Genomic DNA, 72089 nt, shown 5'->3' with positions numbered 1-72089 from the left:
CAGCAGCGGCAGCAGTAGTATTGGTGGTTGGAGTAGTAGTAGTAGTAGTAGTAGTAGTAGTAGTAGTAGTAGTAGTAGTAGTAATAGTAGTAGTAGTAGTAGTAGTAGTAGTAGTAGTAGTAGTAGTAGTAGTAGTAGTAGTAGTAGTAGTAGTAGTAGTAGTAGTTGTAGTAGTAGTAGTAGTAGTAGTAGTAGTAGTAGTAGTAGTAGTAGTAGTAGTAGTAGTAGTAGTAGTAGTAGTAGTAGTAGTAGTAGTAGTAGTAGTAGTAGTAGTAGTAGTAGTAGTAGTAGTTTTCAAACCATCGTATATTCACCATGTACATAAAATTGCACACAGGATATATAAATAGAGAACTGATACCGATTTCAAAAAAGGCACAGGGCAAAATGCTTGATACACAACAATACATACACATACTGATTATGTACATGTGTCAAATACATTGAGTATACACGTACGTATACTAATAACATGCAAAACTACAGTCTATGTGCAAAGATCTGCATTATGTATGCTAATGATCTGCATAGATATACGCTACGCATATCAACGTAAAGGAATGTTCCATATACAAAGGTATACGTTACATATGCAATTAATATTGTGTTCCATATACGTCAATGTACGTAAATATACTAAACGTATATCAAGCATTTTGTCCAGTGAGAAGAGCAATAAAAGGCAAAACCTGCGAAATACAAAGAATTTACAAATATTTACAATATATGTACAGAAAAATTCAAAACGCCGCGAGATCAAAATGACCAAATCCCGATGACGAAAGATGCTTGAGGTACAGTTACTTGGACAAATATCGATGATAAGTGAGTGAAAAAGTCGGTATATAAGCTTAATTCGACACGACCTATAAGTAAAACAAAACGTTTGTTGTTAAGTGAATGTATGACCCTCCATCAGACTTTTAACCTATCCGAATATACCATTGGGAGTACGGTGCCCAGGCCTAGAGGGCGACAGCAACCAGGAAACAGGAAACTGTTTTGAAATAATGTGCGGAGAAGAAAGGCAGGAAACACGAAAGGAAACAAGGTTGAATTTAATCATTAACGAAAAGGACTCCTTTATATTAAACTCTACAAAGGGCGTCATTAGTCGTCTAAGTGTTCTTTTCAAGTTTGTGATGCAAAAAATTTATTTGAATCCGTGATTTTTGACGAGTTGTACAAATTTGTAGAGGGTCAGTAGGGAGATTATTCATCAGTCTTTTATCTCTACGAAAAAGAAAAATTGACATTTTCGCGAAAGCATTGACAAAGACAAAGAGACGATTTGCTTGTTTCGCGGTAAATTTTCCCTGACTTGTAAGACTGGTATAAAATTAAAAATGAATGGGAATGGAAATACTCTCATCATTCAGCAGAAGTTTCGATAATGTTTCCAAGGCAAAGATAAGGTCTTTATTATAATTTAACGTAAAAAGTATGAAGGGGATCGTCGGTTTTTCCACAAAATAAGCAATGTACTGAACCCGTTTTGAACAATCTGTCTCAGTGGAAATCGCGCTATGTATTATCCGCCAAAGGTAATCACCTTCTCTCGATGATAACGGAGGACTATAACACGGTTTAAAATTGGGAACGATTGAATCCGAAAGAATAATAATGGAGCGCCAAACAGTAACAACAGTATTTGGTAGGCGCTCTTTTTGCAGAAAACTGACCAAATATTTGTACAGCGCCACCCTTTTCGATGTTGTATAAAGGAAGCTGATGTAATTAGATTAATGCAATTCAAACGAATAGTGAAAAGCAGCAGCATCATTTGAAATTTCACCTCTAATATAGGAATTAATAGTTTCTGCCCACTTCATACGGATTGCTTTGAGAATATCACTGTGGATGACGTTTGCACATGGTGAGAATGATTACTTAATTTTGGAGAGCCTTCTAAATAAGTAAGTCATTTTTCCTTTGAAAGTCAATGAAGTCATTGATTTTGATTTGGTGAAACCTGCGTCTATAAAACAGCAGATCTTTAACCGATCTTTTTTTACTTGATGAAGAATTCCCCTGTTATAAAAAGGGTTCAGTAAGAAGTTCATGAATATTGGAACTAGTTTTTGCGAAGTTTGGAGATATATTGCCAGCATAAAGCAGATCATTATGGAATTTTGACGAACAGATACAGGAGTGTCACTTTTGACAGCGAGTAATTTATTGGATTATTAACTTGTTTAAAGTAATAATGAACACAGCTGAAAACTGGACGTTTATTGTGCAGAATAAAGATATCTCTGCATAAATCGCAGACGGAAAGATTGATACGAGAAAGTTTTTAGTGGCCAAGTCCTTGACCACCTTTATGTACTGGCAAGGATAATTTCTCTGCCGTAATGCAGCGCCTGCCTTCCCAAAGGAAATCTATGATGAGTGAATGAGCGAACATTATTTTACTAGTTGGGGGCACAAAGAAGTAAAGTGAATCAAAATTTGCTGGTACGCCGGTATGATGTATTGGGAGCATACAATTCCAAAGTTCAAGTTTGTTTGAAAGAGTATCGACCAAGTATGTCGTTTTTTAATAACAAAATTTGCCGAGATAAACGCCAAGGCTTTTTATACCGATGCTATTTAATTTTATGTTGAGTGTTTCACACCTACGACCAAGCCAGCCCAAAGACCTTTAGTGTTAGCAAAATTCGTCTTTGCATTAGACGCTGCATTGCAGATATTCAGCAAATGGGGTAATTTGTTGAAATGCTCGTCTTTTGCAATGAGAAAATCCACAAGGCTCATCAGCACAGGCGGAAAGATTACGGTGGGTTTTTATTGGTGTGTGGAATAGCTAGGGCCATGAATAACGTTTTGCGCATTATATGAAGCAAAGGCTCAATTGCAATGACGTACAGCTGAACTGATACATAACATCCTTCACTAATAACCATCCTATAGGAAACTGTCAATGGCAGTGAGAGTGCCATTTACACAAATTAAGCTTTGGACATCCGAATACAGAAAGTGATGGAATTCGTGCAACTTTGACCAAAACCAAAAGCTTGTAAAGTATTTAACAAGTAACCGAAATGAAATCTGTCGAAAGCTTTCTCTTGACCGAGAGTAACGATATCATGCGGAATGTTTTTTGAATTTGCCAAATGAAGACTGTCTCTCAGAAAACCGATATTATCATGAATCTGTCAAGCAGGAATGTTGCAGGTGAATAATAGAACTCAGAATAATCCGATGAAGATCTTTGGTGGAAATTTTATAATCACTACAAAGAAGACTTACTGTTCGCCAGTTTCTTAACTGAGAAGGGTCACCTGACTTTGATAAACGGACAACGGCAGTGCGCCATCACTGATCGGTTTGAGAAGCACTTCATACAGATAATTGCCAATGATCGACCACAAAGTAGTGTAATTTTTAACGGTGAAAGAAATTTCTTCAAAAGAAAGAACGCTTTCTATAAATTCTTTGTCAGTGTCTTTAAATTACGGTAAATTTTCATGAAGACCTATTTCAGCATTGCTGTCAATAGGGTCAGGAGAAAAGAGATTTTGATAGAACGAATGAGCCAGATTACGAATTTCTTTTTAGCTTCCGTGAGGGAGCCGTCCATTTTTTCAAGATGGATGATAGGCTTTCTTTTTTCATTTTGAGATTCAATATTTTTAAAGATATTATTCGGCGCATCGTCTGTGTTGAAAATTTTGTGTTTTGCACAAATGACAGCTCCTTTCGATTCATGATCGATTATTTCTTTTAGAAGGAGGTTTTTAGTGTTATAACTCTCAATGAGAGACTGATTTTTATGAAGAGAATTTCCAAGCTAAGGAAGGTGAAGGAAGGGTTAGTAAACTCTCTTTTTGAGACTTTTTGAGACAGCTAATTTCCATTTTTTAAATGTTGTCGCTATTTCAAGGCTCTATGTATGTGTCTACGTGGTGTGAGTGAACATTGTCATTATAATCAGTTGAAATCGATACATTGACATCTTGACTATTCTTTCAGACTTGCGTGACATTGATTTCCTCTTCTGGAATGTTGCTGGCATTTTTGTCGGTTGTCGACGTTGCATTAGATTCTGGACTCGTTTATCACATCGTGATCGTTTTGTTTGATCATCGACATTATTGGGCAAGGCCAGGTTATCAACAGGTGTTGTCTGGTTATCGGCCTTGGTCTGAATTCCTTCCCCTTCCGCATCAATATTTTCAATAACCTCGTCGCCATTTCAAACGTTTTCGTTTATATCAGTTGTGTCCATTTCATTATCGTTAGTATTTTCATTTTGAAAATCTTGCATTATATCAGGCTAACTTCATCAAAAGACAAATAAATGCGATGTTTTGTTTTCAAAGACAACGTGAAAACAACCGAGTAATTCGGCATCAGTAACCGTTGGTAAGATATACATTTGTCGCCCGAAAGTTTTGACGTGTTTCAGGTCTTCTGGTTTACAACCAAAAGGAATATTTCTCACGCCACCAACAACCTTGCCACATTTCCTCAATTCACCAATTAAAACTTCGTTAGGAATGAAAGGAGGAAATCCAGATAAAATTACCTTCGTAGCTCGTTTGAAATTTTTTGACCAAATGTCATGTGACCTCGATGACCTTTTACCCAAAATGTACGTTTATGTCAATAAATAATTAACCACAAGTACTATGTCCTTTATATTTAGTAGGATCGGACACCTTATAGCAACACACGCTTTACCTCATTAATTATGCAGATATCTAATCCTGGGCAAGCAAAAGAGCTAGAGGTCTGATTTTTGACATATAGGGATTAATTAGGAATACAATTTGTTTTTCAAAATGTCACGTGGCCTCGATGACCTTTGACCTTGATTATTCATATATATGCATAACTCAGTAACCACAAGTTCTATACCCTCCATTTTTGATAGGATATTAGACCTGCCAAGCAGCTAGAGATCTCATCTTTATTCCCGATTTAGAACCATAACTTAGACATGCCTCATGTGTTTCAAATTGGGAACAACGACATAGACCTATGTGCCCATAGATCTCAACATATACACTCCAGTGATACTTCTTAATGACCACATTTCCCTGCCCCATCAAGACTAATACTCCTATTACAAGTGGGGACTATGTCATTGTCAATGACTTGTTCTTAAAACTTTACTACTACAGCTACGATGAACTACTGCTACAATAACATATGTATCAGTGGTTGGATAAATTACGACCATCTCCAATGGTGAGCGATGTGCTCCGAGTGTACGCATAAACATACACTATACTGTACATAAACACATACTAAAGTAAAGAGGCTAATTCAGGCTGTGATATAGCCGGTTTTGGCGGGAAAGCAAGAAGTGTCTTTCACTTTGATTGATCAGAGATGAGCCACACGTCAGAAAATATTAAAAGTATTGTGTAAACACAGGATATTGTAAGGAACTGAAAAGATGACAATCTGTCTTCATTGTCAAGGAATTAAGAAGTAGCTATCTTTGTATAACTATTCTCAACATTCTGCAACTTTTACAACAGAATTTATTTATTGACTTACTGATTTATTCATGTATTTATGTATCTATTAATTTATTCCCTGAGATATTTTCCGTTGTTTTTATTTTTGTGAGTTAATACACTGTGAGAGTTTATAACGTGAGGTTTTTTACCTCACGAGAATAGCAGCCTTTGTAACTTGCAATCATAGATTGTGCTGCAATTACAGTTCTTGTAATTGTCGAAATTAAATGAATTAATTAATGAATATATTATACAAAAAATTGTGAGTTAGTGTTTCATGACAAATGCATTGCTATTAATCATTTTCTGCTTGAGCATTCTTCTGCCTGAGGGTCAAAGCTGCAGCATATAACTTGTTTGTATTTTCGGACCGAAGACCCTGTTTTGTGTGGTAAAGGCGACTTTAAGTGTAGTGATGGAGTGTGCATTCATAAAACATATTTTTGTGATGGAAACAGTGACTGTTCCGATAACTCAGACGAGAGTGACTGCCGTAAGTACATTAAAACTCATAATAAAACATTGTCAAGGCATCAAATTTAACAAATCACTGAATGCTACATATTGAACGCAATGTATCAATATTACTTTTCAGTTGACACAATAAAGCACTTTTCCGTGATTTAAATAATTGCGTTACCTTTAAGAAAGCATCACAAGATATCCAACTGGTCATGTGGCAAAACATTTTGCTAATGGAAAATAATCCATCTAGACAATCATTACATAAAAATGCATAATTTGAAATCTTTCTAACCAAACAGAATGAATAACATTGAGCCATATTTTCCTTTCAGTCATGCATGATCATTGTCCAATTAATTCTTTTCACTGCAAGAATGGCAAATGCATATCGGTTACATTTTACTGCGATTTTGTCGACCACTGCGGGGATAATAGTGATGAAGAGAGGTGTGGTGAGTTGTTAACTATGGTAATGATTTTTTAGTTTCATCTATTTGAATAAAATGCTCAATTAACGAAGAGTTACCATAGGAATGTAGTCATATTTCTTTGCCCTTTTGATTGTGACAGTTGTAAATAGGTCCTTCGACCAACAAAGAGAGTTTTTAGCAAGGCAAATAGTATCATATTAGAGACAATTTGCCTCAAAATATCCACATTATCAACAACATAACAATACCAACGACTATTGTAAACCTTAACGATCTCAATTTTAAAACTGTCTATACCGATTTCAATCCTGACAAATTCAAGAAAATAAGTTCAAATATCATGAACATAAATGATGATAATATACTTCATGGTAGCATCATAGTACTGAAACTGTATAACACTACATACGGGAGCCAGATACTCAACAAAGACAATGCATAATCATGCGTCACGGACGATAAGTCAGCGGATGTCATTGCTTTAACTGGTTCAACATTTTTATGCTTTATTGCGATCAAGTTCACCAAGACTGCACAACAAGTCAATTTGAATGTGGTAACTACCAGTGCATAGACATATCAAAGCGATGCGATCTTATTCCGGACTGTTGGAACGGACATGATGAAATATGTGGTAAATAGTTCCTTAGCAAAATCCAAATTGTTTTATTGAAGTCTTTCTAGCTCTTTGATAACTCACTAAAAACGCAAGATATATTTCTTCTTCACCTGTTTTCAGGTTGAAACATTTCATGAAAACTTATTTTGTACTTTCTTGATCTATTCTGAGGCACTTAATGACTATTTTTCGTCTTTTTACAACCGTTTGTACAATGTCCAGATCAAAAACGTTAAACCTTTTCGACACCATGTCAAATGAAGCTAAAATTCTAGTTCGTTCGAAGATGAGTATTGATTACTCTAAATCTATAATTATGTTTCCCAATCGAATGTTTAGACGTGTGTGGTGAATTTGAATGCAAATTCGGCCATTGTATCCCATCGAGTGCAAGGTTTGATGGAGAGGTTGACTGTGGCGGAGGAGACGAAGAAGATGAGAAAACCAATGCCAAATTCAACAGTATCAACACACAAACGTGTCCATTGGAGAAAATTAAATGCAACAATGGCCATTGCACTGATCGAAAGTGGGAGTGTGTCTATGATATTGATGAGTATGGCTATCCACAAGGATGTCGAGATGTTACCCATCTCAGGAATTGCTGTAAGGTGTATTTTTATTGTTGAAAACATGTAGTATGTTGGCTCCTATTTTGACTAACATTATTGTGATACTTTGAATTATTTACATTTTATCCCTGCAATAATTTAAAGTATCTAATAGTTTGCTATATTTAACAACTAATACGTTTGAAAAACAAAAGTAGGTGGATGGCTGATCATAAATATAACAATCTCTTTTCACCAGCGATCTATCACTACAGGCAATAATTGATGAATCTTAACTTTTTACCGTAAATAACATAATGTTTTATTTCTCTTTCTTTGCCAGCGGTTTTTGATTGTCCAGAAAACAAGTACAAATGCAGTGAGGCTTACTGCATACCACTGCATCGTCGATGCGATGGGATTTTTGATTGCCCATATGGAGCAGATGAAAAAGAATGCGGTAAGCATTTTGAACAGACATTCCACATATCCGAAACTGCAGTGTAATAGACATGAAGATATCGTATACACAGAATAATGTGGAGCATTTACCCTAAAAGAAACAAACAACACCAATTCAATCGCTGGTAGCTATCAACATAGATGGCAAATGTTTTATGTATTGAGGCTCCATACATAAATACTGTAAAATTATGGCTTCAATTGTACGAGCAAGCAATGAATTAAGTGTCAAACAAAGCCAGTAACCACTATGGTCCCTGAATCAATGATTCTGTGCTGGCATGAACATATTTCTCCAAATACGACCTTTTCCATTCTAGAAATCTACAGTTGCCCAGGAAGCTACCGATGCCATGGGGTGAAAAACTGCATAACATTGTCACAGCGCTGTGATAACATTAAGCATTGCCCCTTAGGGGATGATGAACTCTTGTGCTGTAAGTTAATTAATTTCGTGCAATAAAAATTCAGTTACAATTGAAAAATCAACATAGAAAACAATGGGTTTTTCATGGAGTTCGTACAGATATAGTGATTTCCTAAATCGTTTTGAATGCCTTTGTTTAATTAAGATGAACTAAGTCACAAATCGATTGCTAAGTGCAAGAGTGACGTAACTCTTGTTGCGGTCACAAGTGAGTTTTTGATGAATTTTTTAATTATTACAATTTGTATACCTATTGTATAACCCTTTTATTAGAGTCTGCGGCTTATTAACCTTCATTCCCCTCTAAATCGGTTTGTTGAAAAACTGAGTTACAGCCATCAAAATTTAATTACCTTAACTTCATTTTATTTAAGATATTCAGTGTCCATCTACCTGTAAGTGTTTTGGAGCCATCGTTGACTGTTCGCATCGAGATATGAAGGGTTTGCCTGGAAATGGTACCGAAACAGAAATAAGAAAATTGTTAGTATGGAATAACAGCCCCCTTTTTAGAAAATTTTACGATTTGACAGAAAGAAAGAGTTCATTCTTGTGTCAAGACTCATGTTATTATTTACAAATTAACATAAAGTAACTTAAGAGGTGTAATGCAATTTTTGGAGTAGTAAGTGTATAAATTTAAAACATTCAAAATATCAAGGAATAGACACGGCTAAATGTTGAAATATCAATCTAAAAGTACGGCTTGAAAGAGATATTATAACCGTCGAATTTTCACAGATTTTGCTTATTAACTGCTTGTGTTGGTCGATTTTGTAACTTTGAAGATAATGGAAGTTACATAGTTTTATTTGAATTTGATAATTTTAGCTATTACCATAGAGTTGTATGACATTGCCATTTGTCTATTTCAGGTATCTGATACTTTTTATCTGGTACCAAAACGTACACGACAAAATAAATGGAAAGTGTTTGAATTTTTATGAAGAAATGTTTAACAATATCAGCTAGGTCACCTCCCTATCTGTCTATTTCAGGAACATGACTGGAAATGATATCACACTCCTTGGCGACCTGTTGCAATATTATCCATTTCTTGGAGAACTGTAAGTAAACTAGGAAGAATAATACCTAATTTTCTAAAAGTCCTTGCGGCGTTCCTGAAAATTGAACGGTCTTTGCAGTACAGACGCACATTTTTCCTGACCTCGTGCGTACGTGATGTAACATCGTCATTCTTGTTCGTTATATTATGATTAACAAACAATTGATCTTGCTTAGGAAAGTCAAAATTAGATAATATCACTAGCATCGATATCGTGTGATAACACAACCAGTATGGTTCACATGTGAATTATAGCTTTATTGATAGACGTAAAACTTTATTTTTATGTAAATACGTAAAGAAATTTAAGTAACTTTACAAAAAGTATATTGAACAGACTTAATTGATTATCTTATTAGGTAAGAATAAGAGGCTCTTATCTTCACAAAATAAACCTCAAAAGTTGATTTCTTTTAGATATTGATATTTTAAGTTCGAATTATAAGGAAACTAAAGGTAAGCACAAAAGCATACGTTGCGTTGTTCGACGCTTAGAATAACTAATTACCTTGCCAATATAGTCATGATTTTTACGTGCTAGGTAACTCTGTTTTTCTTAGGGACTTGATGAATAACTCGATTTCAGAAATACGCCCTCGGAAATTCTACTCTCTAGTGAATCTGTACTTCTTGTAAGTATAAAATATCACTTTGCGGTATTCATCTTACCATTTCAAAAGTGACTTGTCAAAGAAAGCAGAATTTTGACCCTTCTTGTAGTAAGTTGAATGATACCCCAACCTACAGATGGCACAACAAGGAGCGCATCAATACTAACGGTAATATATGATTGACGCCATATGACCTTAGAAAGGGCTGGCGGCGACAGATCAAAGTGCCAGATAGTAAAACATCTAAGCAGGCAACCTAATGTTGATATTCGTTACTTATTTGAAGTAAACTTTAAAAGTGAGGTCAAAATTCCGCTTTGATAAGTCACTTTTCAAACATTTCATTAGTCAATACGATGATTGTTTCAAGATGTGGAGTGTAAACGGGCTAAGTGAATGACTGGAAATCGCACATGTTGTCAATCATTACTAACATTTGATGATAAGCTGATTACTCTAGGCCTGGCAGGTAATTTTTGCAATAAGAAAATCAAAAATGTGAAACATGTAACAATGTTTTTGTACTCCCCGACTATTGAGATTTTCAACGTTTTTGATGATATTTAATAAAAAACTAAGTCTTGTTAAAATATGTAACAAGGGAATGTTCTTCACTGTCAAATTAAGATACCAACTTCACATATACGCGACATTGTGCAATAATGGAATTCAACGTTGCTCAAAAGGGTAGACTCCCAAGCATGATTACAGACTGAATATTTATACCAAAATACAATAACCTAATATATATGTCTTACAGAATTTAGGACTTTCATGCCGATGAAAAGTATATAGGAAAGGACAACATATTGATAACGTGTACGCGCATGCACGAGAATTCTTAATTTCATGAAATAAGCTTTTTAAACTTCGATAGCCAGCGTGCCAATTATAAAAAAACATAAAAGGAAGAATTTGGTTTTTATGTTTAAATCATCTGAACGTACGTGTGATGTCACCAACTCTGAAGACTGTTTGCCTATATAGCGATTGCAACAGTGAAAATCGCGTTATGCTTCGGGCGATATATTTGATATTTCTGTGCAACACTGTCTGTTAGTCTACTTGTATCTTCCTCTTTGTACAACTTGTTGGTGAAGCATAACACTGTTATTTTTTTTTCCCTTGCAGGCGCCTCAGCTTCAATAAAATTTTTAAATTATTAAACCACACGTTTTACGGAATGAGAAACTTGGAAACGCTGTGAGTAAATAATGTAAAAATAATAGCAATTCTCGGTCGGAGTTTCTAGTAAGATGTTGCACTTTTACAAGTTAGATTACAGCTTTTTTCTGTTTGCTTTTTAGTATAATATAATACTCAGTTAAGCATGATATTAAAATACAAGGACTTCAAACATATTGACAGTGAAAATTAAAGAGGCCACCTTATTCCTTTAATTTAATGAACAAACGTTATACACTTTTACAGAATCCATTCTTCTTGGCTTACTCGGGGAATGTCCTATACAAACCGTGCGTCTTTTGCATTGTCACTTTCACTCTTTGGAATCCTACATCAACTGGAACATATACGAATATTCTTTTGCTTTAGGGCTGCATCGAACCAATTTAGCGATCACTTTACACATTGCGTATTTATGTTAGCGCCTTGCTGATGGCAATATACATATCTGATAGCCCAGTAGAGTTGAAAATTTGCCGTACATGTTTAGCAAGCGAGGTTTTCCTTCATCTATGTAAAGTTTTCTTGACCAACTTGAAGTTTTAGCACAAAGTAAATGGTGAGTATGAGCAGTAACATTAAATATGCTTGAATGAAGCTGTCTCACAAAGTTATATTTGTTCAAGGTTAGAAATGTACATCATTAAGCATCTCAGAAAGACACACATTTTCTCATTTTGTCAATCATCGTGTGTTATGAAAAGTGAATGCCCAACGCCTTCGCATTTCAGTGATCTTGCGGATAACATGATAAGTCTGATAATGGATGGGGCATTCGAAGGCCTTGATCATCTTCGATTTTTGTGAGTATAGAACAGTCCTTTATTTTTTCCCAATTCTCTGAATACAAGGATTATACAGAGAGTTGCTGAGAATAAAAGTTAGTACTTGTGTCACAGCAATGTTCTATTAGAATATATTAAAGTATATCGCCAATTAGGGTATGAATAGTTCAGTCGGGGTTCCTTATTTACTTTACATTCTTATTCCCAAATATCCGTCACGTTTCCACCAACAACGTAAATTAAAAACAACGGTAGTATAAAACTACAGGTTCTATATCATTTACTTCAGAAAACGCCCCGCCACTGGTTTCAAGGAGCCCAGCCTTGACATCCAGGTTTTTCTACGGCATAAGAAATAATATCTTGTCAGTTTGAAGTCGTAAACTTGGCACATTAAATACCCATTCTTGAAAAGATTGCAAGTGTCATCATTGCTACACTTTTGATCGCAATCTAAAAAATCCAAGGTTTTTCCTCAAACAATAACTTTTTATTTCCGTTTTCAAAAGTGGCAAGATTAAATTGGTAAAAATATTTCAAGTAAATTTAGACAATGTAAAAACAGTCCAGATTCCAGAGAAGGCATCTTGATGGAAAACTTTGACTGCTATTGCTGTAGTGAGAGCCATGGTGCCAGTAAATATTCTCTTTAATATTATAAATGATTATTTTGGCTGACTTTTTAGTGCTGCCTCACAAATTGTTGAAACTGTACAGATAAAAGCGGCCTTAAAAATAATAAATGATGACGAAAAATTTAGCCATTCTGCTGGTTATAAGGAACAAATGTCCCTCAAAAACAAGTGATGTGGATCTTTGATGACTGTGTACCCGAGAAAATTGAAAATTGTCTGTGAACTATTTGAAAATCGTTTGTTTTTTCTGGTCAGTTTGGACCGCAGGATTTTTTTGATTAACTTGTATCTGTGTTCGGACTGGATAGATAAAGTGGCCACAAAAACTAATCTCTTTCCAGACATCTACTTTACGTCTTTGGATTTGAGTGAGTGGCGCAGTTTAGGGCTGTTGTGAAGACCCATGGAGAACTCTCGGAAAAAAAAAAAACATTTGCCAACTTTTTAGGAATGGGACATTTGTTTTCCCAGTCACCTTCCTGTGAAGCTACACTCTCTGGAAACGCCACCAACTCTTTATGTGCAGTCTGGAAAGGACGATCGTTTTAATAATTATTTGCAGGAATGCCTCGGGGTAACGTGTACATTCACCCCACTTGGTGTGCAAAGATCTGCATTCCGTATACTTTTGATCTGCATAGATATACGCTAGGTTTATCAATGTATTGGAATGTTTCATATACAAAGATATGCGTTACGTATACAATTAATATTGTGTTCCATACAACATTATATACATATACTAAACGTATATCATACATTTTGTCCTTGTGTTTGAACCTCAAATATCGGACAATTTTGAGTTGTTTGTTTCTCTAGTTCAACACTTTGCACAGTAAATTCCGATTTTTATCGTTGATTTGATAAGAGAATGATAAAAAATTTCATACAGGAAAGTTTTAGCAAAAGCTTAAATCGTTCACTTTCGAGGCGCATAGGTTTTTAAACGTTCCTTAATTTAACGTCGTCTAACCAGTCTCTTATCAACTCTAAAGTAAGGGGTCACCGTACAAACATTTGTTCTACACAAACAATTAACGTGAAAGTTCCTGATGTTCGAAATTCAGAATGGCTGCATTCCTAGGAAAAATTAAGACAACGGATTTTTTAAAATCCGAGTGATTTATAGTGAGCCAAAAGGGGTAGATAAGAAACTTGACGATAACTTTAAAAGCTTAAATGTGTTTCTACCTCTTACCCAAGACAAAAGGAACACATTTCTATACGTACATTTGGTGACAGTGGGACATCTTCTCATAACAGTCACAAAGTCATTGACGTCGCGATAACATGATGATAGGAACTGCATTTTACTATAAAAACATGCTGAAAAACAGTTTGTCCTGAACACGGCTGCAGTACAGCAGCATTAGCATCCGCTGGATGATTTGAAAGATCTTGCAGATGACCTGTAGTTAATTAACTATAGGACATCGCACATTAGGGAAAGACTGCATTAACTTGCATGGTACCTGAAACCCGGGTCCTCGCTCTGACCGACTCGGGTGACAAACAGAAGACTTATAATCCCCAAGGTGTTAAAGTGACACTCCCACTTCGTAACATTTTAAAACGCAATTTTTTAATGCCAACGATCGATATTTGACATGGCGACTGCGCGCGGATCGCGAGATATCGATAAAAACATGTCCTCAAAAAAGTAAAAGTTTGAATTCCGGTGGCCCGCCTAAATTCAGCTTCCAAACATCGAATGTTCGGCACTTGGGCCATTGTCAACTAAGCTATGGAGTACCTGTCTACGCTGACGCTGCTGTACGCCACAGTACCACTCGTGTCGGTGATCGGTCATGCCCCGTGGGAGAAAGCCGAGTCATACTGACTCGGCAAAAAAAACGAACAGTTTTCTGATTCCACCGAATTCGCATAGGTGACTGGCACAGTTACATTTGGTTTATACATAGCGGCCGCCGCGTGGTATGAATAGACGCATACCACGTGGCGGTAGCTATGTATCGAACCATGCGTAACTTCGTGGCAGACGACAAAATGTAGTCATCAGAGGTGGCTCATATTTTACATATAAAAAACTGACACATATGTGATATTGGTTTAAAATATAATACACAACTGATTGAGAATAATGATAGCGACAAAAGCTAAGGAGAAGTTTTAAAAATAAACTTACCTGAGGGAAAGGCATAATGCTGTATATAAAGTATTCGCATTCGAGGTAAATTAATAACATCATGACACTTATTTTTTGTAGGTATCTAACTGGCAATAAATTTGATGTTGATAGTCTGCAGGTGTTCTCTCCTCTGTCAAGTCTGGAAGAAATGTAAGTTAACTTGTTATTCTTGTAAAAAATACTACAGTGTAAAGACTATTTACAAAATGATGTGATGTAAGTACGATTTGTTAAATTTTCTAACTTAAAATCACACAATTTAAAGAACACTTGACATTAGTGGAATGAAATGGTTGGCGTTGCAATGGTTTCGATAATTATATATTTGCACCAACGAAAGTCCAGTCGGAAAAATACTACATATTCACTGGTTTAAACAAGTTAATGGAACGATGATAGCAATTAAAGATCACCGCTGTTAAACAAAAAGGCGTATGAAATGGCAATGCAATACAGCTTCAGATTCTTGTTGAAGCCTTTTGAGCAAACTTCATTTGTTGTCGTTGTTGTTGCTGTTGTTGTTGTTGTTGTTGTTTTTGTTGTTGTTTATTTCCCCATGTACTGAAACTGATGTATCTACGTACATAATCCTTGAAAATCGTCTTTTTCATAATTAATGAATCATTTTTTGTTTCTGTCATCTCATTCTGGATATCGGGTAATATTTTGTCTTTCGCGTGTATTCTAGCGGAGTAACAGGTAACGAAGCATTGGCCTTCTGCCCTATTAATCAAGTCAATTGTTAACAGACTGTTATACAACGTGATCTTCTCTCCTGCAATTTCAGATTTACCGATGCTTATAGGTATTGTTGTATGGTCCGACAGCTTGACAAAGTCCAAAAATGTACGCCCGAGGCAGACGCCTTTTCATCTTGCGAAGATCTTATGGCAAATCAAGTTTTGAGGTTTTTCGTTTGGATCATAGGCTTGTCAGCATTGATCGGCAACTTAATTGTAATCATCAGGCGTATATGGAACAGGGAACTAGTAAAAGTTGACCCTTTCTTCATTTGGAATTTGGCAGTTGCAGATTTCACCATGGGTATATACATGTTGATTATTGCATCAGCTGATGTTTATTATCGTGGGGAGTATGTCCAGCATGACGAATTTTGGAGGAAAAGTCATTTGTGCGCATTTGCTGGATTTCTGGCAGCACTATCAAGTGAAATGTCTGTCTTCATGTTGACTATTATCACACTGGATCGTTTCCTGGTCATTGCATTTCCTTATAAATTTCTCAACTTAAACTTGAAATCAGCGGTTTTGGCAACGACTGCAGCCTGGGTTGTTGTCACTTTCATCAGCTTGCTGCCTCTTAGTGGAATATCTTATTTTGGTGATAATTATTATGGTCGTTCCCCGGTCTGTCTGTCTCTGCATCTGACAAATGAAACCTCTCCCGGATGGGAATACTCTGTCACGATCTTCCTCTTCCTGAATCTCCTGTCTTTTACCGTGATCTTTGCTTGTTATGCGGTCATGTATGTGCGTATACGTATGATAGCGAAAGAATCGTCAATCAAACCAAGGGGGAGAGAGAAAGAATCAGCCAGAATTGCAAGGAATATGGCTCTCATCGTACTGACTGATTTCTGTTGCTGGGTTCCAATCTCTGTGATGGGCATTCTTGCATTGACTGACACAGTCACAATACCAAATTCCGTTTATGCTTGGAGTGCTGTCTTTATTTTACCTGTCAACTCTGCTGTGAACCCTTACCTGTACACAATATCGCATATCAAAAGGAGTACATCGTCTGGACGTCCAGTGCCACCTGAACCTGGACCCGAAGCAAAGTCACCTCAAGGCAGGTCATACATTTTATCGAACATTTCGCATTGTAGGGCAATAATGCAGGAGTTTTATTGTATAGTTCGGTATATTTTCCCAAACATAAATGTATTATTATTCATTTTACGTCGCCTCTCATAATGGCAATGTTTAAATTTGAAAAGTATTGTATTTATAACGTCCAGAAACAACGGTTATCAAGAGTTTGGATTTCTCGTCGCAGGAAACCGGATAGAGAATATAATTATGTTTCATTTCATTGTAGATGCTGTGCAGAGAAAGAAATTTCGAAAGAACCCGTGCAAATCAGATGCACTGAAGGGGACTGAAGAAGCTGATAGTATGCAAAGTACAGCTATAACTATGGAGACCGAATTTTAAGCCTCCGTAAGTAAGCAAAATCTTTATTTTTAATTTACAATGTGACATTCCAGTATGCAATGCCAGTCAATCAACATACGTCACCAGAATTAAAGTAAACTTTCTTCGGAAGGCCAACGGAATTCAAATAATATTGAGGATAAAGGTGACAGAAAACATAAAAATCAAGTGTTTACAAAACAATCCTCATGAAAGGTACTCAAGAACGCTCTGAAAAGGTACTTTTGATCTTCAAATACATATTTTTTAGTGAATTCATTGAAACGTATGAGATCGTAGCATCAACACCACAGTGCTTCGCAGAATAGCGAGGCGTGCATATACCTTTCAGATGCAGCAGAGATGACACAGTTTACGCATGATATAAGACATTTTCGCACGATAAGCAATCAACAACCTTTCAATACATGTTATTGGGTCTAATATCATACAATTGTTGGAAAAGCCATAGTTATAATTACGCAATTCTGATGATCGCCCCATTGAATCACTGTAATGTGATGTGAGTACCAAACAAAGCGATTGCGATGGGTAAGGATTGAACTGACGGTCAGAAATGTAGTCAAGGGTGAAGGTTTTGTATAGTAAAAATGGACGAATTAATTCAAGATAGATCAACCAGTAGTGATGCTTGACAAAACATACCACATGTGTGGCCTTTCCACTGACCATGTCAATACGACAGACGATAGAAAGTTTGGAGTCAATAATAACACATTAATCGTTTGTGTGAGAAACGTATCTAGAACAAAATTATCAACATTATTATTTACTTTACCAATTACACTTAGAGTAATTAGAGTAAGTAACTTGCATTTGTTTGGATTTACGTACAAGTTTCTTTTACCACTTTATAAGTGTATCAATCAAAATTTGCTCAGAAAACAAACAAGAAAGATTGATAAGGGGCATTTAGAGGCATATCGTCAATGTTGAGTATGAACAGGAGTGGTGCAACATTAGTCTCTATGGTAGATCTTAGTCCATAAATTATCTAACGTCAAAATTAAGTTATGTGACATAAAGATTTCCTAAAATGTTGATGTCTAGAGTGTATAATATGTTTCTGATATGTTTAAACGATTTATTGCATTTTAAACATTCAATATACTGCGTTCATTCATTAATAACCTGTACTGCAGTTTCTCGTTTGTTCTTGATATTTCTAAGTTGGTTTTGGAAACCTAAAGGCGTTGTTTAAGGAACCAGTCAGTTGGGACTAACATTTTTACTGATCTGTTTAGGTTTATTCAAAATTCTTCGCTTGTCTTGTAAAGTAAATCCTTTCGGCAGAGCAAAAACTTGCAACGTTTTCGGGTTCTCGCCGTACCATCTACGTAACAAATTTAAAATAGCCAAGATTGTTCTTTCAACCATTCCATTCCATAATTAATTATGTAGAGCAAAACGGCAAGAAATGCTAAAATTGTGCAAAATATCCTAATCAGATTTAATGAAGATAGTGATCCGTACAGTTTAGCTTTAGATGATGTACATCTTTTATATTATATCATTTTTACTGAATAGAAATCGTTTTCTGTTTTTGTATTGTATTTATCAGTTTCAGTCGATGATGATGATGATGATGATGATGATGAAGATGATGATGATGTTAATGATGATGACTATGATGAGTTGAAGATTATGATGTTGACGATGATCTTAAAGATGACACGGATGAAGGTGATCATAATGATATGACGATATAATTTAGTAGAAGTAGTAGTAGGTTATGTAAAGCTCTTACAATCACTATTTAAGTGTTTTAGCGGTTGAAAGTTAGATTATGCTATTTCTGAATAAACTGAAGTAAGTTCATGCATTGGTCGGTATTTCAATCGACATTGTTACGTGCAGAGAAAACGAACAAAAGGGTGAACTCAGCAGTTTCCGTTTAAACAAAATTTATTACGAAAACAAAACTAATTGCTAAGTTAGGGACAGAGTACAAGCTTTAAAAGTGTACAGACTACTTATCTCAGCTGGGACGGCAAAGCTCCAGTCTCAGAGTTGTAACAGTCAGTCGGATGAATGAACAGTCCTTTGGCTTGCAGGCTTGAAGCTGCACAAAGACCACAGTAATAAATCCAGCGTTGACAGTGAAGGTCTTGAAAAGTCTTGAGAATGACTACTGCTGGAGTTTAGTAACACACAAGAGACACGATCCAAAAGTCTGACTGGAAGCTGTGCACGTCCCTTTTATAAAGGCATATAAGAACAATCTAGAACTTTTATTGACATGCTAATTACTGTTCTAAAATTATCTCCCTTACACAACTAATCAACTTTCCAGAACATTCCAAACATGACTAATTGAATTCAAGGTTGTGAGGTCATTAAGGGCAGTGACCTTGGGAATGTTCTAGACTAATTGAACTCAGGTCATGATGAGTGTGGGGGGAATGACCTACATAACACACCCCCTCTTCAAAAAAAGAAAATTTTTCAAAGAAAAATCTTTCTTTTACAAATGTAATCTTGAAAAGGATTTAAGTACTCAAATTTTGTTTTACTCTAAAGTAAAGTTTCTTGAAAGTGAACAACAATAAAATTTCTTGAAAGTGAACAACAATAAACTCTAAATACGAGAGAGACAGTCTGCAATTAAATTGTCTCTGCCTTTGATATGTCTAATGTCAAGATTAAACTCCTGTAACATTAAACTCCATCTTAGCAATCTCTGATTTTTGCCTTTGAATTTCTGCAGAAAAACAAGAGGGTTGTGATCAATATAAACCACTATTGGCTGATTTGAAGAAGTAACATAAACTTCAAAATGCTGTAAAGCTAATATCAAAGATAAACACTCTTTTCAATTGTAGAGTAGTTTCTCTGGGATTTGTTAAATTTGTGTGAAAAGTAGCAAACAGGATGTCCCATGACTATCTTCTTGCAATTTGTTGTTGGAAAACTTGAAATGGCACTGAATTTGGCATAAAGTATGCACGGCAAAGTCCGGTTATTTTTACTGAGTTCGATAAAGTCATTGTTCGGCAAATACTTGGCTTCCTCCTGGAGATATTCCGCTTTCGCAGGATTCAGTCCGTCTGGATGTTGTTCCACTGGATTACTGTCGCAGACATCTTCGTTGTGGTAGATGATGTTTGTCCTCGTTGGAACATCTTGGAACAAATGTTCATGGATTGGTTCTTTCAGCTGTTGTTGTTGTTCTGGCTGGAGGTGTGCCAACTTTGTAGACTCCAGCTTCTCCAGGATTTCTGAGTTCTGAAGCTTGACCGAGCCCAGCTTTGAGTTTAGAGTATTTTCACTCAAGTCAGTTTCAGTATCACTCTATCTTCATAATGGCCAGAACTGACTGTACTGACAGGCTTTGTTTTAGTAGGATTATCCCTATCCAAATATGGCTTAAGCATATTTATGTGACATAGCTGTTTTTGTTTTCGCCTGTCAGGTGTTATTATGATGTAATTTAAATCACTCAATTTCTTATCAATTAGATATGGCCCAAAGTAACGAGCATGGAGTGGTTTGCCAGGAATCGGAAGTAGAACAAGAACTTTTTGACCTGGTTCAAACTTCCGTTTTGAGGTGCTTTTATCATATTTGGTTTTCATTGACTGCTGAGATGACTCAAGATTTTCTCTGGCTAATTCACATGCTTTAGAGAGTTTTGTACGAAAATCTGACACATATTGCAAAATATTCAGACAATCATCATCGTCTGATAGGAATTTCTCTTTAACGAGCTTAAGTGGGCCACGGACTGTATGTCCAAATACAAGCTCAAATGGGCTAAAACCAAGAGACTCCTGAATTGACTCTCTAACAGCAAAGAGCAAAAAATGAATTCCTTCATCCCACTGCTTCTCTGTGTCAAAACAGTAGGTCCTAATCATGTTATTCAAAGTTTGATGAAATCGCTCAAGGGCACCCTGACTTTCTGGATGATAGGCGGATGACCTATACTGTTTAATGCCTAGCTGATCCATTACTTGTTGAAAAATTCCAGACATAAAGTTGGAGCCTTGATCGGACTGGACACATTTAGGGAGGCCAAATAAAGTGAAAAATTTGACTAAAGCTTTCACTATAGTCTTTGTCTTTATATTTCTCAGTGGTATGGCTTCTGGGAACCGAGTTGATGTACACATTATTGTCAGCATGTACTCATTTCCTGATCTTGTTTTGGTAGGGGCCCAACACAGTCTATTAGTATCCTACTAAATGGTTCTTGAAATGCAGGAATTGGCTGTAAAGGGGCCTTTGGAATGGTCTGATTTGGCTTTCCTACCATTTGACATGTGTGACAAGTTTTACAGAAATGTGCTACATCCTGCCTGAGATTAGGCCAATAAAAGTGACTGAGAATTTTGTGATAAGTTTTCCTTACTCCCAAATGACCAGCCCAGGGCGTTTCATGGGCCAGGCGCAATATTTCAGCACGATAGGGCTTTGGAACCACAATTTGATGTTTTATAGCCCAATCGTCATCAACCAAAACATCTGGAGGTCTCCATTTACGCATGAGAATACCAGATTTTGTATAATAGGAAACAGAGCTATCTGAAGTTTTATCTTCATCATCTACCCTGTCAAACAAACACAAATATCTGGGTCTTTGTGTTGTTCTGCAATGAGATTTGATCTAGAAAATGTCTGACTTTGGTCAGCAGAAGTTTTACTGGAAGTTTCAAATCCACGAGGGATAACGGAATGCTCCGTGTCAAACACCTGACTGAGAAAGTGTCATTTAAGTCAACATCTGTGACATTATTTTTGAGAGTATTTTGATTCTCAGAAGTTTTCTTTGACATGGCTCGAGTAATGGCACATGATGGGAAAGGCCGGGAATGTCTTCCTCTATTGGCTCTGGATTTTGATCTAAACTAGGATTATCAGTCACAAGTGGATTAGTAATGACCTTGTCCCCGGCAAGGTCGTTTCCAAGAAGAAGGTGAATCCCTTCAAAAGGCAAAAAAGGCCTAATACCTAAAGTCACAGGTCCAGAAACAAAGTCCGAAGACAAGTAACATTATGGAGAGGAACAGGAATGTAGTCATTACAATCTACCCCCTTAATAAGAACTTTAGAACCTGAAAATGACTTTTCAGAAAACGGCAGGGTATCTGCCAACAAAAGAGACTGGGAAGCCCCCCGTATCTCTTAAAATTTTGACAGGGGTAGCAGAAGAAAAATCACTAGAAAGTGATATAAAACCATCATGAATAAATGGTTCGAAAATACCCATAATGCTATCTTGAGAAGAATTGACCTTGACCTCATTAATTGGGGATAAGAGGGGTTTAACCTCAGAAAATGTGTTGCACACATTATTAGACTCTAATTGAGTTGATGAAGAAATAAAGCCGGTGGGCTTAGATCCACTTTGACCACTTTGACCTTCACGTTTTCTTTTCAATTTGAAACACTCTGACATTAAATGGCCGTCTTTCTTACAATAATTACAAGAAAGTGTACCGAACTGTTTGTCAGAAGGAGATTGAGACTTGGGATCTGATGATGTGGGAGTGTTACTTGAACTCTGTGAACTGTTGTCATTTGATTTCCTACTCTCCTTTGAAAAATTCTTGGATGAAAAGGAGGAGTTAATTTACCTGCATTGTTTCTGTATGAAAAGGACTGGGATGGTTTGCTGAGAAATGAAGATTTGTGGGTCAATGAATAATCATCGGCCAAACGTGCAGCAACCTCTAATGTATCTGCCTTTTGTTCATTGATAAACGTCTTGATGTCACTCCGGATGCACCTTTTAAATTCCTCAATCAAAACGAGCTGTCGTAATTTGTCATAATTCTGACTGACCTTTTCCGAAGACACCAACGATCAAACAGTTGTTCTTTTGTTCGAGCAAATTCAACATAAGTTTGATCCTTCACCTTCTCACAATCCCTAAATTTCTGACGGTAAGCTTCAGGCACCAACTCATAGCCCTTGAGAATTAATTCCTTCACAGAATCATAATTTGAAGCCTGCTCTACTGACAACTGAATATAAATTTCTCTGGCTTTACCCACCAAAGCACTCTGCAAAAGCATAGACCAGGACTCCTTAGGCCAATTCAGACTCTGAGCAATTTTCTCAAAATGAAGGAAATATTTATCAACATCCTTTTCTTGGAAAGGGGGAACTAGCCTGAAATGCTTAGTGATGTCAAACTTGTCTGAAGGGAAGAATTTTCCTGACTGTCCAAGCTCTAAACGTTTTATTTCTACCTGTAATCGCTGTTCTTCTAATCGCAATTCTTTTTCTCTCTGTCTTTCTTCCATTTGTAATTTTTCCTGCCTTTCCCTTTCTTCCATTTGTAATTTTTCCTTTTCTAATTCCAATTTCTTAAGCTCCAAATCTGCCTGTCTCTCTTTTTCCATTTGTAATTCTTTCTCTCTCATTTGTAATTCTAGTTTCTTGATCTCCAAATTTGTCTGCATTTCTAATTCTAATTTTCTGAGTTCAGAGGTAGACTCGGGCTCATAATCTTTCAGGGTGGATTCCTCAAATTGGCCTAAATCAACTAGATGTTTGGCAATACGGTACTGTATTTCCCTCTTGCGCATAGATCTTTTGACTTCTACTTTAAGGAAATTGGCCAGTGTTATGAGGTTGTCTTTTCTGAGGGAATTAAATGTGTCCTGATCAAGGTCATCCATAAATTCGTCTGGTTTAAATTCCGCCATGATTAAATTTCGCTGAGTTCACAGTATACAGTAGTTTTGAAAAGGCTGTCAAAATGTTGTCAAACGGCTCAAAATATTCGTATCCCGGACAAGCCCCCAATTTGTTACGTGCAGAGAAAACGAACAAAAGGGTGAACTCAGCAGTTTCCGTTTAAACAAAATTTATTACGAAAACAAAACTAATTGCTAAGTTAGGGACAGAGTACAAGCTTTAAAAGTGTACAGACTACTTATCTCAGCTGGGACGGCAAAGCTCCAGTCTCAGAGTTGTAACAGTCAGTCGGATGAATGAACAGTCCTTTGGCTTGCAGGCTTGAAGCTGCACAAAGACCACAGTATAAATCCAGCGTTGACAGTGAAGGTCTTGAAAAGTCTTGAGAATGACTACTGCTGGAGTTTAGTAACACACAAGAGACACGATCCCAAAAGTCTGACTGGAAGCTGTGCACGTCCCTTTTATAAAGGCATATAAGAACAATCTAGAACTTTTATTGACATGCTAATTACTGTTCTAAAATTATCTCCCTTACACAACTAATCAACTTTCCAGAACATTCCAAACATGACTAATTGAATTCAAGGTTGTGAGGTCATTAAGGGCAGTGACCTTGGGAATGTTCTAGACTAATTGAACTCAGGTCATGATGAGTGTGGGGGGAATGACCTACATAACAACATTTACAATGTGCGTTTGATCAAGTGTTTCATTGGAAACGTAAACTTTCAAACTAAATCTGTTTTACACCACCGATAAATTCACGAGAGAGAGAGAGAGAGAGAGAGAGAGAGAGAGAGAGAGAGAGAGAGACAGATGTATACATTTATTTCAAGTTCTCCATAGTCTAAAGAGTTCAAAGTTATTTCAATCTTGACCGTTCAAATCGTGTTATTCTTTTGGCTAGTTCAGAGTCGGTGTTTTCATACATTCGAATGTCTCCGCATCGGCTCTAAAGGTGCAACAAAATTATTGTTTTCTTTAACTCACTTTATTATGAAAAAATATAGAAGGCTTTGCTTTGAGTTTGAATCAAATTAAAAGTAATATCATAGGCGTACACAATAAAAAACGATGTACAGCCTGCCGCTTAGAATGATCAATGTTTACTGAAATAAGTCTCTGTCGTTTCATATCTAGCAATTATTTATGAGTGCGCTGTTACAAAAAGGGTAGGACAGTGGAAACTTACAATGCATGGAACGTTCTAACACTTTACCTGCTTACGGCTGTACTTTGCTCAAAGAGTTTAAAAAGCAACAACGATGTCTTGATGCGTTAAATTGAGTAAAGTATCACTACGAATTTAAAAATAACGAACTTATTTTTCTATAGAGGAGATGTACTCTTCTTTTGTGTCAGCATAGCAGAAATAGAGCAGCCTTATTAATACGTATGAAATTTCAAAAGGTGCAGGAAAAGGATAACAAGCCAGAAAGAGATCAGAACACTACAATTGCTTAGGATTATTTAAGTAAATTTCATGTTTTAATATATCTATACTATTTAAAGAAGTATATGTTGTATGTATATATTGTACGTATTGTGTGTATTCATAAGAAACGTATACAATTTAGTTTTACAGTTTTGAAGAAAGTAAGACAATCAATTAACTTTGTTGCAGAGGAGTGTACATTCTGTAATGGTGTAAGTTTTGTAGAAAGTTCAGACTCGATGCACAGTGTTCATTTGTCATTGAGGATTGAATGAATTACAAAAGAGGGCTTTTGTCGAGATGATGATTGTTAAATTCGTGTTAATAGGATAATTGATACCACAATTAATTAAGATAAGATATTTTCTTAATCTGTAGTGTTGGATTATTAATTGTGTGATGATGATGATGATGATGACGATGATGATGATGATGATGATGATGATGAATAATTTATTTATTTATTAGCTATTTATTACTCTCGGTAACTCCATAACTTCTTTTCATGGAGGTCGAGGATTTCTTACATTGCTGAAATGATAGTGATAACTAACGGATACGGTATTGTTCAGATGATTTCCATTAAGTATAAAATAACTATTCAATTGTGCATAAAAAATTCCATTCAATTTAATCAAGTTTGTTATTCCTTTGGATTATTGACCATGAAAACGTGTTCATATTGAGTCATACATGTTACACATTTGTTGTTTTACTTCTCAATTACATTTGTCTTTCTCGCGTTATCTGTAACAGTTGGGATATTTTGAACTTTAATTATTGATAAGCCTTTTCAATTAAGATATATCCGGTGACATTTTAAACGTACGCATTATCGAGCGTTTGATATTTTGACGACGTGTAGCTTAACTTTTCACAAACTAATAATACATATTTAAAGATGTATGCTATTACATACAAATGTTCGAAGAAGACGTAAGGCTAGGAAGAAACATTGCCATGGGTGACGGAATAGATAACATAAGAGAATTGTTCAGAGATGATAATTCTTAAATTCTACTTGTGGAATAATTGATAACACAATTACAATGACCGCTTTTATTCAGTGTAAACTATTTAGGAAAGTAATATTGAAATTTCTCTCAATGCTCTAAATAATAATAGATAAGAATTGTATAAGAGACGTTGAGCAAAGAAGTACAGAAACCTTGCTGTAGAACTCTGCATTGGCCTCAGCACTGCATTGCAGAAGTAGGGCAGAATCAGAAAACGAATGCAAAAGTAAAAGGAATAGATAAACACAAGAGTGTTTCTCGAGATGATCAATCTTAAAATCGAATTTTACCATATTTTTATCACAATTACGATTTAAAATCAAGATATTTCATCACCAATTATTTACTAATAATATGTGCTTGTACTTTTAAGTGTATTTATTGAATATACTCCTATCCATATTGAATTTGTTTTCAAGTTAACCAGCTGAAACTACTATATGTCTTTTAATACACTAATAACAATATGGTGCCTATGCAAAACCCCTGTTGCTGAACTGTGCATTTAATGTTGACCTGTTTGTCAGTCATAGTCGTTACGATTTAAAGAGCATTGTGTGAAAGATGCATTACCGGTGCTGAATCGCAATTATTTGTGTACACTGCCTACACCAACATGTATGAAGCGGTTATACATACCATGATATGAAGCTATGACAATAGTTTCACTGCGTTATTCCATAATTAATCAGGACGATCAATCACTGGAAGGTCTCGTGTCCATGCTTTCTTCATGTGTCTGGACGAGCTATGCCATATCACACAGAGAGGTCAAATAAGAGAATAGATGAAGCCCAAAGCAAATCAGCAAGTTTATTGTACATGCCAATATTGTTAACCTTCTCAACAATAAGTACAATATTTAAGATCTACTCCTGTAAGGTATGATCATTAACTTTGTTCTGGCCGAGGGTTGTTCTCTGAATTAAAAAGCAGTAAAAAATCTGTATTTACAAACAGTTGTGACTCTTGACTTTCAGATTCATAGCAGCCCACGTCTAGATCTAGGTTGGGGAAAGCTTGCATGACGCAAAGACTTCCATTGACAACTTGGCTTATAATGTTTTTGTGTTCTATTATCCTGACCGGCATTATAATTCAGAAAATGGATGCATTTGTTGTTCTATTTAATTTGCATGTAATTGCACAGAACGTTAGTGTAAAGTCACAATATAATGAACTGTATCCATTTTCGATGACTAGTAGTGTTTATTTCATAGAGAAAAACACGCATGATGAAGGATAGATTTTTTGCGGAGTTGTATGTCTATTTCAGTGAATGCCTTTTTTGAGAACTCTGAACTTGTAATTAGCGAGCACAAAATGCCAAAATTGATTCATTGAACAACACCTAAGTTTTGTTGTTGAATATAATTCAGTCAGAGAACATCCAGTCATTCGATAAGGCAAGGAAAAGCGTGCCTTTAAGTAAAACACCTTACAGGCTTGCTTCAAACAAGCATATATATAATATAACCGCATTAGATATTGTTGTAACCGGCTTGGGATTTGCATTTCCACTACAAATAACTTTTAAAATGAATTGTAAAATTTCATATATACAGTGTCATTCTTCCGTTCACCAAAGGAAAATACAAGTGACGTTATGTCTTGGTGATCACGAGTTGGAGACTATAAACGGACGTAACTTCTTTGGTGGGAGAAAATCAGCCATCAAGTTATCTGTTTATATTAAGAAGAACATCAAAAGGGGACGCACAAACAGTTTGGCCGCACCAAAATTGAAGAAATAGACGTGAAAAGAGTATAAATTCCCTATTATTGTCGACCAAGACAAACTTTACTAGAGCATGTTATAACCTATTTTAATCAAGGTGATATAAGTCTAAGACTACATTGAATTGTACAATTCATTTTATCAGATTGAATAAAAGTGTAATAGTTTAAAATCTGTATTTATCGTTTGCAATTTCATTGATATATAAATTTCCAATCAATCAATCTGTCTCTACATCTGCCTAAAATACACCCTCACACACATGTCAGTTTTTTACCGCATGGCAATTCGACATCATTACATTGGTAAAATGAAATGTGTATTACATCGAATGAAATAAAAGAGTCATTGAACCACTTTTCTTGTTTAGAAGAGTTGAAGGTGGAATACTAGTCTTGGAATGAAAATTTATAACATATCTATGTTTACGATTATGTATCGACTTATAATAAAACGACATGCAAGACTTCTAATAAGGTATTAACGTTCAATCCAGATTTTTAAAGCCGTTGTTGTGTATCTAATTTAAATCAATCGCAGACATCCCAGTTCAGCATCAATTTATTGTGACTCTTAATTCCGTTCTTCTATTTTCCATAATTTGTCACGAAGTATATTTTACATTGTGCTTGTGTTGGTGCCTGGCTGAATCCTTTATTTCGATATCACGCCAACTTTACTTGGCAATTTTAGTGTGATTGTCTCCAGACTTTGTGGGCCTAGCCAGATCAAAGCACTGAATTGTAGTCTGGTTAACCTAGGCAGTTCTGCACTAAATTTCAAGCTTTTTGTGCGCAGCCTTAGTTTGGATGAACCGTTCAACTTTGACGATGTGCGTAAATTTCTACTAGATTTCTTTTTAGCAGACGAGGTCAAGTGGGTAGCAAGATCGATTTAAATAAAGAGCACAGGGCTTCATGCACGCCAAAAGACATTCAATCTTGTTTTTGCCAACTAAAAAATTCTATGTTGATTCAAATTTTCTGGGAAGAAATCAGACGTGATGTATACTGCCTGGGCACTCACTTCTGCCATGAGGCCTGTGTCTATATTGTTGTTCATTTTACTCGCAAGCCGGTCGTAAACCAAGGTCAGTTGTCACAGGGCAAAGAAGGGTACAGTTGTTGGGTGTTTCTGGGGCCATTTGATCGAAAGAATATCGTATTGCATTTTTTAAATCAAAAACTTTATTTTTGAATGCATAGTGATCAAACAACATGAGGACACGTTGGAATTTCTACACAGCCTGTCTTCGTGCAATAATGGTGTGCACCCAGGTCTTCACACTTACCATCGCGATCACTATGAATGAAGAGATAGTGTATGGCAGTGAATGATATCTAGCGGGCTATAAAATCGCCATTCAGGAACGATTGCTGGATCACTACAGTCAATAAGGAGGTACATATTGTGGCAATGGTGTAAACTTTAAGACATGCAGAACTATTTCAAATTTGTACCTGTGAAACAAGCATTCAAAGTTGAAATGTTTCATATCCGATTCAAGTTAATACCGGGCGCAGCTGTTTTCTATTCTTTATACTGTCTGATTAGAAAATAATTTCTTGTAATGAGAACCGGTGAATCTCATCAATTCTCTATTATTCTGGTAGAATGGGAAACTTAATTTAAAAAAAATTCATATAATAGCGTTTTAGATATAGACAGACAGAGATAATTTGTACGATTTTTGAGGTACAGAAAAGAAACTCTCACAGAGGCGGATAACATAAATACACAAAATACGTATTCGGGAATTTTTATTACTATCGACGTCAAACGCATTATATTGAAAACAGTATAGTTTCTCGAACAATTATTAAAAAAAATTGGTGATGATAGGCAGCTGATCACGGGAGGGCTTTTCCCTGTCAAATGATGATGTTCTTCACTTTTATCCCTTGGAGTACCAAGATACATGGTAGTAGAAAGTAAACAAATTCAAAACTCAAAACTAAACATAAACAACATTAAATAACTTTTGCATTCTTCAGGGTCCCTGGAAAGCATAATATGAGAGAGCGACATTTAACACTGATTCCGTTCAATCGCGTGATATCTGCAGTGAAGCTCTTGCTTTGCCCTATGTCGCTAGAGGTTATATATACAGTGAAGACCTACGTTACCTTTAGGGTGGCTACCTGAGGTCTTCGATGTATAGCTCACCATAAGCGACTGCTGCGGTATCTCCCAAACAATACACTTGAAAATGGAAGTAAAGTGGGGACGATCGTTTTAGTAGTGTCCTCATTTTCCCCGTCATTTTAGGGCATTGCAGTGGAGAGCACACTTTCGGGCCGTGTGGTACTATGAAGGAGGTAATCATAAATATTGATATTGCCAAATTAGATATTAGCTGATTCAAGTGAATCCATGAGGTTGGTAGATGACTCAAGCAGTTGATCATTCCTAAAATTTCCTACAGATCATTCCTCAAAGCTAACAACAAAAGCTGAATTTGGCCGATGAGTGCAGAGTGAAAAAACACGCTTCTGCTCTTTCAACACAAACTGCAAATAAGGGAGTGATCGTGCTCAGTACTGAGCTTAGCGAACCTCCAGATTGTAAGGCAAAATATAACGTATTGAAACCTGCAACGCTATCGCATTGCTGTCCATCAAGACTGATGTAACGTCTCACCTACGAGATGCAAACTTTCAAACTTCAGGTTGTCATCTTTTTTTTTTATAATTGAATGTCCCGCAACACAGGGGAAGATGCGCTAAATGTTACGACACCATGGCGCGAAATTCAGTATTCGAGCGAAATGCTTACTGCAAATCCGACTGTAGTTCCTCCCGTCGAACTCTGATAAAATATATAACATTCGTTTAAAGAAAGTACAGGATGAAGAGAGAACTTTGATGTAAAAAGACTTTCTCCATTAAATGTTCTGTTGGGGTTAGCCAATTGTTTTCATATAACTTTTATTGACCTGAGAACGACACTTTCCCCGTAAGCAGAATTCAGAAGACATACGCAAATCGAATTTTTTGCCCTTAACATAGATGAACTGAGTGGGCACATTTTATGTAGTACACATCTACTAATTCATTGGCATGAGCAGAACAAAATTAATCGATATCTGCCGTCTGTTACTAGAATGGTAACGTTAAAGCGTATGTTTGACGGGCAAATAAGGCAGTTGAGACGATTTTGATAAAAAATTACACGCTTAGAATAAGAATCTCTGAATAGGGCCGTTCACAGTTTACGTCACTGTTCTCTCATTAATATGCAAAAATAAATATTTGTCCGCATTTTTAGATTACGCTTTTGAAAATTACGCATGCAAGAACGACGAAAATACATCTCAGTGGGCGACTGCTAGTGTAACAGTGAATACTAAAAAACATATTCACGACTCAGAGTACAAGCTGCAAAAACAGCCACGCATGCAACATTGATAAAATTTGTCCGCATTTCAAGCTGCGTGTCCGATGTCGCACGCGTACAGCTATATTTAGTAACAAACCTATAACCGTGAACAAGGCTATTAGAGAATAAGGAAGTTGACAATTTTTTTCAGTTTTCAAAATAATACACTTTTATTTCACCCAGCAGAATCTAGTGACAAAATTAGCAGCAAACATTACTGAAAAGAATTTCAAATACAATAATTACTATTACATCATACCAGTTCATACCGGTATCAGTTCATACCGTTCATTGTGCTCATACCATTAGTTAGTGGAAGAAATTGCATCAAGCCCCAATTTGGTACAGGTGTAGGCCTACCCTTGACAGACAAACTACAAAGCACAAACTCTTAAGTTTTTGTGAAAACGGGCTACAAATGTAAATAGTTTTCCCAGGTCGTCAATACAGCACTGACTTTCTAGGGCAACTTTATATTACTATTACGAGCGCCGACAGAAAAGGTGATGTTGGGATTTGTGTCCACAGATAACGATAAAGAACACATTCTACAGGGTTTATCTAATAGAATACAGACATTACGAAAGCCATGCTGCCACTGTTTATGTACCGTTTATCAATCCGACGACAAAGAAAGGGGTCCTAAACCCTGCAAATTTAAATAAAATAATTTGTTTTGGCTGTTGTCGACTGATTCCGTGGTAATTTTGAAAATAACCCTAATTTGTTTTGGAAAATTTCTGCAGCACATGCCTTAATTTTTTTTTGAAAACCCACACAACTTCAGGCCACATGAATTATTCAGCGCTAACAGTACCGACTACCATTACTCGCATTATAACCCTGTTTTGGAAGATTTTCTTAATACAGCCCTGAATAGTCACTGTGACTTAAAACATGCTAATTTTCGTCTCTGACTCTTTTGCGAAAAAAGAACAAAGTCGTTCGGTGGCATTCGTAAACAAGTGATAGTACTTTCCTCTCTAGAGGGCGCCGTCAATGATCTTCGGCTTATTAATCAGAGACGCGATCGAGCAATCTCCATGCAGAGAATATAGCAGGTTAGGCTGGTCCCCAGCCCTATTTCTACCGCTGGCTGCGCTGCTAACTAAAACAGGGTCAGGTATAGGCTAACGTTTCAGTCGGCATTTTGACAGCATATTAATGAGCACAGTAACATGGCAAGATCATGTGATCAGCACATCTTTACAGTGGCAATCTCAGAAACATCGAACGTTAAAATTGTTTGCACGGCTTCACTTTTAAGTCTCCAACTATGTTATTCCATGATGGAATGGTGGAATGACGATTATCGTCCATGATTTTTAGTCTCAGATATGACCTGGTAACAATGATGACCTTTGGCATGTCCGGCAATGACACATAAATTTAAAAAAATTATCATTTTTCATTTAATGTCAACATAGGGTGCTTGGTTTGGAAAACTATGGAGGTAAAATTACTCTATGGGCATACGAAATCGAAACTCATTGGTAGCTGATGACAATTGGAAATAAGTTCAACGCAATGACTGCACTTGTATTATTGACCAATGGTAGCCATATTTACGATAGCCTATACCTTACTCTATTTTCGTTAGCAGCGCAGCCAGCGGTAGAAATAGGCAGGGGACCAGACTAGTAGCGTGGCGGCAGCAGCGCGGCGTGAATAATTCTAACCTATCCAGAGAATCTCTGAGTCGTTGACAGCGCGTCCAACCAACGTTAAATTTGCTGCAGGCAATATATTCCGGACCTTGACTGGATCTTCTTTTAGTCTAGCGCATGCCCTGTTGGCTCAATAAACTTGGTGGTCATCTCAGATTTTGAAAGTACTTGTCCAGCTAGAGGAAGCACTTTCAGTACACCAGTACTAATAATTAATAATCTGCCCCCAAAAAATTGACAATCGCGTTTGCAATGCTCACAGCCGTACGGGCAGCCATGTTGAATCGTCGATTAACATCTTGTATGTAACCTCGAGCAAGTTCTATGGTTTGCAAGCGTTCATGGATTCGAGGATCGATATTGAAACTCATGCAGTTTTTATTTATTCAAAATATTTGTTTTGAAGTATTAAATACTAAAAACAGAAAATATATATTTTGAAAGCGCAACATCCAAAATGGGTGTGAAGTGTCGACTGTAGCAGAGATTTGTGTGGCTATTAGTCAGACTCCCTAGCTAGGTTATAATTGTCTATGCTGTGCTCCAATGTCAGTGCGGAAATTTGCGATCGAGGTCCCGACATTTCTCAAACTCACTTCAACTCACGACTTCAGTGGCCATCACCACGGAGGCATCGACATTCGTGATCGGCTAATACGACAAGCGAAATTGAAGCAAGTTCGATAAAACCTGGCGCGGGTTCTCATGACTATATAGATGGGACGTGATTGATGACAATTTTTTCCTGCCTCCCATTTGGAAAACCTTCGCTGTATACTGTATGTTCGATGAAAAACGTCACACACTTGTATCGAGAAGAAAATAATTTTGTGATTTTGTTAATAATTACTGTCGCCCTTCGACTGCAAAAATGAAGATGTATCAAAGACTTTCGTCTGTTTTGGACGATCCATATAGCGATATCTAAGATGTTAAAGAACGCATGGAAAGTGAAAAAACAATACTAATACTCAAGTTCAGGAAGAATTTTCCTAAAACTCGAGTATTATATATACATATAATATATATATTAATATATATATATATATATATATATATATATATATATATATATATATATATATATATATATATATATATATATATATATATATTCATACCAAGACTTGTTTGTATCTTCTCAGAGGGGTAAAGTGCTCGATGCAGGGATCCAGAGCAATATTACAATAAATATGAAAACACATCAAGTATGTTTTGTTCCTATTACTTGAGTTTAACGCATTCACGCGATCGTCAGGCAGGTAGATTTTATTGTATGAAATTTGCTTCAGGTGCTTATATATGAGTATCAGGCTGGGTCAAACCATTTGTTGTGGTGGGATAGATTAAAATTTGACAAGTAAAATTTGTTTTCGTGTCGGCACTTGGAGACCAACTCAGAACACGGGTATTCTGTTGTTCTTAAATGATGGTGTATAACCGTGTAGCCTAAACATGATTTCGTATTTTAGTTTCCGTTTGCCGCTGGAGAACTTCCATCGTGATTAAAAAAAATAAAAGCCTCAACAAAAATGAGGTATTATTAATACAAAAGAAACAGTCGCATTCTGCTGGTTCACCCAACTGATTATTCTTTCTCTCACACCCGGTCACTCTGCACCGCGGCATGCACGGCAGAGTTCTTACCAGCGCGTATTTACCGCAATCATCAAGCGCGTAGAATGACGATGGTACGTTGCTATGACTGCCGTGTACATGAGCGCGGTGGCTGGAATAGCGATCTTTCACTAAACGAACGTGAAAATGGACGAGAACGCCGTGTTTCCAAGCATGCCATCGCAGCTTTCGTCACATTTGCATGTCTCGTCGCAAATTCTGCAACCCGGTTGGACAGTAGCCTAATTAATTAGTAGCCGACGAGGACTCGTCCGTTCCTTTCGTCGTCTCTCGTCTCATTATAATATACTGTGTTGCCGCCACGGTATAGCGCTTGATTCATGCCTTCCAATCAGAGAATAGCTTAGCGTATGACAGGTGGATGGCAGGACCGTGAGTGAGTGTCGATATAAATGCACACCTGTGCATCGTGTTCCTGTAATTCTAGGGATTTGTCATTATGAAAGCATGTGGTTGTTACAAAGATTGTAGGCTGCGCAAACTGTTTAACTCGAGTCGTCCCTTGATACATTCACGACACCTTTAGTCTCGGAAAATTACGTTGCATATCTATCACTTGTTTTAAATGAAATTTTAAAAAAATAAGATTTTTTTCCCTCATTGCTATAATGGAGAGTTTTTAAAATCTATTTGGTGTTCAATGGTCAATCGGTCGGACTAAATAGAAAAAGAAATCCATTGAATAGCCCAATTTTGTAATCAAATGATTTTACATTATGGAAACGTTACAGTCGCGTTGCTTAGCCGTTCAGAATCGCATGACGCTGTGAATATTCAGTCTCTGGGACAAGTTTCGGCGATTGTGTATCCAACTGCCACAAGCAGTATGTCACCGCTTTCTCTTTTGCGGCCAAATTCCACTTATATTTTTCTTATCTAGTTTTGTTTTTGCCATATAAAAGAAGAAAACTACATACAATTGTTGAATTGTTCGACTAAGTGAATATTTATTTAAACAAAGTTAGTATGTATTATCCTTCTTACAGTAACTGTTGGTTTGAAATCGCTTCTTGTGATTTCTTTAAAACTTAAATAAAAAACAAAAACTAACTTACAACCCATAATTTTAGTCCGAAAAGCCATTGTTTCCATGACTTCCATAAAAAATTCGCAAACATAATTATCATATAAATATATTCAGTTGATAAAACATTGACTTTCCTAAATTATTCAAATATTAAAATCAAATGTGATTTAAACGTTCGTCTAAGTGTTGCAGCATCTGGTCAACCAAATCCAGGGTATGTGGCAATCTGTCCATGATGTTCAAATATCGTTCGTAACACTCCCTGATTAGAGTGTGGAGAGGACGACGATTCCCCTCATAATAAATAATAAAGACCAGGCTATAGGTGTTTTATAACTCACCACATGTTCATGTTGTACTGTTATATAGTTTTTAATGTGTTTTGATATTTTGCACCGCAACAATCCATTATGACAAGTTTACTGGGCGATGTTTCCACAGCGGTTTCAGTTGTTCATGGTACCACTTTCTTTCGAAAAATATTCTAAACATACCTAGCGACATCCTTAGTTGCACTTTAATCTTTTCCGTCGATGAGCTGTTCAAGTTCCTACGCTGTTGGAATGTTGGAAAATGTTGGAAAATCTGTTTTAGAGAATGTGTCGTCACCTATCCCGGACGTATATCACGTTCTAGTCACCCGCCATTGTTGCAAAGATGCAGACGACACTACGGTCACGTGACCAAACACTTTTCCAAATTTGGTCAGGACTATTTCCCTAGGGAAATAGCTTTTCAAAAAATGCCCTCTGACGTCACTTTTATCGATGCGGTGGGGACTAGACGTATCTATTTTCTCGTCACGTGACGTATTCTGGCGAATCGCGACAGGGAATGAGCATGTGGCGTGTTATAAATATCATTATGTGAAACGACACGTACACAGCGCAGGAGCGTGAGCGTACGTATAGTACGCGTATTTAAATGCGTGCGTCGTTCCGCCGCGGCGTTTAGCATCGAAAGAATGCGGTCGATGTGGTCGCTTGTGACGTTCACGTAGACACGTCCGACCTTGATCTGGTTTTGTAGCTAAGTCGGCATTTCAATCTGAACGGCATTCTGTTATATATTTCTTACACAGTTATCATCAAAGTTCGTATTTACATATGAGCCGCTTAGTTTATTCAGACTATCAACTCAGAACAACAGAGTGCCCGTGCTCAGAACGCTTGTTTAAAAGGATGGACTTATCTGCATTAATTATGAATAGCTTCTCTGTAAGACAAATGTTGCATTTCTTAGATACATTTGAGTAACTACTTGCTTTCGATAGGATTGACCATGATATATTGAATGGTTTGTCCTTAGATTTCAAGTGGCCGACATACTTTGATAGCTCTATGCTGTTGGCGTATGCCTTGCTTCCGAAAGATAAGACATGATTTGCATAGCGTGTTTTAAATGTGTTGTCAGTTAGACCGATGTAATGTTTCACCTCATTGGTATCGCTTGTAACAGTAGCTTTATAGATTATAGATTTAGACTGGCAAGCCCCCCTGGGGTGGGCAATTGGTCTTGATACGGCATTTACATTCGTCAGTGAGTTTTTTATAATTGCGCTGGGTAACCGCTTTGTTGTGTGATATTATGATACTGTCCATGTTCTGCATGCAGCTGTAGTTTAATTTAGCTGTATTTCTGTTATTGTAAAACTTAGTATAATTTACAATCGTTGGGAAAATGTTTCTCAAGGAGACGAAATAATTCCTTTCCGACGTTGGTTTTCACATTCTTACTGTAGGATGGGTTGAACCATGTAATTCTATGCTGTCTGTTTCTTTTTTTCCCTCCGGCTTGTCAACACGTGTGTATTTTAACTGGTCATTGTATCCACTGGCCTTAAGTGCCTCACTGTAAATATCACTTCACTGTATCGGGGATGTGTTTGATTATGGAGGGAGGGTGGTCGGATTTCTTATTGACATATATCGTGTTGTCGTTAGGTTTTCTGTATGGGTAGTATTGGCCGTTCGTCAAGTTTAGAGTTATGTCAAGGAAGTTCACGATACTTCCGTTTACATCCATGGTTACTTTTAGGCCGAGATCATTGAACGTCTTTGATAAGTCTTTTTTTCATTCATTCTGCTTTCCTGCCGGTGGCGTTCTTTATTACACCAAAGCCGTCATCTCTATATAGACCAGTATTGTTTTAATCGAAGAATGAAGCAAGTATGTTGAGAATATAAAGACCCAGTAGTTCACATACCTCAGCTCCGTCGTAACTTCCCATTGTGACGTCAAACAAATTGGTGCAATCACGCTTCATCAATGGTACAGAGTCATCAAATAGGAGTGATTTCCTTGAATGCATAATGATATCGACATCCCTATCTGAAATGGTGGTGTGTTGTGCAAATTCAAGCGATTTTTATTGCAAGGATTCTGAGATAGATGGGTAGAAATTCACAGTGTCCAATGTCACGATTTTGAATTGCATCTTGTCTTCTATGTTTTCAAACCAGCGGATGACCGATGATGACATTGGATTACAGCTGTGATTGATCTGATGGTAAGATAAATAAATATATATATATAGGTGTTGAAGTTCTAAATTGATTTTAGAAGTGACGAAATATTAATGATTATAGTAATGAAGTGAACTCGGATGGCATGAATATTTCTCTCAGGCAAATTGCTTGGTTGAAGCTAGAGTGAAGGCTAATGTTCACAGACAAGAAATCCGAAGTCTACTCTCCGTAATACTAGCCTAACGAATTAACCAGTACTGGTCCTAATTTACACAGTCGTCACTGTGCAGAAGAACTGAATCCATCCATAAAGGATTTTGCTGGATTCTAAATTGGATTATATCAAAATACTTTGGAATCCAGAGGGAATCCACTGGTTATTTTTGTGCTGGATTCCCATGGCTTGATATTGATGGATGCCTCATGGATTCTACTATATATCGTAAGGATCGATCAAAATGAATTCTGCAATTGCTCTCTGGATACGGAACATTTCACATGGTGCGTTTAAGAATATCGTAACGGATTATCTGAAATTAGGCCTAAAACTCCAATCTTTAAAGGACTACAGGTTTCCTCTTGTTAATGGTAGCGTTATCGTGGCAAGCCTAGATGGCGATGACCCGGACCGTCACAAACCGTGGTCAAATACAAGGAATGTGTGAACGACGGAACGCGCACTGAGATTTGACTGGTGAGAGCAAATCACAAGCCCTGTCTGCTCGAGTAACCTGTACACTGAAAAACCATGAAAACCAGAAATAGCACCAGGTTTACGAAATAAAAGAGAAACAACGGTTAGACAAAACTTCAGCTTAGCACAGCTTTGTACACGCTGTCCACTGCTCAACGATTGATTTAGAAGTCTAGAAGTCTAAAAGTCAGGGGGTGTAGGCGTATTAAAATTTTTCCCACGTGATCCAAGTCCCGCTCTGATGTAAAGCCGACAGGTCTTATTGTGCTCCCAACCTGAGATACAGGAAAAAGTTACATTTTCTGAGCCAACGGAGCAAAAGCGACGTAACAGGGCACTGACCCGAAATTCCACAACAATATTCTTTCATTAACATATCGGGTTTTTCATAAAATATGTTACTTGCAATGGGAAAATCAAATATAGTAAAAATTGCGACTTTCCGGATCATTCAACGCTTTTGAAAATGAACTCGTCATTGAAGAACAATGACCTTGTCATCAAATAATAGAACCAATAGAACTTGGCCACTGATGTATAAAAAAATAAAATACAGTTGGTACGATTCTGAACAGTATGACCTTTATCGGAAAAGTTCATTGCAACTGAAAACACACAAATCTATGTTAGCCTTCGAATTTGAGGGAAAAATACACATCATTGAAATCACTGAAAGACTCACCTTCAATTTTTTATTTAAGCAATGGGACAATATAAAGAACAACATATCAGTTAACTTATTAAAAAATGATCAGAGAACAATGCTGGTGAATCTACTGATTTCATACTACATGATCTGTATGATCATCAGAGACACATATATTATGGGAGACATTGGACAAAAAGACCAGTGTTGTTGCCAACCGACTTGTATATTATAGAACTGAACTAGTCAAGTCGCCATTTACACTACTAAATTGCATCGGCGGGCTTCATGTTAGAAAGCACAGCAGTTACGCAGATTATCTGTAGATAGGATTAGTCAAAACTACGAAGTCTGAGATTTCAGTAAGCAGGTCGTCCGATTTGAATCGGTCTTTTGAAAAGGTGAGCTGCATCAAAATGAATAATAATACAGATAAAGTCACACTACTAGTGCCTTTATTATAGAATAATACACGTTGATTCACATCAGTCCACATGAATACAGGCCTGCTGAATACAAGCAATGGATTCTTAACTTTATTCATCTGCGTATGCAATATTCAGCTTAAATACAGACGATAATCCATGCAAATACAAAACACACTCAATGTGTCCTACATGGAACTATTACTCTGCATGTCCATCAAATGTGATTGCAAAACAAATAGATGAGGGTTTTGTGTTTTCTCCATCGCTCTCGATCAGCACGTCGGACGTTACCTGGATACGCCGAGTACACCTTACAGAGCATATTGTCAAATGTTTTACTATCAAACATATTTAATTTTAATTACTGGCATTATGATTAAAATTTTGTATGGTTTGAAACAAATGCTAACATTCTGTTCATCGCTTGTCAGCAGTACAAAATGCATTGACCCTACAGTCTGTTACTTGCAACAGGACAATAGTTAAGCGAGACAAACAATACAACTTATATTTTAGAAAAAAAATATACCTTGCGCACATGTGATATTTGGCTTCCTGCTTTCCCCGGTCCAGTTGAAAAGAGACGCCCCGGTGAATCACAATCTGACGATGCAGCTTCTCAGAAATTTTGTCATCTTAACTTTGTTTACTTTTGGGTGTTTCCTGTGGTACGTTAACGTTTCTCTGAAGAAAAGGGTGAACCAAATGAAAAAGCCCAACATCGTATTCATCCTCGCTGATGACCTGGGTAAGTTCGTATCTTCTGTGCAACATTTCATATTCAAACTGTAACATTATTAGCTGTTTCATTTCTTGGTTTTTTGACTTCATGCACTCAGCATCGTCAAGTACATAAACCGAGTGGCGAATTACAATTGTTGTTCTGCGTCAAAAACCCAATTATCTAGCTCAGAGGCTGTGTATAAATTTGACTACCAATCTTCATATACATTGTTAGAGACATATATTTCACAAAATATCAGTTTGCTATAGTAATTTCTTATCCAATGTTGTTGTGGAGTAATCCACTGGATCAAGTATAGGTTTCTGTGAATGCAAAATGATGTAGTTTCAAGTGAAATTACCGCTAATTCTTTCCGCGTACATTCGTACCGCCGGTGATGAAGTTGACACCAGTTGCCTGTTTTGAAATTGGCACGGGGCAGCTTATAGCCATACAATTGATTTGTTCTGGAGATAACTCTATTTTACGTCAGTTTCATAGCGAACGGTCACAAGATTTGCCGCTTTGTTTCAGATTCCCTGTGCAGGTGAGCGCTTAGTTAGATGAGAACACATTTGTCATGATGCACTCTAAAGCCAGCCTGTTTAACGATGAACAATTTAAACTAGCTCTTGCTCCGCACACGGCACGCATATGGGGCATCGCGTGCTTATAATGAGACCGTACTGGAAATGATTTCTCCTACATTCATGCAAGTTGAGACAGAGTTGTGCAGCGGATCATCTCAACTTCACAAAAGTTGGTTTCTGTCAGAATTTCTATGCAGTACTTGCAGTCTATGAATTGAGCGACTTTATAAATGTCACGCCGTTCAGAACAGGTCGGTTATGATCTCGTTATTCTTAATCAAGTGCAACCCGGAATGCTTCAAACCTGGTCGCTTCAATGCTTTATGATACCGGTCAAAAATAGAGAAAAATTGAAATTTCAAAGTCAATGTGGGTTAACTGACTATCAACGTCAAAAGTATTTTACTACTCTGCATGCGGCAATTTTCTCAAAATTTTCTAAAATCACTAATTTGAGCTTAGAGATTCTATCCTACAATTTTACTAGTAAAAGGCGTAATTTATGTTTCAAAAAGAAATCAATTTTTATTTTAAAACGTGAAAATGAAATGCAAATAACTTAAAATAGTTACACATGTTTTGTTAATTTCTTCCTTAAACAGCAAGTTACAGGACGGTTGGCGCACAATAAGAGGATTACTGCTGACGCGCCATTTGCATACACTGGGCCGGAGTTTTTGACTTCTCATGGCATTGCTTTGACTGTATTACAATTAAATCATGATGGGCACTTTCGTGACATATGCAAAGAGGGGTCAAATGGTCGTACCGGGGACACATTTTGAAACACATGCGTTCTCCGACAAAAAAAAAAAAACGGAACATTTTTTCATTTTAAATTCGACTCAGGTTTAGTTGCTATATATTCACAGCCATCATATGAAAGATTCACGACAAAATGGGCTCCGGAAACATGGCAAGATTTTGGGATTCTGAGACCAAACACGACACGTTCGATCAGTAGCGTGGCTTCCTTACATTTGCATAAATTTACATTAATCCTGCTTTTATAGAATAAGTTCCTGTTTTAATTTATTATGAACCTTTATTCAGTGCTATAATTTTTGCTTATAGACGACATTTCTTGCGTGGCTTCTCGTGTTCATTCCTCTTTAGGATGGGCTGACATTGGTTACAACAATCCCAACATCATAACTCCTACAATCGATGAACTTGCCAGAGGTGGTATCATCCTGAACCAATCATATGTGACTCAATCTTGCAGTCCGTAAGTAATCCTGCCTCGAAAAAAAGGAGCGTTTATTGAGTAGAGTTAGTCAATATCATTAGAAAAGCCATACTTATGTTGTTTGCGGTAATTTATGTCAATGTAGCTCATCGTAAAAAGTGAACAAGGAGAGAGACTGTTTTTGCGTCGGTAAACTAGTTATTTGTCTGTGAAAGCGTTATTCGTTTCAAGGAAAGCAACATTTTATTTTTTCTCATCGTTGTTAACACAGAGTCTGTAACGCGATCTCTTGGTTAAAACTCTTGCTTAGCCTGTGGGCAATTATTCTTTTATTTGTACTACTGGTCGAACTTAAGCTTAATTGCGATTTGTGAGTTCATAACGTTTCTGTTTGCCATCAATTCATTGCTAAAGGGACGGATTTTGTATGTCTACCTAATCGGACGCCCTCTTCCTCTTTGCAAGGAGGGAGATGATTTGTATTGATTAAAATTACAGCCTAATGTGGTAATTACAGATTTATATAAGACATCAGTGATCGATTATCTCCCTAACATACGTCTTTTGACAAATTTCTATGGTCAAATGATATACCTTGTACAATGTTGGATGCAATTTCAGGAGTAGGGCGGCGCTAATGAGTGGATATTACCCGTATCGACTTGGTTTCCAGGTGAGATCATTATTGCACATTACATACTTAAACTTAATTGGATTTTGTGAGTTGTTTATGTTTAAAGTCTACAAATACGTCTGATCTTTAGGTGGTTAAAACTAGTTAATACGATTGGAATTAATTGGGGATAATTGGATGGTGAAGTAATTTATGTTCAATCTGCAAAGGTAAGCTCATCTGCTTTTCTTTTTAAGTTATACGCTTCTTTGTACGGGTAATTTGTAATATTGCGACATTCAGCTCTATGGCACCTAACACTTTTGAGATATTTGACAAATATAAAGATCAAATTATTTAAATTTAGTTCCAATCTTATTAGTTGTATTTTTCAAGATGTGCTTCCATAAAACAATAAGATAGAATCATTGTAAACTGTTTTGTTCGGGTATGAAAAGACTTATTACTAAGTAAAATATATTGTGTGACGTGTCATATATTTACGATGAAATACGAGATAACCATACCTTAAAAGTGCCCAGTGACTCATGCACATAAACGTTTTATCATTCGGGAACTAAACAAATATATTTAATATTTTAACTTGCTGAATATTTATGAGATATAGTATTGTGTTTACGAAAACGAGACTAAACAGCGAATTTTAGTCTTTCTTTATTTTAAATGACTTGATACGTTAACATCACTAAACATGCATACAACATCAGCTTCTGTAAAGTTCGGAGCATGAATAATCCGTGTTGTGTGTGGTCATTCCAACTTTTTCCCACACAGAAACTGGTCTGCTTTGGATTATAACACATGCACTTATACTACTTCTCTCGATGTTTATCTACAAATGTCAAATCAGCCAAATGTTTTGACACCTTTCACGAAGCGCGTATGTGATTGGATAAAATTGCTGTTCTGAGCATTTGTAATTACCCCTAGGCATATGTACTGGTCAGACATCCTGTTGCCTTTATTGGTTCTAAACTACAAAAAGCTGTTACACTACTACAAAGTTTCGTTTGAGACGCCATGCCGAGTTCCTTCTCAGTGGGTTCTAACATAGGGATGGATTTAGATCAGACGCTACAAGACAGCAAACGATACAGAAATTGTGTCACATACATTAGAACTGAACATTCATCTACATTGAAACGTTGAATATATTGCAAAGTATTGTAGTCGAAAAAATCCGAACTTCAGTCATATGTTTTCAACGTGATGTTCAACACACGTGGTTGGGGCGAAAAACAGAAAAGTAAATTCCATGGTGTCCCACCAATCCACATACATGCAATGGATCCATAGAGTAAAACTGTGGTGTCCCCTACATCACGGACAAGGTCTGTTCCTTCATGGATTGTTAATACTAGAGGAAATGCTTCAGGGTCCGTTTGTGTTCTCTAAAAAGTTGCCACAAGCTTTAACTAATTGTATGCATTTAATCCCTCTCTATAGCAAAATAAACAAAACATTCTCATGTTTTCTGATGCACCATAGGTACGATGCTGTGTGGACCTTTGTGTACATGTTCCGTTCACTATGTTACCCTGCACCACAATAGAGGGAAACACTGTGGACGAACACAAATCACCATACACAGACTTAGGTGGCTGCAAATTTTGAGGACTAAAGATCACAGTACAATAAAAGAAGGGCCTAAGCTACTTCTTTGGCGTCTACACACGCAAAACTCCGCTCTGCGTGGCGGGGCTTAGCCCTGCGTACTGTGCACTGTTCCCCGGCGTACGAAGTATGGTCACAGCACGGTACGCAGGGCTAGGCAGGACTATGATACGGCTACGACGTAGTCATAACCGAGCATTCTTGACTCATACCTGCCGCAGGGCTAATATCTGACCATAGTGCACCGATTGATACCGTGACAGGAAATTACCTTAATAGTAACCTATAGATACAAGTACAGTTTTACCGAAGCAACAAAAGAACGCTTTACAAATGTTTACGTATTACGACATACACCTTTCATCGTTCAAGACCGGTTCAATACGGTGTTTGCATATCGTCTACGCTGTTCATATGAAGAGTATGGTCCTGAACGACAGTGCATTATAATAGAACCGCGATACAACAAGTTTCCTGTAGACGAGTTTAAATATCTAGGTAGTGAAGTATTTCGCGTAGAGCCATTAATGAGCCACAAAAATCAGACAAAACTGAAAATAATCGTGACAAAGAAGGTGCACATATTATGTTTCCGGTTTGTAGAGTGAGATTCACAGGTCATGATCGTATTCAGTTGGGGTTTAGGATACAAAATGTTACAATAAAGATAATCCGAAGAAAGCTAAACTTTCGTTTATATGTAGTAGTTAAAACAAGTTTGATGTTTTTGTAGGCAAATCAGTGACGAAAATATACCACGATGTTAATAACTTCGAGATGTTTTATACGCACTGCAACAAAATGTACATGAACGAGTTACGACGCTATACAGTGTACTCACTTCAACTTTTCCATAATTCACTCACAAATTCCTTTCTAGATTGGTAAACTTAGCATATCTCACATCTGCAAAATCCACTTTCCATTCATAGATGTTGTAAAGCTGCTTATTTTGCGCTCTAAGCGGTTTCCATCTAGCTTAAAGGTATACAGTCACCTGTAATGTAAATATGCCAATATATGGTAAAAGGGGCGTTCCTTTGTATTCAAAATACCCATGTGAGGGCGCTGTTTCTAAAAAGTGGCCACCCGCTGAAAATCTGTGATTGGTTAGATTTTCTCTTTCTATGGTAACTTTGGCAAAATTGGAACAGGTGACAGTATACCTTTAATGTCAAACGCTGGTGCGTGCGTGCGATTACTTAGACCCGATTTTAGACTGGCCTCTTAACTTCCGCGAAGGGATGAAGTTATGTTTGTTAGAAAATAGCTTTCTGTGAGTAAAGTGATGAGTAAGCAAGGTTGATTTCAGTTTATATCGATGTTAATTTCGGAAAATCCGTAGGAAAATAGTCACAACCATTATGCACGCAGGTTGAAGGGGTCATTACACGTGGCAGTCGAAACCACATCGAATTCTTGCCGTAACTCGTCAAAGTACGGACACATCCCTCGGAGACGAGGCAACATTGACCATACTTCGTATAATAACTCCAAAGCAATTTGTTTCAGACTGGAGGAGTAAGAAGACAAATGCCGACAGGACTTCCATTGGACATTCCAATTCTACCGAGAAAATTTAGAAACCACGGCTATTCAACTTACATGGTGGGAAAGTAAGTATATGTATGCATGCATGTATACGACGGGCAAAATGTAAAATTATCCACATAAATGTTTGTGTACATACATACATGTACATACACGCACAAAGTTTATTCATGCATACATACATACATACATGCATGCTTGCATGCATGCATGCATGCATGCATGCATGCATGCATGCATGCATGCATCCATCAATCCATCCATCCATCCATCCATCCATCCATCCATACATACATACATACATACATACATACATATATACATACATACATACATACATACATACATACATACATACATACATACATACATACATACATACATACATACATATGTATACATACATAATACATGCAGGCAGGCAGGCAGGCAGGCAGGCAGGCAGGCAGGCAGGCAGGCATACATACATACATACATACATACATACATACATACATACATACATACATACATACATACATACATACATACATACATACATACATACATACATACATACAACATACATACATACATACATAATTTGTCTGGCTTGAATTCCGCCAATTCAGACTCTGAGCAATTTTCTCAAAATGAAGGAAATATTTATCAACATCCTTTTCTTGGAAAGGGGGAACTAACCTGAAATGCTTAGTGATGTCAAACTTGTCTGAAGGGAAGAATTTTCCTGACTGTCCAAGCTCTAAACGTTTTATTTCTACCTGCAATCGCTGTTCTTCTAATCGCAATTCTTTTTCTCTCTGTCTTTCTTCCATTTCTAATCTTTCCTGCCTTTCTTTTTCTTTCTGTCTTTCTTCCATTTGCAATTCTTTTTCTTTCATTTGTAATTCTTTTTCTTTCATTTGTAATTCTTTTTCTTTCTGTCTTTCTTCCATTGCTAACTTTTCACGTGCCAAATCTGCCTGTATTTCTAACTCTAATTTTCTGAGTTCAAAGGAAGACTCAGGTTCATAATCTTTTAGGGCAGACTCCTCAAAATGGCCTGAATTAACTAAATGTTTTGCAATCTTGAACTGTATCTCTCGCTTGCGCATAGATCTTTTAACTTATACTTTAAGGAAATCGGCCAGTGCGATGAGGTTGTCTTTTTTGAGGGAATCAAATGCGTCCTGATCAAGGTCATCCATAAATTCGTCTGGCTTGAATTCCGCCATGATTGAATTTCGCTGAGTTCACAGTGTACAGCAGTTTTGAAAAGGCTGACAAAATGTTGTCAAACTGCGCAAAATATTCGTCTCCCAGAAGAGCCCCAATTTGTTACGTGCAAAGAAAACGAACAAAAGGGTGAACTCAGCAGTTAACGTTTAAACAGAATTTATTACGAAAATAAAACTAATTGCTAAGTCAGGGATAGAGTACATGCTTTAAAAGTGTACAGACTACTTATCTCAGCTGGGACGGCAAAGCTCAAGTCTCAGAGTTGTAACAGTCAGTCGGATGAATGAACAGTCCTTTGGCTTGCAGGCTTGAAACTGCACAAAGTCCACAGTATAAATATAGCGTTGGCAGTGAAGGTCTTGAAAAGTCTTGAGAATGACTACTACTGGAGTTTAGGGACGATTCAGAATTTACTTCCAGGGGAGGGTGGAGGATTTTCTATTTTCTGGGTGATTTTTTTCCACGGCCCCCCCCCCTAGTAAATTATAGAAAAAATCTATGGCCCCCCCTCATCTTTCGTGTTTTTTTCCATGCCCCCCCCCCCCTAATATATACATGCATGCTTATACACTATAATCACTATAGACATATCCAGTCTAACAAGTTGCAGGAACTGTAGCGGACATTTAATCGATGATATAACAAATCATTTCAGGGTTATGTGACTATAAAAAGAATGATTTGCAGGGACTGCAAGTGGCACACTTTTGGAAAGGGTAGCAATAAACATATCTGGTTGTAAATTTCTGAAGAAAAGTTAATTACTAAATATGAATACGTTTTTCGTTATGTCTCACTGATACATATGATGCACACAAAGACAAGCAAAGATGTCAGTTAGAAATGGTGAACAGGAAATCAGAGGAGCAGATAATTGGCAAAGTGATATATATCTAGAAGTTTAATTGTACATCATTTGTAGATATCCAGATATTTCTGGAAAGTAAGATGTACATGTACATGCACAAGTTCAGCATACATCTTCATTTGATGATGCTGAATGCAGACTCACGGTGAAAGTTTAAACATTAGGAATTAAAATTGGTGAAAGCCAACTTGTTTTTAATTTTCTCTTTTTTTTCTAATTTGGTTGTCATAAAACCAAGTAGCTGCCACGGAAAGCAACAATGCTGAGGAATATTTTAGATCATTTCTTGAACAAAACACCTTATCAAAAACATGAATTCACATGTTATTCTGCTCATTCCATTAACAATCCAATGTTCATATTAAAATGCAGATAACCCTGTGTAAGTCAAAGTTCACATTTTGTCAGCAGAATTTTTCAAAATTGACAGAGCATTCATATTTCAAATTTTTTTTAACAAACTTTAATCTTAAAATAGTCATGATGCGCATTTTTTCAGATGACATGAAACAATACATGTTAATTTGTTTTTTTGCCTTTTCTGCCAGCCGCCACTGAGAAATCTTTGATTATACATATCAGAATGAATGGGACACAAAAGTATTAGCATCAATACACAATGTGTAAGCCTATCCATATTTCTCCTAGCCTCATACACACTGAGATCACTTCTTGGACTACAGCAAATTTCTTGTGTACACAATATTTCAACAATCCGACACATAGCATTGATGCAGAGCCACATGATCTTCTGGATGCACATACAGGATTATTGGAAAATCAACCCTTTTGTAAATTTTTCACCATATATTTTTTGACAGTAATACATAATATTTTTATTTTCAACATTAAAAAACTATTCGCTGAAAAGCAACTTGAAGATGAGACGGCCATAAATTTATTTTCAAAAAAGTTTATAGTACATGTAAGCACTGTAAAAAGTTATGTAGAACATTTAAAAAATTTACAATGGGTAAAATTGATGAGAATGAAACATAGAAAAAGGAGCAGAAAAGAAGAGAGGATAAAAAATACGAGGACTGTGACTGGTTAAAGTTGCTCTTGAGTGGGAACCTTCAAAATTTAAACGTAAAAGAATTAGATAAATACCTTGATAAACATAAATTACCAAAACAAAAAAAATTGAAAGCTGAAAAAGTTCAAATTATAACCGCACATATACATGCACAACCTTCATTCAATTTAAGAAAACTGTCAGGGAAAGATGTAACAACTTATGTCACAGATGAGTCAGAGTCAGATAGCAGTGACTCTGAATTGGAAATCTCTGTCAATGGAGTCATTGAGAGTGATGATGATGGTGTTGGTTCTGAATATAATAGTGACACAGACACTGAACTGACGAAATCCCAGAGAACCAACGTGACCATGTTACTTTAAGAAATGGCAGAGTAGCAAGTCGTTTTGTTTTGAATTAAGGTGGAGCTGCATGTTGCCAACACAGTTTTTTTCAAAGCAATATTTCTCATCAAAGATGACAAGGAAACCCCCTCATACCATATATTTTCAAAAAGCAGAGACTCTAAAGTTTAGTATGGTAGCAGTAGTTACTCAAAGGATGAAGTGGGTGTATATTTGGGTAAAAAACCTCAATTTTGGTATTAATGATAAAAATTAATTTAAGTCAAAAACTTGACACTATTTTCTGAAATGCAATATTTCACTTGAAAGGAGAGTATATGTAGAATAAAACGACTATTTTATTGGCATTATCCATCCTCATTTTAAAATTGTAGGGGTTTAAAGACTGACACTCTAATAATTGATTAAAATCATGATCAGCAAAATTAAAATGCCTCTTATTCAAATGCCTCTTTTTAAAAATGTAAGAGCTTTATTGCCAAACAAAACCAATTGATAGTTGTTTTGTTATATAGCATTTAAAAAACATAATGTGAAATTTCAGAAAATTTGACCCAGTCGGAGTGGAGTTATATTCTTCGGAAATTTTGAAATTGGGAGGCATAAGAAGCCAAGAAATCGGGTGATTTGCATACATTTGCACAAATTAACACTTCTTTATCATGCAACTTTACACTGCTTTACAAGCTACAAGGTAAACCCAACCTGATGATGCTGAATATTTGCTGTAATTTTTAGCATTTGTTCAATGTTCATCTCTGTGTATCAGCATTTGTTTGTTATTCTATCACTACATAGAACACCCAATGCTGTATTTAGCAACATACCAGTGTGAACATAAATGACCATTGTTATTGTTGATAAATGAATTCTAGCCTGGACTTGATTCGAGATCTCTTTTCAACAAAAACAACCCTGACTGTTTACTGTATGGTTTGTGTTGACATGCTAAATACTGGACATTTCATGACGCTTCAGGGAGAGAAAAGATACTGCAGTAGATGCATAAAACAAACCACTGTGAATATTACCGAATTTGGCAGCTAAAGGAGTTTAACTAAACACGTTGAGTTTATCTGTCACACAGGTAGCATCTATGGTTCTCTTTTGTAGAGATCAGAAATTCTGGGCAAATATTGAATTGATGATTTTTTTCCTTGGCCCCCCCTAAAAGATTGTGGTATTTTTGTCTGGCCCCCCCTAAATTTTCTTGGGAAAAATGGGTGGCCCCCCCTGAAAATCCTCCACCCCCCCTGGAAGTAAATTCTGAATCGTCCCTTAGTAACACACAAGAGACACGATCCCAAAAGTCTGACAGGAAGCTGTGCACGTCCCTTTTATACCCATGTGCTTACATAAGGGCATATAAGAACAATCTAGAACTTTTATTGACATGCTAATTACTGTTCTAAAATTATCTCTCTTACACAACTAATTAAATTTCCAGAACATTCTGAACATGACTAATTAAATTCAAGGTTGTGAGGTCATTAAGGGCAGTGACCTTGAGAATGTTCTAGACTAATTGAACTCAGGTCATGATGAGTGTGGGGAAATGACCTACATAACAATACCTACCTACCTACCTACCTACCTACCTACCTACCTACCTACCTACCTACCTACCTACATACATACATACATACATACATACATACATACATACATACATACATACATACATACATACATACATATGTGTACGTATGTAGTAACCAGAATGAAAGTTGTGAAAGTTGTCGTAAAATTTATTCGCTGGCCCATATTTGGGCAAAGTGTGCCTAGGCGCCATGATACGGTTAATTATTACACAAATGTGAGGGAGTCTTTTACCCTTAGCATTAGGCAGGAATCTGACTCGAGGTATATGATAATTTGTAATATTTTCACTGTCTTTCCTATATTTATATCATGCAAAGGTGGCATTTGGGATATTGCAAAAGTGCATACACACCCAACGAAAGAGGATTTGATAAATTTTACGGATACTATTTAGCTTCAGAAGATTATTACACGCATATGGCAGGTGAGTTATCGCATTTTCTTGCTGTGTATTTTCCAACACAAGAAGACGTACTTTTGAAGATAATAGATTTTTATACGCCCTCATGCATGTTTACAAACGTATCAATAGGAGAAAAGTGCAAGAGGTACCGTTGTTCACTAATACCGTACATTTGAGTTCGAACCCAATCGAAAACACCATATTACATATGATAACCAATCACTACATGCTCTTCTAGCTATTCCCAGGATATCAAAGTTCATAATGGCGTTGATAAAAAAAAAATTTTCATGTAGCATCGCATATATTTTGACCTTTAGGCAATTGGCTCGACCTTCACGACAATTTTGATCCAGTATGGGGTGAAAACGGGACGTATTCAACAGTGAGTATTCAAAATGGCATCATATGAGTCCGTCACGTACGGTAAGACGAGAGCTCTTGCTTCATAAATTCAACCGCTAAAACCGATCCCTCAACCAGCATAGAAACATTATTGTTAAATCAAAGAGTGTTAAGATAATAGAAAAAATGGCATCAGAACAAATTAAATAGATTAAGACCATGGTAATAATGAACGAGCAACGTAAATGTTTTCGAATTTTGCCTTTAAACTGCATTTGTTTTGAAGATCGGCGACCATGCTTTGTCATGGTGTTGAAATTCACTTGGAGGACGGTAGCTAAATTTTAAAATATGCTTTCTGCTGTTACGAGGCTGAATGATAATGTTAAATAACCATCATTTTAATTGCTGGAATTAGTGAGAACCTCCATGCCTTGCAACTTATGGAATTCATTAATAAATCTAGACCATGTTTAACCGACATCTTGACCCTTATTATCCCGAGAAAAACAAAACTCATACCTCTTTTACAGTACCTGTTCAGTAATAAGGCTGTAGAATTCATTGACCATCACGACAAGTCCAAGCCATTTTTCATGTACCTTGCCTATCAAAGTATCCATGAACCATTCCAGGTAGGTGACTAAAATAGCTACGTTAGTTCACCTTTTAGTTTTCGTTGTTTGTTTGTTTGTTTGTGTATGTGAAAGTGTGTTTGGTATCTGCTCTTTTTAATGTCCAAAAATGATCGAGAAATTCATGAGGATTATAAAGAAATTCATATTGGGCTACTGGAGGGGCTGTTATTTAAAGAACGGATTTATTTGTCGAATCATCTAAGTAAGATAATGCTTATGCCTAACCTTTTGCAGTTTACTTTGCCAACTCTTCAAATAGTAAAATGGACAAAGAGACACTTACAGACAGAATACATACATACATACATACATACATACATACATACATACATACATACATACATACATACATACATACATACATACATTACATAAAGATAGATAGATAGATAGATAGATAGATAGATAGATAGATAGATAGATAGATAGATAGATAGATAGATAGATAGATAGATAGATAGATAGATAGATAGATAGATAGATAGATAGATAGATAGATAGATAGATAGATAGATAGATAGATAGATAGATAGATAGATCGATCACAACACTGATTGCATTTAACATAATCTAATGTTTTGCTAATCGTCCTGACAGGTTCCTGAAAAGTATTTTGATATGTATCCATCCGTTAAGAATGAAATGCGGAGAAGGTTAATGGGTAAGCCAAAGCTACACGTTTTCTGCAAATCGCTGAGCTTTCTTTCCCTCAAACTAAACCTTGTAAACAATAGCATATTTTACTCTTTAGCTTTAACGCACCCTGAAGACAAAGATCCGGTCTTTCAAATTTTTAAATTATTTTCTGGTCTTACACTTGGCAGGGCTCATTTCTAAGAACTTACTGACTTAAGTTTTCGAAAATCGAGAATTATTTTTACAATAGAGTTAAAACTAGGATGGCGGCCATTTTTACTTTCACATATCTGTAAATATCAAGCTATATGTTACTCCAGTGGCAAAATTTGCATGGTTGCTCCTTATTTTTATACTTTTTTGGTAAGACTATGGTTGAAAGTTCAATGAAGGGAAGTTTGAGTAAAAGTTTATCTCGTACACTTTCGAGGCGCTTAATGCCTCAAAGACTGACTACGTAAATGTAAAATCAGCTAGAATGACCAGTGCAATCGGAGCAAAGTTTTTAAAATACTATGAGATATTTTTTTGTTTTCAGCCTCATATATCAACCTTTTGGCCGAAAAAAATAGACAGTTATTTAAATTATTAAGCAATAATGTACAGAAATATTTTGATACTGAAATATTAAAAAAATCACTTAAAGACATCTTTGGTGTATAACATATTGAGGAAAACGGCAATATTCTTGTTGAATATTCAATGCACAGTTCCTGAGTATGTTTCAAGTAATCAATAGCATACTTGATGTCAATAGATATCCGTAAGGTTTATTTGTAATATTTAGATTTTTTGGTGAAACGTTCAAATTATCACGGTTATCATTGCATAGTCTTAGAAAGAAAGCTATATCTGCGCATTATAAAAGAATATATATGTATATAGAAAGCCGTTTGTCACAGGTAGATAATATAATATTTTCTGTTTATTTATCACATAAAGTAAGCAAATTGGCCTACCCAGTGAGCGACAGGTTTTCCACTGATAAATTACATTTGTTGAAGAATAGTTGGATCGTACGTTTTTGAAGGCTCCAACTGTGTTTTTTACATTTCATGAAAGTCGACACATGTTAGAATGTGATGGGCAATGAGGTTGATGAAAATTCGTACCCTATGCATTTGTTCTATGCCAACAAGCTCGGTTATTGAACAACTCAAGGGTGGAGATTCGGCAGAGCGGTTTTGACTGTGATGTCTTGGCTTGGTGACTGGATACTGTACGATGTGTTCGAATCCGATCTAAATATACTAAATTTTGAAAGTTATAACCATAGAGATTAAAAAACACAGCACAAGATTTCTGACAAGCGCCATTGGCTAATGAAACTTGACGCTGGTGTGGTTGAAGTTGGGTATTCTGAGCTTATGCCAGAACTCACGATTGTGATAACTGAAATATTGAAAAAGAATTATAATTCTTTTTTCCTATACAAAGCATAGCAACTTAGCTTTATTTATTATGTAGGCGGACTTAAGCATGATAATATTTTAGAAATATTAAATGTGTTCGTTGAATGTCATGTTCATTTTCTTCCTCTTGTTCGTTGAAAGGCATGGCAACGGCTCTGGACGATGGTATTAAACAAGTTGTCAGCGCATTGAAAAGAAATGGTTTATGGGAAAACACTTTACTTGTTTTTTCATCAGATGTGAGTATAACCTTAATAATATTTGTTTTCTGGAGAATCGACAGTGTTTACATGTGTATCAGCTACGTCATTAGTCTCTTTTAAGACAGTCTTAAGACAGTGTCCAGTGCGTACCCCTGTTGGGCTTTTGAGAGAGAATGGCTACAGGGCAGCATTTTCGAACGCAAAACTGAACGAGATGAGATACCTTTTGCAACTGAGACGTTTGAGATACCAGCAAGTCAAAACAATATAAATATTCTTCAAATGCTGGTATTTTTTGTCGGTTCCACTTGTAACGCGATTGGAACTAAGTTTGGATAATTGGATGGTGAAGTAATGTCGATTTAATCTACAATTGTTACCTCATCTACTTTTCTTTTATATTACACACTTGTTTTATATAAGTAATTTGCAATATTGCAACATTTAGCTATAGGGCACCTAACGCTTTTGAGAAATTTGCAAAATATGAAAATGCAATCATCAAGAATTAGTTCCAATCGTGTTTAGTGGTGTTGACGTCGACGTCGGCATCAATACCTAAGTGTTGTCATAGCTTTCGTAAAGTGTAACTTTTTGTCCTTGTGGTATTTAGAATGGGGCACCAACCCTTCCTCCGCACCAGGGTAGCAACTGGCCACTTCTGGGCCAGAAACATCAATTATTTGAAGGTGGCACTCGAGCTGTTGGCTTCATTCACGGTAACATGCTTCAGAAAACAGGTTATACTTACAACGGGTATGTACGTGTCGTGAATAACAATCTCGTCTTCTCTCTTCGGCTGAAAGAGGCGTGAATTAGGCAGTGTGCTCTGTACTGCTGCTACTGCTGTTGTTGTTTTTGTGGTTGTTGTTGTTGTTGGTGTTGTTGTTGTTCGTTTAAACGAAATAATGCCAAGTGATCATATATCCTTTTCAATAAATGATTTGTCTAAAGATGATATTAAGTCAACATTTTGTCTTGGGTCAAGAAAAAAGAGTTTATAATACATACAGATTAGTGTTCGATGATTCTGCATTTAGATGTGTGCAAAATAATGCTTTACCTCTACCAGTCAAATGAATGTACAGTTACCGGGGGCTTATGTCACCAATTAATATATTCAATAATTGACAAAGATAGGCCAAAGCGTAGTCAGGTTTATCAATCCTGTATTACCGTGTCAGCGATTAATCCTCTTTCATCCTGGTTTGTTTTTAAATGTGTTCGTTGAATGTCATGTGCATTTTCTTCCTCTTGTTCGTTGAAAGGCATGGCAACGGCTCTGGACGATGGTATTAAACAAGTTGTCAGCGCATTGAAAAGAAATGGTTTATGGGAAAACACTTTACTTGTTTTTTCATCAGATGTGAGTATAACCTTAAATAATATTTGTTTTCTGGAGAATCGACAGTGTTTACATGTGTATCAGCTACGTCATTAGTCTCTTTTAAGACAGTCTTAAGACAGTGTCCAGTGCGTACCCCTGTTGGGCTTTTGAGAGAGAATGGCTACAGGGCAGCATTTTCGAACGCAAAACTGAACGAGATGAGATACCTTTTGCAACTGAGACGTTTGAGATACCAGCAAGTCAAAACACTATAAATATTCTTCAAATGCTGGTATTTTTTGTCGGTTCCACTTGTAACGCGATTGGAACTAAGTTTGGATAATTGGATGGTGAAGTAATGTCGATTTAATCTACAATTGTTACCTCATCTACTTTTCTTTTTATATTACACACTTGTTTTATATAAGTAATTTGCAATATTGCAACATTTAGCTATAGGGCACCTAACGCTTTTGAGAAATTTGCAAAATATGAAAATGCAATCATCAAGAATTAGTTCCAATCGTGTTTAGTGGTGTTGACGTCGACGTCGGCATCAATAGCCTAAGTGTTGTCATAGCTTTCGTAAAGTGTAACCTTTTGTCCTTGTGGTATTTAGAATGGGGCACCAACCCTTCCTCCGCACCAGGGCAGCAACTGGCCACTTCTGGGCCAGAAACATCAATTATTTGAAGGTGGCACTCGAGCTGTTGGCTTCATTCACGGCAACATGCTTCAGAAAACAGGTTATACTTACAACGGGTATGTACGTGTCGTGAATACAAATCTCGTCTTCTCTCTTCGGCTGAAAGAGGCGTAAATTAGGCAGTGTGCTCTGTACTGCTGCTGTTGTTGTTGTTGTTGTTGTTGTTGTCGTCGTCGTTGTTGTTGTTCGTTTAAACAAAATAATGCCCAGAGATCTTATACCACTTTCAATAAATGTTTTGTCTAGAGATGCGATTAAGTCATCATTTTGTCTGGGGTCAAGTGAATAGAGTTTATAATACATACAGATTAGTGTTCGATGAATTCTGCATTTAGATTTGTGCAAAAATAATGCTTTACCTCTACCAGTCAAATGAATGTACAGTTACCGGGGGCTTATGTCACCAATTAATATATTCAATAATTGACAAAGATAGGCCAAAGCGTAGTCAGGTTTATCAATCCTGTATTACCGTGTCAGCGATTAATGCTCTTTCATCCTGGTTTGTTTTTTACTGAAGGATGATTCACATTGTTGACTGGTATCCAACTCTTCTCAGCGTCGCAGGCGGGAAAATACGAGGTGCAGTATATCATTTTTGCAGCATTTGTTAACTTTTTAATAATTGCTTGTATTCGTAGAAAACAACAATTGTCACGGCCAAGATGCGGACCGAGGTCGTAAAGCGGAAGGGCCAGAGCGTGCGAGGGCCTGTACGACCGAAGTTCGCAAAACCCGCATCCGGGCCGTAAACGTTTTATCATATACCTCATGGAATAACAATTGTATTGTTAAATATATTGTCCGAAAATTTGAATATAGAGAACGTGCGATATCAAACATGCATCCTGAATTTTGTTAATTTTTTTGAAAGGCGATGGTCGCATCCAATCGCGTAGTGATGTACATAATGACGTCATCTGTTTACCGGTAGAACTTGTAGAGCAACGTACGTATACCAACAAAGAATGAAGGGTAATAACCATGCCAAATCTCGATTTTCATCGAAAATGGTTGCCGCAACATAATGAGTTATCGAGATTTAAAAATAAAAACCATCAAAAACAACCGGTGACGTCCACAGTTCCTTAATGTCACACATTGCACCCGAATATAATAGGAGGTTTTCTGCCTGTCAATTTTGTTAGACAATGGTGAACGTCCTAATAATTTTTTTTTCAAGCATAAGTACAATCCATTTCAGTATTATAACATGCATTATAAACACAGCAGGGTAGATACGATACGATATGGTACGGTGTGTTCCGATAGGATGCATTTTAACACCAAAGCATACATATCGCACAATACACTACCGAACAATGAAATAAAATGTACTACACTACATTACACTACACTACACTACACTACACTACTAAACTGCATTGCACTACACTACACTACGCTACTCTACAAAACGCTACACACGTCATCACTAATCTGCACTACGCCATACCAAAACCACATTCAGTTAAGTAACATCTAGAAAAATTTGTGTATCTGATGATAAACGCTTTCGAATCTCAGCGAAATGAGATATGGCCATCGTTCTTGCATTCAAAGACCAGAAATTATTGTATACATACATGCCTGATGAATTGACAATAAAGGAAAATATCAGCCATATCTTTTGCTTCTTCCTCAGATCAAGAAATTGATGGTGTGAATGTATGGAAAGCCTTGTCGACGAATTCTTCATCACCGAGGAATGAAATAGTATATAACATCGTATTGGAAAGGAGAGAGGCAGCGATTAGGTAAATAGCTTCAAATGGCTTTGATCGACTTAACCTTTGAAAAATGAAGGTATCTGTTCAGTTCGCTATCGATTCAATTTTCTGGACATCAATAATAATGGATCAGACAACTATAAGCACGTTCATTATACATTGGATTTTTGAGAATTAAAGAAATGTTCAGTGCTTCTTGAGTGATCGTTTAACGGATTCTCATCTTACGAATCTTCATTTGTACTTTCTTTCCTTCATCTTTCTTCCCGGCGCTCGAATTCCCGACAGGATTGGGAATTTCAAATTTCTGAATATCTTGCCCTATAGGGAAGGTAAGTTGGAAGAGACTACTTGAACTAAATAGAAAAAGAGCATTCATAGGTGTTACTTTGAATAAAGGGATGGCCTTCCAAGTAAATTGGTTCTCATGATTTTCTTTCTCACACATGAAACTTTCATCAAAAATTATCTCAACAATGTTAAATTTCTGTCAGATATAAAAAAGTATTCTAGCCATGTCTTAGACATCCCTCATTAGAAGTTAGACAAAAGAAGTATAGAATACAAGATTTGGTCTCATAATGAACTTAGAAAACGGATTGTTGGCCACCTTTGACTGCATATGTACGTCATGTTGTTTAATGTGGTATGGTAAAAGTTTTAAACCCTTTTTGGATGTCAAATGAGAAAGTGATTGCGCGGTCTCTCTCTCTCTCTCTCTCTCTCTCTCTCTCTCTCTCTCTCTCTCTCTCTCTCTCTCTCTCTCTCTCTCTCTCTCTCTCTCTCAGCATGTTGGATTCCACCACCCGAGGCCGAAGGGCAATGGGGTAACAAGACGTGCTTGAAGCAAAATGAGAATGGTGTGTATTTGTTCAACTTAAAAGGTAATGTACTTCCTTGTGCAGGACATATGATACTCGATAGATTATCTCAAACAATTCAATAAACTGACATTTGCTAAAATACCGTCCAGTTCTTAATAAAGTAATTACAGAAAACTTGCTTAAATCAAGCAAGAGTCAAGAGACGACAAACAAGAGGGGTGATTGAAAGCGATAGCGAGGTTCGAAATGTTCAGTAAATCTGTCCGTGTACATGACTCCAAGTCAAAATTTTATGAAATGTGATTTTGTTTTGTACTGAATCAGATCACAACAAGCTAACATGCGCCGATTTGAATGGATCGTTTACATCTTCAAGGCAGTGTACTACAAAAGCATATAATTTATGTATCAATACTGCAAACATCGAACTTTAGCTCTACTTTGTATTTCTGGCATAACCTAATGTGATCAGTTCTGTTAATCCATAGTTATTCTGACAAGAAATCAGTGTAGAGAGAAATAAGACTGAATTCATTCGGAGACATTTCACTTTGAAGTGATTTCATTCCTTTCACAGATGATCCACTTGAACACAAAAATTTGGCTGACATAATGCCTAACAAAGTTAAAGAGTTGACAAGACGACTGGAAGAAAAATATGAGAAAGTCGTCCCAGCATTTGACAGATCATACCATGATCCTCAGGCAAGTCCAAAGAATTTTGGAGGAGTTTGGTCCACCGGATGGTGTTAACGACATATATTCTACTCCATAGCGATGTCATTCATGTAAGTGTCTTTCTTGATGGCTTTGTACAAGTTGTTTACGAGCACAACGATGTATTTAATTTGGTTAAAAGATACGGAACCTTAGGCAATAAAATGTGTATTAAGGAAACGCGAAAAAGTATGTATGTATGTATGTATGTATGTATGTATGTATGTATGTATGTATGTATGTATGTATGTATGTATGTATGTATGTATGTATGTATGTATGTATGTTTCTTTTCTGTGTGTCAGCCGGTAAGCCTGTCTTTCTGCCTGTCTGTGTATGTATCCTTGCAACTGTCAGCACATTAGAAATGGTGTACAACAAAGGTTTTGGCATTACCAATACTTTGCTGGGATGGTTATGCAATAAGACCAGTTCTTAAAATCATAAAAGCAAAATCACAAAACTTACACACTGCTCTTTCATTATTTCCATTAACTCAAGTATTTTAATTTTTTGGCGTTAAGCTTCTATGATTGTTGCGGGATCAGTTTTAGCACTGGAATTTTACCATTTTACTGCAGCTAGGCGAGTCCTCGTCTTACCATACTTGACACACTCATACTCTGACATTTTGAATATTCACTGTTGAATACGAATCGTTTCCATTCGAAACTGCATCAAATTGCCGTGAAGGGTAAGCCGATAGTCTAAATGTCAAGATTATGCGATGTACCCAGGAAACATTTTTATTAACGCCATCTTAAGACATCTTAGGGACCGCCTAGATTGTCGCAAAAGTTCAAAAAGCGAAAGTCATTCACTTATGGGGGTAGGAGTTTTGACCTTCTTTCGATTAGTGAGCTTCACTTTCGCACTTTGATTTTGTGATTACAAGTTCCCTTTACATTGTGTATGTAAAAATAAACAAACACTGCACACTCTTACCAACAAATTTTGCTGTATCTGTTTCCAACTCGTAAGTGTCATGCTATGGTCAGTAGTCAAATTTGATCAATTACTTGACCGAGTAATGTGGTCAGGGGACATATATTCTTCAGAAGTGATATCAAATTGCTACATTACACTCTCCGGCAGACATCAATACTTCGCACTTTTGAACTTTCGTTCAGGAATAAGTGTGTTTTGATGTAAACGAAGGAATTTCGTTTCTTGAACTTATGCGACAAATTGAGACGTTCGCATGTTTAGAGTAGACCATAGAGTATTATATACAAACGCTAGAGACAAATCGTCGACGGAGATCGATCGTCGCAACCGTTGTTGCATTTATGTCCATGCCTAGACATCATTTATGTATACCGACAACAAATTTATGGTTGTGTAAGAAACAACATTATAAGATCGAAGATGGAGGATCGAGGTTGAAAGATGTTTTCCTACATGTAATAACAAACAAAGATAAATACTCACCCTTTCTCTCCAGTTTTACGACAGACAATAAACAAACCAAACACAACACGGATTTTTCATGCTCCAAACTTTACAGAAGCGGGTGTTATATGAATGCTTAACGCTATCAACGAGTCATTCAAACTAAACCAGGATTAAAGTACGCTTTTTAGTCTCGTTTTCGTAAACACAATACTATATCTATTGAATATTCTGCAAGCGAATATATTGAGTATATTTTTAGTTCCCGAATGATAATACGTCTCTGTGCGTGAGTCAATGCACACTTTAAGGTACCGTCATCTTGTATTTCATCGTAACCATGTGACATGTCACACAATAATTTTTACTTCTTAATTAGTGCTTTTAACCTGAACCAAATTTTTTACCATGATTCTATCTTTATTGTTTTATTTAAATACATTGTAAAAAATGTCATTCGTCTTAACAACCTAAAGAAAAGATGTAGTTTGTAGATTTCAAACATAATGCCAGACAAATAGGTTGCCCCCATAGATGGCTATATAGTGTCCAAACATCAATAGTGGTAGGCCTTTATCGTTCACATCACATGTCATATCCGAAGGCACTGTAAAAACGCACTGAAAACCCTACGCAATAGAATATAGTGGACAGAATTTGTGACGCGTTCTTAAATGCGCATTATAATAGTCCAATATTGCTCACATTTATTTAAAATACAAATGATACATACCATGAGGCAATAAATTAAAACATTCTGATGTTATTGTTAGTCTTAGGGAGAAAGAAACCTCCTTTCCACTTAATAAGTACACGAGAAAACTACGCCCGTGTTTTATGTAATATGAGAATGATATATTCAGATGTGCTTTTTACTTTCATTTTTTTATCTTTTTTATCAAATCACTGTTTAGCAATTTTAAATTTGTTTATTTTACTCAAGCTATATTCTAGAGAGGGAGATGAACGAGTGGTACCAATTGTTAATAATACGAAAACTTCAAATATACATGTACCAAGGTATTCTTGATTCGCTTTTAAAACATTAATACTATATTCAGGACAGATATCAATTAGACCCGTCCTAGCCAAAAACGTTATGCAGAACTTACTCCCGAGAAATAACTTATGTCGATGGCTTGGCGGGCTTTTTAGCATGATGTTAATGTCATTTCGTCCAAAATAATGACTTGTTTAAAGACTCATGCAAGCATAATCTACACACAGACATCTGAACGTGCACACTATTAGACGGTAAAGTATTCATGCATTTGGAAATTGATTGATTGACAAACCTAGGAGTGGAGCTAACAGTTTGTTACTGTAGCGCCCTCTCTTGTAAACGTTTTATCTCGAAGCATCCCTCACGTGGATAAAGCGTGTGAAGGTCGGTTAAAGATCGTGAGAGGAGGAGAAAGGAGATAGCGTCATTCGTTTGATTAATATTTTGTGAAAATACTTGGATGAGATAATCGAGAACGGGACATTCCATGGTGTGATCTGATTTAATCCCGAATAACAATCAAAGACTAGCACAAACTTTCATTCAAGACCATTGTATAAAGGTGATAATTTGTGTATAACTTTTTAGACAGATAATTCGAGCCCAAGAACATCATGTTTGCCATAGTGGAATAAAAATCTAAAGTGGTGCTTACAATGAACATCTTGGCTTGTCAGCTTCAGTTACTGAAAGCATAACGATCCAGACTGCTACATAAATTTATACTCCTCAAATTACCAGCGCAACACTCACCCTAGAGATAACATGAAAATAAAGGCAAATGTGCTATTATACAAATGTACTCTATATGAAATTATATTTCAAGGGGTGAAAGGACAGAAGATAGGGGAATATGGTATGTGGAAAGCTCAAGTCAGTAACATTAGTTTGCTACATGCCTGACGTTCAAATGTATTGCATGAGGCAGTAATAACCACAGCGGTCTGCAGAAAAAGTTTTAAAAAAGAACGAAATACTAATCGCATGTGTCATTACACGTTGCTTAACTGCGACGAGTCGCTATTGGTAATACCGAAACCATTGAGAAACTTTAGACAAAAATTGAGAAATGTAATGTTCAATCAAGAGCGCAGAGACCTCATGTATGAAACAACAGCGGCAATATAAGAGGGATAATCGCCCAAGTCTGGTGCGAGATAAAACGGCTGCGAAGAATAACCAAATCCTAAAAAGGTCAGCAAAATTTAAGTATTAATGTGAGCATTATATAAAGACAGAATGGTTTATAACATGCTTAAGTAGATTACACAAGTTATGTCATTCAGGGTGTCATCACTAATAGACAGCAGACACTAAAAGGGGACAATTTTTGCATTGTTCCATAAGATGGGGTCTTATGATAAGTGCACTTTTAACAGCTGCCGAAATGAAAATGTAATTGAAGTAATAGTGCTCTCGCTTAGGGGTAGTGACCTAGCTTGTGTCAGCAGAGGAGCCCTAGTCCGTGCGCTACCAGTGTAATAAATTTCATAATTAATACAGTGCAGGCCAGATGGCCTTATTCTAACAATATCCCTCGAATGACTTATCTTCTCTATTATAATTATTTTGCACACTCGTATATAAAATGACAAATTTAATGAAGCTCTAAGACGACTGCATCGACTCTACAGGTAAGTCAAACAAAGCAAAATGCACTTCTAAAATAGACTTGCTAGCATGGGCACGGCGTAAGAAGCAGAGGGAAAATTACCGTACCAAAGAAGCTAACAAGCGAACCAGGTAGCTGGTGGAAAGAAAGGGAGTAATTGTACGTCAAACGAAATAACGGAAGCTAGCGAAGACGAACAGGCGCCAAAAGCAAAAGCTCTGAATGATGATTTTTGACAAACCGCTATCTGCTATCTCACTTTTGGTGTTATAGGTGTAAGTCAGACAGCATTTGCCCATATCATTCCGTGTTAATGTTCACCCAAGCACTCTGCAAGTAAAGCTACTGTGAGCGACAGTACAAGCTGCAAGCCCTTCTGCACCTATTGCTGGTAGAGCCCCATGACAACCTTAAGTGCGATCTCAACAGGTCTGGATATATGACAACAATAGACACAACTGTAATTTATTGTAAACCTCATTGTGTAATGAAGCGGTCTTATCAGTTTGATTTTTTTTCTATTCTATAGCATCTTATAGATACTCAAGACAGAAGGATGGAAGCCTAGGGAAGCACCTTTTAAGCTGGCAACGGCAGTGATCAGAGCCGGCACTGTTAACAAAAGTTTCTCGATATAAACATCTTATTCTAAGTCACATGTTTAGGCGCAGTGCATAATGCGGCAGCTTTTGTAGGAGCCCAAAAAATAAGTTCAAAGAGAGGAACTGGAACAGCAAGAGAAAGGCCTGTCTGAGCCTGAAAAAATAGCAAAAGTATAGTGATATATTTTAACAACAGCAAAGAATTTATGATTGAAATTGAAGTGTGTTATGTCAGTCACTTAGAGGATATTATTTATTGTGAAAGATGATAACTCAAAGATGGTATCAAAAAACAGACATAACCCTGCAAGAAATGTTACAGGATCCATCGCAGCGACATTGTATCTATTCCAGTAGTTGTAACGTTTCTCTCACAATGTGCCATTCAGATTTGATTTGATACATTCAGTGAGTCGAATCAGATAGTGATAGTAGAATATCTACATCGGGATAGACTGGAATGAAATGGAATGGAATTCAATATATACAGAGGGCCGTTCTTTGTAAAGATATAGTTCCAATCTGTTGCAGATTACTCTTCCGCATACTTCGTATACAATACTTAAATGATACAGGGTACAAGATAGTTGCCACTTTCTATTAATAGCAGAAATAATTAACAGTAAGGATTTTAATTGCAATGAACGGACTAATCTTCTAGTAAGTAAAATGGAATGTCATTGTAAACTGTCGTGCGATTATCAAAAAATGTCAAATGGTTTCTTTTGCTATTTAGTTCTACAATCACGTTTATTTGTACAACTTAAATGTTAAAATAAACAAAATAATACAAATACCTTTAGAGTTCTCAAACTGAATGTCTACGTGCACTACGTGCATACTTTGAATGGCGAAAAAAAAAGAAAGAACGAAAAACAGCAGAGCACTCTGCGTAAGCTTTTTGGGTAAATCTAAACTGATTACTTTTTTGACGTGGCTGGTTTAGATGTAGTTTATGACTGTGTTCACATTGCGAAAGCTCGTTTGTGACCTACCTACAAAAGGATGCGACGGTATCTACTCATTTATATGCATAAATTTCCATGCTGCATCTTACAGTTTTCTTCTGATATACCGCCTTCTCGTACATCAAATGATAGCACCATTAATAACAATAATAATAATAATAATAATAATATTGGGTTCTTATACAGCGCACATATCCACAAGTACATGTGATCAAGGCGCTTTTACAATTATTATTACCCCTGGTCACTGGACCTAATATGATACCACTCTACACCTGGGCAGCAAACAACAGCTCACATGTGCAGCCAATAAGCGCAGCAGAGCTAAACGCACACATAACAACCTCTGTCCTACCAGGTACCCATCACTCCTGGGTGGGGAGAAGCAATGAGGAATAAAGTGCCTTGCTCAAGGACACAACACCATAGCCATGCCGGGCTCGAACTCACCATCCTTTGATCGTGAGTTCACTGCTCTAGCGACTGGCCCATGATGCCTCCACCCGAGCCTCCACATCGTCGCCGGAATGAGGAATCATTAAACATAGTGAGGATGCCATCTTGACCTCTTACAAGGTTTCGAGGGAATTCCTACAAGAATATTCACAACTATGAAAATGCACTTGGAAGGATTTTTTCATTTCAAGTAGGCGAAAAACTGCAGTACAGTAAGCTATAGAGCTTCATGCTGTCCTTGCTTTCTACTTAGCCGGAGTTATCCTTAAAATGTCGATTCATTTGAGTCTGTTCTTCCTTCCGTCATTCAATTTCAGCAGAATATTGCCTGCTGAAAGGCAATTCCACTGGTGCATGAATAATTTCAGAAAGTCACCAACTTGATTGATATGTTGTGCATTCTGAATACTGACAACCAACATTGGTTCCATCTGGTAAAAGACGAAGAATGTTTCTCTTGTTTCTGTCCAGAGTCTCGTATACAAACTGCTTTGTAAACTTTATTTTCTGGACTCGTCAATTTCTTTCATGACCCTGACCGATATCCACAGCAGTAGAATACATGACGAAGGAATTAATGGTATTGACTCATATCGAAGTAATATTTTCTAAATTGCTTTGTGTTGCCATTTAGTGTGACATTTTAAATGTTTGTCTTCCCCTCATAATTCAAACACAATAAAATGTCTCTTTGAAGCTTGCGTTGAGAAAAATGTCCCAAAGCCTCTTTTTATAATGAATGCCTAATTTGCAACTTAAGCCATTGCTCCCTCCCATCTCAGCCTGGTTACTAAATCCTGCAACGAACCATGTGGTCCACTTCAACGATCTATCGACCTTTAAATTAAGCTGTAAGCCTGTTAGAGGCAAGATAGAATCCCTCATTAAAAGTTATAAAAATTCCTTTAAGGGTAAGAATGATCACTACAGAGGTAATTCCATGCATATGTATCTCTTATTCGATTTTAACTACGAAACGGTTTATACACCATTTTCCTTCTTTGAATTTGCGCAATTGGGGTCCGTCTTTTCGAGTAGAAATTAATTATAAACATGAAAATTGTTTATTTTGTCTTCCAAACTATCTAAACCATCCAAACCACCAAGATATTGATCCATACCACTTTTGCCAAATTTATGATTTATTTGCCTTTCAAAGAAATCATACAAATCCTCATTGATCCGTCAGTGATAGCCGATGACAGGGCAATGATTAAAAAGGCTTACTAGCCAAAGCGTAGGTAGAATGTAATTTAGTATCTGCTCAGATTTGAAGGTTGCATAACATGCCCAATGACTCAATTCAAAATTTAATCAATCAATTTCCTGACCATCAACGTCATTCTTGACAAAAAGCTTTAATAAATCATGAACGTAGGTATAAGGTCACCAATGCGAAAAGATTACCTCGATAATTTTAATCTCTTCAGTGTTGCGAGGCTGTAAAGGATGTCACTTCAATATATCTGAATACACTTGTCATGGTTCAGAATTCTGTAAAGAAATGTAAGGGTTCGATTGAATGAAATCTCATCTCAAAGACGAATAAATCAATCATGCATTATTTCCTGCAATATTTATTTCCCGAATTCTTGTTTGTAATGGAAGTATACGTTTTAAAAGCAAATCCATCATCGGAACCATGTAAGACTCGTATATGCTTTTTAATTGACAAACCAGCTGCTGTCAGTGGCTCATCTGTTATCCTAATCGCTTTAAAGGAAACAGTCTGACAAGACAATTTCTTTTCATATTTCAAGGACATGACAAAGACGATGTAATGTTAAAAGGTGACGAACAAAAGCAAACGAATTATCTTAGTGAAATAAAGTCACTGTGAGAATTATCCTAATTCTGTTACAATAAATGAATGGAAGGGCTTTTTAATTGTACTTTTTCTTTGCTATATAACAAGGCTTACTTCAGATTACGTTTTTAGTGTCTAAGAACTTTACATTATAATTCTTTTGAAACTCACTTCAGTGCCATCTTACAATAATCAGAGCTGTCATTTGCCCTTCTCAAGTAGCTTTTCTGCTCGATGGAATTTTTATGTCAAGCTTGGCGCCATTATGCGGGTGTAACCCATGATTTTTTTCTTACAGCTGTGGCATCATTTTGCCAGGGGAGGGAAGTATATTATCGTTGGAAAATCTCGTCTATTGCAAATTGCCACCAGTGCGGTTCATGAGATCACAAGGAGACATTAAACACGGTAAAGAGAACAGATGAATAAAAGGCATGTCTGTACATGATTATTGATAGTAACAACTACAGCTTGTATACAGCAAAAGTGGAAAAACTATTCATAACATTGTAACAATAAGCAATTAAGTAAGATACCGACAGAGGGACTGTAGAAGCACACGTGTACTTTATTTTGCTTCTTCGATGTCTGAGACACAGGAAAATTTCATTAACTTCATTTTGTGGCATCGCCTGTTAAATCGTATTTGTACATGAGAATCAGATTATGAGGCAAATACGGAAGACACTTAATAGCCTTTATCAGGCGATTCTGTGAGGTGAATAGGTAGTATTTGATGGAAGCTGTCAACTTTTGTTCATATCATTTAGTCGACGCAGTCATGTTGAATAATTTGACAAGTTCAGCTGATCAACATCAGGATGAATATAGATTATTCCATGAAAGGAACCTATCTAAATCTACCTGGTGAGATTTAGCAATGACGCAGACGTAAGATATCGTTTTCCTGTGAATATCAATGGGGGTTACTGTTGCCAACTGAGGGTAATTTTATATCAAATTATCGGTTTGAAATCCTCAGCCTGTCCGTCTTGAATAAAGCAAGCCTTCCAGCTCTACAGAACCTTTTGTAATCCGGAGACATATACGGTTACATCGAACTGTGCTGCTTGTGGCAAGACTGGTATCCAATTCCACTCACTGGGCTGTAGTATTCCACAAACACAAAAACTCGCACTTTACGAGTAACAAGAACTTTATTTGTGGGGCTATTTCTGCCCGAATTTTTTCATTGCATATGACATTACCTGAATCATTTTACACCTAATATGTTTTACACTTTTCTCACAGGATATGCAGAAATTACAAAACCGTAAACGTTGATTGTTGAGAGTTGCAAAAATAGGCTTCAGTTCGTGTCTTCCTGTTTTGTTGGCTGTCGCATCAGCTCTATGGCACTTCTGCAATGAAAGCATTGTCAGATATCACACTACGATGTATATTTAATAAATGTAAATGTTGCTTCAGTAAAGGCGCATTCTTGTTTTCCTATGGCCTGATAGTGACGTGTCATTGTATTAGACAGCCCTCAAGATGGTACATGTTAAAATATAATGAATTTTAAATTACCTTGATTTTCTCCTACATTTTTATAACTAAGCGACTTGTACAATGAAAGAAGAACTGATTATGCAGATGCTAAGAAAATGGTATTACATGCGGTACATTCCAAATTCTCCCCACAAATAAACTGAACAGGTTGGACCAGTCACACTATTCTCAATGTTTATCTCTTCAATATATATATATCGCACGCCTTAGGCACCTTTCCTCAGGTTCTTGAATCTGGTTGGCAAAAACTGGCGGTTCGGGCAATCTTGATCACCATTTTATTGAGTGAGTGAGTGATTAATAAGAACATATTTTCAAAATTAAAGGAGATTCGCAGGTCACGTCGTGTACTTCAGAAAAAGAAATATGTTTACTTAGGAAAGTTCAGGTTAGGATACTCTCGGTCTTTTCCAGAAACAGCAAGCTATTGTCACGTGTTAGCGGATTGCGGGGGGGAGGAGAGAATGCATACAATGATCTCTTTTAAATAATCTCTAGCAGCCTATTATGGAAAGTCAAGGTCGCGTCAAAGTACCCGAAAAAATACAAATTATCTCTTCATTATACAAGGGGTGGTTGGTCCTTGGCTCCACATTTTCATTTTAACTTTCAAAAATACAAGTGTCCCTTTTCCATTGTATTAAATCAATCAAGAAATTCGTATCAAACCAGCAGTTGTTGCTGCAATTCCTGTTGGCCCTTACCATATTATTCCAAGTGTTTACCAAAATGAAAGTATGAAAATAAGGCTAGTTATAGCACAGAATATACAACAATAAAAGTACGTCATAAGTTAGAGAGAAACATGTTGTCCCATATTCGTGTGAGGGCTTTTTATCTCTAGAGAGAATGCCAACGAGATTCAAATCAAAATGAAAATGACATATTTCAATAAGATTTAAAACGACAAAACTGAGAAGGAATTAGTCCCTCTCTGAAACTATGAATGAACCTGTTGGATTTGAGATAGTTTTTTGTCACATGGGTTGCACCGTTAAACTTTGCCCTTTTCTAGGAGATTTGGGTAGGTGTTAGAAGCAAAATCTTCACATTGGTGATATGTCCTTTGTGGCAGAGCCGGAATAATCAGATTTTAGGGTCTTCTGTCCTGTTTGCAAGTTTGCACCTTGTCCTCCCACGTTAAGTGGAGAAACAGTGCAATGAACTCTTAGGCTCGTACAACGACCATGGCAGCAATGTAACGCAATCACCTGTATTTATGTACCCGAGTCTGATTTAACCCTTTCACCACCATGGTTTGTCCCAAACCCATTGTTTTTCTATGGTAAAGTTGGACCTGTATACAGGGAGCTGGGGTTGAAAGGGTTAAGGTAAATCCTGTGTGATGGAATACATTCTTTTGTTTCTACAGCTAAAGTTATAAAGCACCTTGGGTAGCAGTACGGTTGATAGAGGTAATGACTTTCAAAAGTCGCCAAAAAACAGAGAAAAGAAACGAAAAAAACAAAACATTCAAACATTAGTGTGCAATAATAATGTAGCAAAAAATACTCAATCATACCTGTCGGAGTAACCACACATTGGCTCTGGCTGGAGATGTTAGAATATTTGTTGACTAATTCTTGGTGTTAGCGGTGTCAGCGTAACTGCCATAGCTTGCATTATACAATATGCAACCCACTGGCATTAAAGGTATACAGTCAACTGTAATCTTAATATGCCCATATATGGTCAAAGAGGCGTTCCTTGGTATTCAAAATGCCCATATGAGGGCGCTGTTTTTAAAAAGCGGCTACCCGCTTAAAATCTGTGATTGGTTAGATTTTCTTTTTCCATGGTAACAGTGGCAAAATTGGAATAGGTGACAGTATACCTTTAATAGAGAACACAACATCGAAGCAGCAAGGGACTGTGTCATGCAACTACCCATTTGAGTCGCATGCAAGTGGAGCTAACCTGCGCAGCTGTAGACTTAATATAGTTTTGCATTTGCATCCAAAAATTGTCTCAGGCAGAACAAAATGTGCATTCTAGTATTTTATATAACGACAATTTTAAACTCATGCTCGTAGCGAAAGCGGCTGAATGTTTTACTTAAAAATTGTCAGGATATAGTTGTGAAACAGGAAGGGAAGCCTATGACAAATATCATCAAGCAAAATTTTCTATTCAATTTCTATTTAGCTTGTGGATTTTAGAAAGTAACGTTTTAAACTTATGTATTTAGGAAATAAACAAATTACTGGCAATGTTGTTGTTTAATTCACTTTTTGCTCAAGATTTTAAGAATTCATCTTTATAGTGAAAGATTGCTCTAAATATCCTCAATGAAACTTTCCACTATTCTCTTTTGAAATCAAGAATAAAAAACTGTGTTAACCTTGACAAGATTAAAACTAGAGAAGGAAGTACCGTTATCTAACATTAAAGTTGGCAGCGGTCACTATGTTATTCCCAAATCTAATTTTGGATTTTCAAGAAGAAGGACGATGAAATGTTTTCCTACTCCCAGAATTTTGAAAATTAGTTCCTGCAAGTGGAAGATCAGTAAAGTATTTAGATAATGTGAGCGTCTTTATATCTGTCTACGAGACACATTTCACCTTTTACATCGGGTCCGTTTCGATTTCTTTAAATAGCAG

General features: G+C 36.7%; 1 protein-coding gene and 1 long non-coding RNA gene across 2 annotated transcripts; both read left to right on the top strand.

The window, feature by feature from the left end:
- The first annotated feature begins 16431 nt into the window (after positions 1–16431).
- On the top strand, positions 16432–54657 carry LOC139130260 (uncharacterized). Its single transcript, XM_070696012.1, has 9 exons — positions 16432–16672; positions 16922–17005; positions 18599–18720; positions 46084–46187; positions 51511–51617; positions 51917–51981; positions 52475–52576; positions 53177–53240; positions 54653–54657. Exons 1-9 carry the CDS (start codon positions 16432–16434, stop codon positions 54655–54657), a joined length of 894 nt encoding a protein of 297 aa, XP_070552113.1.
- Positions 54658–56089: 1432 nt separating this feature from the next.
- Positions 56090–57445, top strand: LOC139126902 (uncharacterized). The gene is made up of 3 exons (XR_011550864.1): positions 56090–56196; positions 56777–56919; positions 57384–57445. It is a non-coding gene; the product is annotated as an uncharacterized lncRNA (long non-coding RNA).
- The last annotated feature ends 14644 nt before the right edge of the window (positions 57446–72089 follow it).

The sequence above is a fragment of the Ptychodera flava genome, chromosome 3, assembly GCF_041260155.1.
Source record: "Ptychodera flava strain L36383 chromosome 3, AS_Pfla_20210202, whole genome shotgun sequence".
NCBI classification, from domain to species: domain Eukaryota; kingdom Metazoa; phylum Hemichordata; class Enteropneusta; family Ptychoderidae; genus Ptychodera; species Ptychodera flava.
This window is presented reverse-complemented; position numbering and strand designations above follow the sequence as displayed.

Bases quoted from the DNA above. Each gene is read 5' to 3' on its own strand.
- LOC139130260 (XM_070696012.1), top strand. From the start codon at position 16,432: ATGGCTCTCATCGTACTGACTGATTTCTGTTGCTGGGTTCCAATCTCT. The intron at 51,618-51,916 runs GTGAGTTATCGC...TTTGACCTTTAG, and splicing joins TTATTACACGCATATGGCAG to GCAATTGGCTCGACCTTCAC. The intron at 52,577-53,176 runs GTAGGTGACTAA...TCGTCCTGACAG, and splicing joins GTATCCATGAACCATTCCAG to GTTCCTGAAAAGTATTTTGA.